The 71736-nt window shown below is 48.7% G+C and overlaps 3 protein-coding genes and 1 long non-coding RNA gene across 5 annotated transcripts; 2 read left to right on the forward strand and 2 right to left on the reverse strand.

Moving 5' to 3' along the window:
- Window positions 1-28848: 28848 nt before the first annotated feature.
- LOC122379979 lies at window positions 28849-31692 on the forward strand. Its single transcript, XR_006256262.1, has 3 exons — window positions 28849-29052; window positions 29990-30086; window positions 30656-31692. It is a non-coding gene; the product is annotated as an uncharacterized LOC122379979 (long non-coding RNA).
- A 517-nt stretch (window positions 31693-32209) lies between these two features.
- LOC122379966 lies at window positions 32210-35075 on the forward strand. The gene is made up of 2 exons (XM_043362669.1): window positions 32210-33282; window positions 35051-35075. Exons 1-2 carry the CDS (start codon window positions 32210-32212, stop codon window positions 35073-35075), a joined length of 1098 nt encoding a protein of 365 aa, XP_043218604.1.
- Window positions 35076-36581: 1506 nt separating this feature from the next.
- On the reverse strand, window positions 36582-39234 carry LOC122379978 (heat shock 70 kDa protein II-like). 2 transcript variants are annotated; one of them, XM_043362687.1, is made up of 2 exons: window positions 37051-39203; window positions 36822-37001 (listed from the first exon to the last, which is right to left on the reverse strand). In XM_043362687.1, exons 1-2 carry the CDS (start codon window positions 38778-38780, stop codon window positions 36956-36958), a joined length of 1776 nt encoding a protein of 591 aa, XP_043218622.1. In that variant the 5' UTR covers window positions 38781-39203; the 3' UTR covers window positions 36822-36955. The 2 variants fall into 2 exon arrangements, with proteins under 2 accessions (XP_043218621.1, XP_043218622.1); XM_043362686.1 differs by having other exon boundaries at window positions 36582-39234.
- Window positions 39235-53151: 13917 nt separating this feature from the next.
- On the reverse strand, window positions 53152-56304 carry LOC122379967. Its single transcript, XM_043362671.1, has 2 exons — window positions 55833-56304; window positions 53152-53204 (listed from the first exon to the last, which is right to left on the reverse strand). Exons 1-2 carry the CDS (start codon window positions 56302-56304, stop codon window positions 53152-53154), a joined length of 525 nt encoding a protein of 174 aa, XP_043218606.1.
- Between the last annotated feature and the right edge of the window lie 15432 nt (window positions 56305-71736).

The raw sequence follows: 71736 nt of genomic DNA on the forward strand, positions 1-71736 counted from the left end.
GGAAATGACCTATAACTCTCTCAAGCACACTGAATCGTGAAGTCATGCACTCCTTGCAATTTATGATGCCTCTTAGCATTTTTGACCTTAGTGACGTCATTTATAAGGTAGTCACTAAGCTGAAAGCTCATATGCGTTTTTCGTTGATAACTCCCCATCAGATTGAACTAGCGAGTCGGGAAAGCCACAAATAGACTCGGGAAGGCCTGCTAAATCGAATGATATGCGATATGACCTCTTTCGACCAGCTTCGTGACCTGAGGGGCTCTGGCGGCTGACCTGACCTTGCCCCAGGGTCAACACCTCTAGTTCCTCACCCGAACAAAAAGTATACCATTCGATGTGCCTAGGCTAGACAAACATGATGGTCCCAAAATCGCGGCACTGCAATCATTTTTGAGAGGAGTTATTAGAAAAACAACCTGTGCCTTGGGCTGCTTGACCTGACTGCACACTCAGCAGAGCTCACCGGTTAACTAAGACCCCAAAATCGGGTTTCATTTGATACGTCTCGTAACGGCGCATACGCTCGTTTTTCCGCGAGACTCTAGCTCTACATATTAGGGGCGAACCGGCGACGGGGTCGTATCTACCACCCTTTCGGCCGAGACGTATGTAGAAAACCAACAGGTTCGGCGAGGGTTAATGAAAAGCGGATGAAAAGCGCCCCCCCCCCCCCGACCAATTACGCCTACCAGCAGTCCCACTAATTTAATGACGAGCCCGCTCCCCCCAAATAAAATTATCATCACCATGAAAAGTTACATTTCTAGTCCCAGCCAAGCGAAGTCAACATCGTAACTCTCTGATCATTTTCCCGATAGGTCTGGTGAGGGCTGACTGATGTTTAGAATTTCACCCTGTTGAATGGGGCCCTACGCATGCATCATAAATTTGTATTAAACATTTCCGAAGCAGGTCGAGTATGATAATGGAATACTTTCAATTCAGCAGCGAGGCGGCCTCCGCGCGAGAAGCGCTAATTTGGCGCCACACGTAATACTGCGTAATTAACCCAGCGCTTTGATTGTTTAATTAGGCTCCAGATACGGTCTCGTGTTGACTGGGCGGCTGCTATTCCGTTGCCGCTTCCCTGGCGCGACTCCGTGTATCCAGCACCACTAGGCACTAGTGATGTCAATTACGGAAAATCGAGATACCGATACCAAACCGGCCTACCAACAATATCCATGGAAAAATACCGAAACCAAACCGACTTGGGAATATGAGGAAAATACCAACTTTATACCAAATTCTCAGCCAGTTTTACATTAGTGAGGATTCCTAATACCAACAAAATACAGGGTGTCCAGAAAAAAAGATACTACGGAAATTAAGTCGCATTCATTAACGCACGTGCCGATTTTGTTCCAAACTCATGTGCTTATAGTGCAAGATTTGGCAAAACTCATGAGCACTGTAATGCGTCGTTGGAAAGTTGTCTGCCTGCCCTACGAGATGGTCAACATGACCATCAGTCACCTGCAGACTGTGCTAGTGCTGGAGCTGATCCGCCGTAAGGCCGCTCACATTGAGTATCTGCTTTGAGGAGCTGCCGCAACTAACCAAAGAGTTTACATGCCATGTGGCACCTGCTGTCTGTTTTGCCATATTTTGGCGAATACAAGCATGTGCCATTTTAAAATGTAAGGTGTTTATTTTCGGAATTACAGCAAAAAAATAATAGTATCCGTTTTTTTCTGGACACCCTGTACCAAATCCACTCGCCTTGAAATACCAAATACCAAGTTGGTATCGGTTTGGTATCGGCATGTATCGGTATACCAAAAGGTTGGTATCCGAATGACATCTCTACTCGGCACCACTCGGTCGACGGAGGGCGACCCGACGCTGATGTAGGCATGGACGGCTGTAGACCGGGGGCGACCCGCTGCTGATTTAGGCATGTACGGCTGTAGACCGGGGGGGGGGGGGGCGACCCGCCGCTGATGTAGGTATGTACGGCTGTATACCGGGGGGGGGGGCGACCCGCCGCTGATGTAGGTATGTACGGCTGTATACCGGGGGGGGGGGGCGACCCGACGCTGATGTAGGTATATACGGCAGTGAGCACTCCTGTAGATGCGCCGCTGCTCAGGCGCCGCGCTGGTGGGCGGTGGGCCTCTCTGCAGCTGCGTTGGTCACCAGCTCGTCTGGTTCGGTGCGGCGCGCCACTTCACGCCGCGGTGCGCCACTTCACGCCGCAGCCTCTCGAGGCGCCGGCCGACACGGCAGATAATGGCGGTTATTGCGGCGCCGCTGGCCGGGCGGAGACTCCATTACTGGCGCGCCGGCGGCGTATTGTGGCGCGCGCCGCGCCCAGTGTTGGTGAGGAGGCCGTCGGCCGAGCCGGCTGACGGATGGGGGAGAGCCACGCGCGCTGCTGGAGCTGGAGCTGGTTGGACGAGGGTGGGGCGCTCTTGGCGCGCTGCACGTGCAGGGACTAAACCGGCATACCATAGGCTGAGCGGACACAGACTGAGCGGGCACAGACTGAGCGGGGCAGACTGAGCCTGCGGACACAGACTGAGCGGACACGGACTGAGCAGACACGGACTGAGCCTGCGGACACGGACTGAGCGGACACAGACTGAGCGGACACAGACTGAGCCTGCGGACACGGACTGAGCGGGCACAGACTGAGCGGACACAGACTGAGCGGACACAACACAGACTGAGCGGGCACAGACTGAGCCTGCGGACACAGACTGAGCCTGCGGACACGGACTGAGCGGACACGGACTGAGCCTGCGCACACAGACTGAGCCTGTGAACACGGTCTGAGCAGACACGGTCTGAGGTCTGAGGTCTGAGGTCCTTATATATAATATACACAAGGTCCTTACATGACCTTGTGTATATTGCATATTGCCCATCATATATTGTCTTGTGCTCAGTGTGATATGATTTCCCACCTGACAACGATGCACGAGTTAACGATAGCTGTGCCCAGTCGTCGTATGTCATTTTTTTATATGCTTTAACGTTTCGGAGCTATCAATGTCTATCATCTCCGCTTTCTCGACGCATAGAGACGAAAGTATGCGGATGTACTTGCTCATCTCTCAAAATCAGTGTCATCTTGCCAAAAGTTAAGCCATAGCCCACATTGCACATTGTTTTATGTAAACTGTTCTCTCGCCACCCGCCGCCAGTCGAAGCGCCTTCCCCGTGCCCACAATGCCACCAGTAACTGGTACGCTCCGAAGCGATGGTGTTAACATCTCCGCAATTAATATCAACTCCATCACTGCCAACGAAAGGCTACAGGAGCTTCAAAGCTACGTTGACATTAACGATATTAGCATACTAGCACTATCTGAAACAAAACTTGACACCACTATACATTCCAGTCTTTACTCTCTGAAAGGTTTTCATGCGCCATTACTAAAAAAACAGGACAAGGAAGGGCGGAGGAGTTGCAGTATATGTCAGAGACACACTACCTTTTTCGCAAATATCACATCTTGAGTGTGAGCTCTTTGAAACCCTATGGGTGAAAATCAAATTCCATAAAACGACGCTGCTGCTCTGCTCAGTTTATCTTCCACCGAACACCACCAGCGACCGACAATCTCAATTCCTAGATTACTTGTCTGACTGTGTCCTTGAAGCTAAACAGCATAGTCCCGATCTTCTGGTCCTCGTTGGCGATTTTAATGCTGGAAACTGCTGGCTGCCTAGTAATTCACCCAACCACTCCCCCATCACCACTTTCGAAAACAAACTGAAAAATATCACTGAAGCGTCAAACTTAACTCAAATTATTAACACAGCAACCCGCGTACAAGGGGACACCCACAACTTAAGAGATTTGATATTTGTAGACCGAACCGAACTAATTAAATCTTCAGGAGTTTTACCGGCTTTCTCAAACATCGACCATTTCCCTCTACTTATTTCTTTGTCCCTTCAGAAAATTGACGCTGACCGACATGTAACAACAACCCGCTGGGACTACTTAAATACCAACGTTGACGGTTTCATTAATACACTGAGAAACATAGACTGGAGCGCCATAACAAATGCCGACCCCGATGATGCAATTGAAATGTTAACAGAAGCCATCTTGCATACTGCAGTAGCTCACATACCAAAGAAAACCGTAAAGATCCGCAATCACAAACCGTGGCTAACAGCAGAGCTGAGGCGCGAAATGCGTAAACGAGACCGGTTATTCAAGCTTGCTCAACGTCACAACTCAGAAAGAGATTGGTCGATCTGGCGATCTCAGCGCAACCTTGTAACCAGCCTTAATAGAAAACTCAAAAATGAAACCATTAAACACAAAGTACATCTACTTGTCACTAGCAAGAAAACCCCTTACAAATACCACAAAATCCTGAAAAGCGTTACGGGGTTCAAGCAAAACTCCATTATGGCTCCTCTGATTGTCGAAAATGATCTTGTAAGTGACGACCACCGCAAGGCCGAGGCCCTCAATTCGTACTTTTGTTCCCAGACAGAAATAAACATTACAGATAAACACTTACAGCTCGTACGCGAATACAAATCTTCATATAACAGCACTCAGCACACCTTCCAGTTTTCTCCCATTACACCTCGAGATGTTTTGAAGACCATCAATGGGCTGGATTCGTCTAAAGCCACCGGCTCCGACGGCGTACCGACGAAACTAATCAAAATGTCAGCGGCTTACATTGCTGAGCCTCTATCCAGAATCTTAAACAAATCAGTCCAAAAAGGCAGGTACCCAACTCAGTGGAAGAAAGCCACAGTTAAACCAATTTTTAAAGGGAAGGGCTCCCCATCTGAGGCTGCATCATATCGACCAATAAGCTTACTGCCTTGTCTATCGAAAATATTCGAAAAACTTATGTTCACTCAGATATATGAGCACATTCACAGTCATTCGCTCTTAACACAAAAACAAAGTGGTTATCGCCCTGGTCACAACACAGAGCTCCAGCTTGCTTATCTAACTCACAGGTTATATAGAGCCATGGACTCGGGTGAGGATTACACAATCATTTACCTGGATATATCAAGATATTTCGAAAAGATTTGGCATGAGGGGCTGCTAGCAAAATGTGATAAAGAATTTGGTATAAGAGGTGCACAACTTGATTGGCTAAACTCTTATCTAAGTGACAGGAGACAAGTAGTCCAGCTAGGCCAAACTACGTCCACCCAGCGTGAGTTATCCGCAGGAGTGCCACAGGGATCCATCCTAGGTCCACTGCTGGCCATAATGTATCTAAATGGGCTCAGTAGCGTTACCAACAATGAAATGCTATTTTTTGCGGATGACAGCTCCTTACATGCCAGTCACAATGTTAATAATTTTCATGAAGTTGAAAAATCACTGCAAATCGACTTAAATCGCATCAAACGCTATGGAGACGACTGGATAATAACATTTAATGCTACAAAAACAGTCCAACAAACGCTTAGTAACAAAAAAACACACATTCCGTGCCTGGAATTTGGCGGTTCACCAATTCCCATTCGCGATTCCCACAAACACCTTGGAGTAACAATCTCAACTGATCTGAGATTCAAGTCTCACGTCAACAACATCCTATCAAAATTTTACCGCACGATGAGTCCTCTCTTCCCAATAGCATCTCTACTTCCACGACAAATCTTACTTCAAATCTATCAAATGTATGTCCAGCCCCATCTCGACTACTGCGACTCAATATTTGATTGCCATCTGACAGCATTTGACAAGTCCCGACTAGAGAAAGCACAGAACAGGGCGGCACGCCTTATCACTGACACACCTCGAAGGACGTCTACAGCGGGCCTCCGGAAAGAGCTGGGCTGGACCTCACTAGTAGACAGACGTCGCGCCCACAAAGTGCAACTCTATCACAAGATAGCATTAGATGATCGTGTTCCGGACTTCATAAAAGACATCATACCCAAAACGAGAAACCTAGAGATGGAGAGAAATCTGCGATGCACACAGTCCACTCAACGCACCATCCCAGCAGTCCGCTCAGCTTCCTACGCGAGATCTATCATCCCAACAACAACAAGAATCTGGAACGAACTACCCAACGACTTACGAGCCGAACACAGCCAAAAATTCTTCAAAAAGAGGCTGTATGCATATGCCGGTATAAACATGTCACCTAGCTCCTACCTAAGCACAGGTTCCAAAATTGGAAACCGGCTTCACACCCGACTCAGGCTTAATTCATCAGATCTTAAAGACCACAGATTCAAATTAGGGAAAAGTGATTCAGCCAAGTGCAGTTGTGGTGCTGCTACAGAAAACAACGAGCATTTCCTCCTAATCTGTCCACTCTTTCGCACAGAACGAGAAGAATTGTTCGAAAGGTTAACTGAAATTCTCAGTGAGAACTTTCAAAACATTCCTCGGAAAAAGAAAATAGAAACACTGCTAAATGGGCCTTCGCGAGTTATAAAGGTTACCCGCCATGACACCGCCATGGCCGTCCAGAGCTATATACTCAAAACGCGGAGATTTGCCTGCTAGAACTAGGAGCAGCACTTCCATTTCGGAATACAGAGCAATGGCGCGAGTAGGGGCGGGGACAGGCGCTTCGGCCAAGGCAGGGTCGACTTCGCTATGTTAATATTGACATTTTGATTAAGATCAGTAGTGATTAGTAGTGTTCGATTAGAAGTGTTATTGTCTGCTTTCTACGTGTTTCGAGCGGCGTCTCGTTTTAAGCGCCATAGCGCTTCTACGCCAATCGTAATGTTTCGACAAGTGTAAATATGGATGCTCAAATAAATCATCTCTCATCTCTCATCTCATCTCATCTGAGCGGACACAGACTGAGCGGTCACGGACTGAGCGGACACGTTAGTGCGAACGGTGACTCGTTTTAGCCGGACATTGCCGGTGCACACACACACACACACACACACAATGTTTATTAAGGAACCAAACATACATAAGAAATAAAGCATAATCAATGAAACATACAGTACAATAATTAACAACATAAGCGTGATAGCAGAGTGGTGCAAAAGCGCAGTCGCTTGACTCGAGGCACCACTCTGAAACATAAGATAAAACATGTGAAACAACCGCCGCCGCCGCTGGCCAGCCGCTCATGAGCGGTAAATTTTGATGGTTCCAACAGCCGCCTAGCTCACGGGATCGCATGATGAAATTTTGAATAAATCAATTGATTACTTCGAAAATCTGCTTGTTTTAGTTAAAAGGGTTTGGAAGATGTATGCCATATCACGACTGCCCTCGCCACTCAAGCGATCTCCGTGAATTAGCATGTTGAATTTCCGGTCAGGTGAATAGTTTGCAAAATTCTCTCCGAGAATACGAGAAGCGTTATCAATTAGTTCTTTTCTTAGGGCATCATAATTTTGGCAGAATAGTACGTAGTGACGTACATCCTCTTTGAAATGACCACAAGAACATTCAGGCGTATCTGTTTTGTTTATTTGAAATAGATGTGAGTTTAAGCAAGACGTATCAGTTCTTAATCGGGTATGTAAAATATTTCCGGTCTTAGAGCCAATTTTGTAGTAGTCTGGGGGTTTGGGCACCCCTAGTCGCTGAAGGATTTCTTTTTTGAAGGATGTTTGAGACAAGGATCTTAATGATTCTGGGAGGTGGTTCCATGTTTTAGCTGTTGATAGAAAGAATGAGGATTGGTAGGATGCGGTGCGGTGTGGTTGGATTGTGTGGTTGCTGTGATTTCGCAAGTCTCTTCCTGTCCTTTGTGAGCGGGTGTCCGGTATGATTGATCGGATATAGCTGGGTGTGTTTTGCATGCGGTTGTTGAGTGTGTGGTATAATGTTATTTTGTGTATCTTTCTTCTTGTTTTTAACTTGTCCCAGCCTAAATCTCTCAACAACTTGTCAGTCGGTGTTCTAAATAAGGTGCCAGTCACAAGACGAGCAGCTCTGTTTTGTAAAACTTCAAGTCTCTGTGCGTCCTGTAGCGTAATATGTCCGTCATAAACAGTGTCGTAAAAGTCAAAATGTGGTCTCGTGTATGTTTTGTAAATTTGATCTAAAATTTCCCTGGGGATGTACGGAGCAATGGAATACAATGGGTTCAGGGTTCTGTTTACCTTTTTGCAAATTTCATTGATATGCTGATGAAATCGTAAGTCTTTTGAAAAGGTCATTCCAAGATGAGCGTGATTTTCGTGGATAGGTATTATATCGTCCCCAAATGTAAGAGCAGGTGGTGTGTTTTGCTGACTGCGTGAAAATGTCTGTTGTATTGTTTTGCTAATGTTGAAAGTTATCGCCCATTCTTCTCCGTATTTTTGTATTTCGTTAAGATCGTTTTGTAATGATGTTTGCGCTACATTCAAATTATGCTTTGTATGGGATGCATAAAGCGATACGTCGTCTGCGAAAAATAAAATGTCGTTTTGTGTCTTAGTAGAGAGGTTATTAAGGTAAATAAGTGCCAAGAGAGGACCCAACACCGAACCCTGTGGGCATCCAGCATTAATAATTTCCGTTTTTGAATAAGTGTCGCCGATCTGGACTCGTTGTCGTCTGTCGGATAGGTATGATTTTAGCCAGTCATAAAGTGAGTCAATGATGCCAAATTCATGTCTACATTTGTACAAAAGTCCCTCGTGCCAGATTTTGTCGAAGTATTTTGAAATATCTAGGTAAATGGCAGTAAAATCGCTTCCTGAGTCCATTGCTTTGTATAAACTATGTGTCAAGTATAATAATTGCTGTTCTGCACTGTGGCCTCGCCGGTACCCACTCTGTTTATCTGTCAAGAGATTATGATGAGAAAGATGTGCATAAATATGTTTGTGAACTACTTTTTCAAAGACCTTGGACAAGGAAGATAGGAGACTTATAGGGCGGTAGTTTGTTGGTTCGGATGGGGAACCTTTGTTTTTAAATATTGGTTTGATATTAGCCTCTTTGAATTTGGAAGGATAAACGCCTAACGCTAGTGATTTGTTATATAGCTTCGACAAAGGAGACGCAATTAAGATAGCGGTTAATTTTAAAAGCTTCACAGGGATGTTGTCTGGGCCAGTGGATTTGTTAGCATCTAGGGAATTTAGAATTTGGAGAACTTCTCTTTCAGATGTTGTAATTTTGCTTAGAGTGGGCACCGGCGTAGTAGCTCTTCTCCGGAGTGCTGTCTGCGAGAGCGTTCCATTGCTGTCAGTTTTAGTTTGTTTGGCGAAGAATTCGTTTAAAAGAGTAGCCTTTGTGTAGTTGTCAGTTAGTATTTCTCCGTCTTTTCCTTCAAATGGTGGGATGGTATCAATCTTTTTGCGTCCTGTTATTTCACGTAACGTCTGGTGATATTTGTAAGGGTCTCGTCTATGAGTTAAAAGCTTACGAACCTGTTTCTCTATATGCTGTCTCTTCATTTCCCTGTTTAATGATGTCACTACGTTCCTTTGATATTTCCAGCGATTCCAGTCGTAATTAGTGTTAGATCGTTTTGCTTGTTTAAAAAGTCTGTCGCGTTTCCTTATATTTTTGCTACACACACAGAAATATTGAGCGATGTCAAGTTCAATATACTCGTAAATAGTTCATATAGCTTCAAAGTTCTGCTTCACTTAGTAAGATTTCTTTAGTTTAAGTATTTTCGTGATAAATAAGCAAGGTATCCGTCGCACAACACCATAATAAGCAAAGGCATCAATAATAAGTTTGTTTTTATACGACGTTTATTGGTTAACTAACAAACATTGGCAGTTTTATTACACCACACAAGCATCTTTACGCAAAACAGAATAATGTAACGGCATAACAGATGTTCAAATACCTAACTGATATGTTTCCATGCAAAGCAAGTGTATCCATACGCGAATGAGTGTTGTGTCGCACTGGCAATTGCGGTACACATCCAGAGCACCGTTCGGTTACGTCAACCAGTGTAAATTTAGCGAAATTTTGAGCTAAATGCTGACGGCGGCGGCGCCATTTTCGCAATCTGTCAGTTGTGCGCCGGGGACCGCGGGGGCCGGCGGGGGAGTGTTGTGGCTGCAGTGCGCAGAGTGGGTTTGCCCATTCTTGTGCGATCAGTGAGATAAAACAGTGCTGTGGTGTTTATCTAGTTCGATAATAAGCTGAGTACTGAGTGAATAAGTGAATAATAAGTGAAATACTGCATTGTGGTCATCGTCTGATAACTGCAATCAAGACCGAGTCTGAAATCTGAAGCGGAGCGACATTGGAGGAGCTGCTGGAAATTATCCAGCTTTGTCGGAGTGCTAAGGTGGGCTTGTAATTTTTCAACTGAACTGCTGTCGTGTTATGAAAGTAATGGATGCGCTTTCATGCTTTTCTTGGGTTAATTAGGTATAGGTATGCTAATATTTTGCCAGATAGGCAACAGAGAACCGATGGCTAATTAAATGAACGATAATTTTGGCACAGTGAAGTAGTGCGTAAAGATAACATATTTTTTATTTATTAATTACGGGCAGTTGACGGGAGACGGGCGGTGGCTGCGGCCTGTAGCGGCGCCCATGCGTTGTGAAATATCAGCTTATATACATGATAAGTGTACCTACATACGCTAATCTAACTTTTATTACCGTCAGATGTGATGTCGATTCTTAACAATAAACGACAAACAAACAAACGTGTTTGCAGCATGGGGTAGGCATACAATGTTTCGTTGCATTTAGCTAGGCTCGCGGCTGGCGACAACGTCCCGCCGCGTGTCGCTTGCGTTACAAATTTTGCGGGCCCAACATTAGCTTTACCAGAAAAAAAATCGTTATAATAACCGTCATATTTGCGTAAATTTACCGCCATGAATTTGTGTACGATTACCACGCGAGTGTTCCTTTTGGTACTTTTTACCAAAAACACATATTTGTGCGTAAATGTAACGCGAGATCCGCGGTAAAGTTACATTGAAAGCGGTTCTCCTACACAATAGTGAAGCACTCTGAAGCTAGCAAAACATACATATAGGTGTTCTTTTACCCAGAAAACAGAGTAATTTTACACCAAAAAAATGTTCCTTTTGGTACTTTCAATTACACCGTTTTTCCGCTCAATATTTCTGTGTGTGTAAGTTCAGTTGACAGCCAGGGTTTTTGACAGGGTTTAATGTGAATAGTTTTACGAGGGATAGCTTTCTCAGCGGCATCTAGCAAAACATTAATGAATCTTTCGGTCGCCTCGTTTACGTCATGATATAAAATGTCATCCCAGTCAACGTCAATTAATAATCGCGTTAAAAGTTCTGAGTCAAGTTTCGAATAGTCCCAAATAAGCTTGTGTGTGTCATTGCTCATGTTTGATGGGCTTGATGCTTTGATGGATACGGTTACAGGAAAATGATCAAGGTTTGCAGTAGAATCCGCTGAATAAATCCTTGGATAATAAATGCTGCCGTTTATTGTGGCCACTTGAGCTGTTCACGGATTTCTCCATAGAAGCATAACTGACTGCCGTTAATAAGGCCACCGCTTAATAATTCCAAAGCGGCGTGTCACTATGTTGGATTTATTATGCAGATTAACTGTACTTACTCTGTGACTACATATAGCGAAGAACTAAAACCCCAGCTCGGGATCTTTGATCCACCTGAGGTTATAAGGTCACCTGTTGATTGAGACCTTTCACTGGGTACCATTGAATCCATATTTTGGTGGTGACATCTTCATTTTTGTTGTTGTTGTTGTTGTTGTTTTTTGCATTTTTGTGTCTCTTACCGATAATGTCTTATATAATGCCTACCGATAATGCGATAAAACAAACTTGGCACATTGGTGCCTTGTTATGGTCTCTTGACCTGATCTGACCTGATATCGACATGAACTGTGTAAGACATAGGCAATATGTAGACAATAGACAATATACATAATAGACACAATAGGCAATGTTCCTCCTTGTCATATATGTATTCCGGTTTTTGAGTTGGGACCAAAATCGCAATCGGTGAAAGTATCTGAGTTACTGACCTGACCTCAGGTCCATTTTTTTTAGGCAGAAGATGAAATGTCAAATTGATGAATGATGAGGTATAGGTATAGGTAAGTTTAGCGCTCCTATGTCTTTGCGTTCGTGAACTATCACTGACATAAACGTCGGGGGGGGGGGGGGCGCTTCCCCGGTTCGAGAAGGTTGATACGCTGAGCCTCCCTCCCGGTCGGCTGGAACCGCCCCTCCCCCTCCCGGTCGGCTGGGACTCCCCCTCCCCCTCCCGGTCGGTTGGGACTCCCCCTTGCGGTCGGCCGGGGCTCCCCTCCCTCCGATCGGCGAGATGTCGGTACAAGCTCCTCTGGCCGCGGGCGAGGTGGATGATTGACATTAGCATCGATTGGCGGCCGGCGGCCGGTGGCAGTCGCACCATTAGCAGCTAGTTCACGGGGTGGCGCCTCAGTGCAGCGGCCGGGAGGGGAGCCGAGCCTCAGTGCGGCGGCCAACCGATTATCGCCGCTCACCTGGCGAAAGGCGAGCGCGCCGCGCCGCGCCGATACCGGGACGGCATGGGTCGGAGCTGGGAGAGGGGGCCGAGAGGGCTGGGGGAGGGGAAGGAATGGGGAGGGAGGCGGCACCGGGGGAGGGAAGGGAATGGGGAGGGAGACGGCACCGGGGGCTGAAGGCGGAGGCGTGGGGAGGGAGGCGGGACAGAGCACTGGCAAAGCCGACGAGGAGCCATTTGAACTAGTGTTTGCTCGGCATCGTCATTCGTCAACCTGTGGGGAAATACACGGATTGACACTGTGATGTTGCAGGGTTATCAGGATAATAAATATTTGAGCAGACAACAGGACCAGCGAACGGCTGAACCACAAACTCGCAGGTTATCGGAACTGCATTTACTAGCACCATTGACGTAAGATCAACAATTACCCGATCAGGGGGCTAACCCCAGGGACGTAGCCAAGGGGGGGGGGCACGGGTGTCATGTCCTCCCCTCCTGAAGGCGAAAAATGAAATAAAATAAAAATAAATAAAAATAAATAAAAGCAGCTGCACCACACCTCAAATATAGTGGGAAAAATCCAAGGACCTTTTCTTTTTTGGACGGGGTACGACACTAGGCCGCGACCTGTGGCCCGCGGCGGCGCGGCGGCGCGGCTGCCGGCGACGGCCGTTACGCGCCGCCTGAATTGTAGACTGTGCTGGGGTGGGACGGTTCCGTCTTTACATCGCGCTCCTTACCGCTGATTGTATTCGATTTGCGTCAAATTTTGTGAGGAGACTAAAAAACGTACTAGAAATTTTATGTTCAAAGAATTTTGAAACTCGGCTGGTAAAAACTTGAGTTATGAGCGTGTAAACACAAAATTGTGATTGCCGCGTTTCCCTCGTCGGCCGCTCCCGCTTCAGCCGGCGACATCTTACTCTTAGCAGGCTTCTAACTGCCATATTTATGGTTGGATTAACTAAAAATTCACCAACATTCAACTGTATGTGTTTTTTGTATAGTGAAAGAAAAAAGAAAATTGGCCAGTATCTTTTTGAGTTATCGGCAAAAAAGTCGCTGATATGGCAGATTTGACCACATTTGACCTCATTTGACCTTGAAAATACCGACCTACGATCATGAACTTCACACACAAGAGAGTTCCCCAGGGCCCCACCTACGCTCCAAATTTCGTCTTTCTAGCTCCAGTGAAAGCTGAGATCTTAGAGGGGCGACATCCGCCCCCTCCCCCTTTCCACTGGGCGTAGAACTCACAACCCTTCCACTGCGCGTGTTAAACCTAGATATCTAGAAAGATTTTGACCGATTTTTTTTAACTTCGTCACAATAAGCTTCAATCAAATCCCAGAGGTACACAAAATACAACGAAAAATAGCGCGGCGAAAAAGTGGGGGCGTTTATCGCCCCCCGCCCCCAGCAACTGTGGGGCTAAAACCATTCCATGACCTTGGGTTGACATAAGGACTTTTTCTTTCTTTCTTCTACGATTGCCCATCGGCTTCGATGTCGGTTTGATTATTGAGAGCAATGGTATTAAGAGTAAAATAAACTGTTGATAGGTAAAGCAATTTCACAATCGTCAAAAATGAAACAGCTGGTGCTAACCGCAACCCGGCAGGCGGTGGGCCTCCCGGCCACCTTCCGCGCGGTGGGGGGGGGGGGGCATTTCTTTGCCCCCCCCCCTATCTCCAAAACTACTGGACGGATCCGGAAAATTCAAACGGCGTTCGATAGCCCTGTCAAATTTGTCGAAGGAAACCAAATTTCATTGACCTCGGAGTCACCGATGACGTCACAAGTCAGGTCGAAGATAAAATGTTTCACCGTTCACGGGTCTTCTAGGGAAAGCGCTATAACACCGAGTAAAACGCATTTTGTCGAAAATCAGCGATAGGACGTCAGTTGTCTAGTACATATGTTGCTCTTAGAGGTCACTGGTCATACCAGGTCAGGTCACAGGTCAGGTCACCAAAGGTCACCAAGGGTCACCACATGAATCCAACTTTACTTAGGTTGTGCGATGCATGTTTTATGGCCAATTTCTCATTTCCAACTCAATGGTGTTGGTTATAAGACCATCAGGTACGGTTTAGGTATTTACCGAATAAGGTCGCTCCACTGGTGCAGGGCTATTCTGCGACCTTCGTCATATACAATGCAATATGAGCACACAATGAACACTTCATAAAAGACACCTAATAAGACCGATCAATACAGTGGACCTAATATGACACAAAATACACGACCGTTGTGTTCAATGGCTGGTCAGGTCATCACGGATAGATGCCTTGATGTTGCGCAGTGACATGTGATCTCTGTCCCTGGCGATCACCATTCGGTTGTACAGGTCGGCAGCCCGGTACACAAATCGGCGTTTCCCGTGATTGTTGCTAGACTTGGGCAGTGTGATATGGCGAGATTGCCTCGTTTGACGGCACACATGCTCATGGTTATGCACAAACCAGGAGCGCAGTACATCGGGTTTGTCAGACAACAATATGCTGTGTAGCAGCGAGACATCAGAATGCATCACCATATCAGCTGCACGCAGCCAGCCGAGCTCACTGATAATGTCCGACACATGATCACACCGACGTCTTCCGGACACTACCCGGGCGGCGAAGTTCAATATCTTTTGAACTCTAGCTAAGCCAGTGCGATTCGCGCTTCCATAGACCGACAGACAATATCTAACATGAGAAATGACAAGCGCGTCTATAAGTACAGGCAGCACGTGCGATGGTATCATGTGTCTAATATGAATGAGCCCGATGAGGATGCCAAAACAGCGTTGTGTGATGGCGGAGATGTGGGCATTCCATGACAGTTCTTGGTCCATGACTACACCTAGATTTTTGACCGATGCGGACAAGGTAAGTGTTTGTCCCATAAACTGGACAGTAGGCGGCTCAGCGATCTGTGCCAGCTGGCGCCGGTCGCCACAAAGCAGAAACTCGGTTTTCTTCGCATTCACCATCATCCCGTGTTGAGAGAACCAGGTGCCTAGAGTGTCCAAAACCGTCTCCAGAGCCAGCCGCAGCTCGGGCAAGCTGCCGCGAGGACCAGTAACTGCCACCTGAGTGTCATCTGCGTAGCGGACGGAGAATGTGTGGAAGCCATGGGTGACGGAGGGGATGTAACAGCTGATGTTGTTGCTTATGACGTTGTAGAGGAGGGGTCCGAGGCAAGACCCCTGGAAGGTGCCTATGCCGATGTTGTGAGGCTCGGATAATGTGTCGCCTACTCGAACACGCTGCGTGTGACCGGTCAGGTAACTCTCGATCCAACCGGTTGAAATCTGAAGCTGCTGTAGACTAGTTAGGAGTGCTGCGTGGTCAACAACATCAAAACAGCGACTGAGGTCAATCAAGGCTAGTAGGGTGACCTCGGACCGGTTCATGCCTGTCAGAATCTGGTCAGTTATGGTCAGGAGGGCTGTGGTGGTGGAATGACGTGCCATGAATCCGTGCTGGTCCTCGCTGAATAAAGAGTAGTGATCAAGGTAGGCCGTGATTTGTTGATGAACTAGTTTTTCGATAATTTTGCATATAGCCGGAACATTAGTGATTGGCCGAAAGTTAGACACTTGTGATGGGTCGCCCCTCTTGTGCAGAGGAACGACGACAGCACACTTCCAACTGGAAGGTACACTCTCAGATACTATGCTTGAGTTAATAATACGAAGCAGCAGGGGACCGATATAATGAAAGCAAAGTTTTATAATTTTGACAGGCACATCACCCGGCACACACGAGTCTTTGTTAGGTAGGTTTGCGAGGACGTTGTAGAGCTGGTTGAGTGTCACAGGTATGATGTGGAGAGCTCCGGTGTGAACACGTGGTAACCTGATGTTCAGTGGAACACGTCCGGAGCTCTCGAAGTCAGACATCACAGTGTCTCGCGTGGTTTTGCCTATCGAACAAAAGTATTCATTCAGATCGGCGGCGGTCAGGTTCACAGGGGACACTGTCGGGCCACGTTTCGGTGCTATGACGGATTTTAGCTGCCGAAATAGCCCCGAGGCAGGCGTAGAACGCACGCGCTCGGTTATGTCATCCCGCCTGTCTCTCCTAATCGCTCGTTTTACCTCTACATTCAGACGCTTGTATGTCACTTTCTGGTGGAGGTCAGGTGAAGGTCAGGTCAAAAAAGGTCAAATTTGAGTTGATAGTTTTGCATAAAATGGGTACTGATTCGATGCAGCTCGTCACGGGGAGTCTAATGGTGGTCTTTTTTACGCTACGAGGTCCAGAACTGCTAAAAATTGAGTTTGAAAATTTGACGTCATCAATTTTGAAGTGTTTTCGCTATAACTTGGCCAAAAACAGAGGTATCGATCTCAAATTTGGTATGTAGGTAGAAGGCGGTAGAGACCATCACATATATTCCGTTTTTTTTATTAAAAAAAAATTGGATTTTCAGGCCATTATATTAAAAAAAATATTTGGTCAAAATCCAAAAAATTCAAAAATCCGAGACAGCAGTTTTGTAGCCCTCCTAATTCTACACCTTTTATGTTTTAAACATTTTTCTGCATCTCTAAAGCCGTAGGCCTGACAGCTCTTCCCGCGAAACCTTTTTTTGGGTCGAAAATGGCAGAAATGACGTCACTCTGACGTCATTAGCGGCTAACCTATCAGATACTTTGGATTTTTTTTTGGTCACGATGTGCAATAGCTGTTCACGGGAGGGTACTGAAAGTTTGGTGACGATCGGCGCAGCGGTTCTGGAGATATATCGGAAAAACTAAAAGGGGGGCAAAAAATGCCCCCATCGCCTGGAAGGTTTTAAGTTTTAACCCGGCACCACCTGGGCTATTTCCGTGCCCACGACAGGCTGGGGCGGGGGTCGGATCCGACCCCCCCCCCCTGTTATCTCGAGAACCAATGGTCGTATCGGGCTCCGCCAGGCGGGGTTCGAAAGGTCTCTACGAGACCTTCCCAAAGCACTCTTAAGATTTTAAAATTGAGGTCAACTTTCGGGTCAAGGTCAGGTCAAAGGTCAAATTCTGGGGTTTTGCATGATTAGGCTTACGGACGGCGGAATCGATAGCTGCTGCTCGAAACTCACCTAAAATGACCTCAAAGACCTAGTGAAGGTACCATGTGCGTATAGGGGTCATACTAAGTACGGGTCAAGGTCAGGTCAGGCCACGAAAGGTCATGGTTTTCACTTTCTGCTACATGGGGGTGCGACACATCGAAACCTTTTTTTTAAACCCCACATTTGTTCTCCGGTGAATTTCAGACAAGTTGGTTAGAGACCTTCAAAAAAGGTACAATCACTCGATTTTTCTCAAGTTTGTCTGTCTTGGCAGATAAAGCAATACCAGAACAGGCCTACGAACACACATATTTGATCTGGATCGGACGATTGGACACTTTTAAAAGGAGATCTTTCGTGCCTCCCGGAAATTCACGGGAGAGCAGATGTGGGGTTTAGAAAAAAGGTGTCGACATGTTTTATGGCTTATTTTTCACGCCGGATCCGATGGTAATGGTTATATGTGACCCTAAGTCACTGTGCTGTTGATAAGTGTGCATTGAAAGCATAAAAAATCGTTTATACCATACGTAACTAAACGAGGGCTAAGAAAAAAGTCAATTATTTAACTTTTAATTTTTGACACAAAAATGCCTTTTTCTAGACGAGCTTTGTCCCAGGAATCTAGCAGTGTCATTTGTTTTCACATGCGATGTACAGAAGTGCCTCTAATTCAAGAAAATGCTTCTGACGTCACCATACCCTATGCATGTTGGAGGTATATTTTACAATTAGGGGGTCAAAAATCAAGATAGAAAGTTGAAATTTGGGACATCTAATGTTCTAATAGAGCTCTATAACATATATTCCGGTTTTTTGGAAATTCCCAAAATTTTAGATTTTATTAGCTGTTTTCCAAAAAAAAAAATAGTTTTTTGAATTTTAGGGGGGAAAACGCATTTTATTGAAAATCCGAGATAGCCATTTTAAAGAACTCGTTGAGCTGCGTCTATTCATGTCCTTAATTTGCAATTTGTTTTAAACCTCGATTTTTGGCGATTTTTCAAACATTTACCACTTTTTGACTGAAAAGCCAATGTAGTTATTATTATTATTATTATTATTATTATTATTATATCGTTTATTCCACTAACCACGATCATCGGGTGGTCGTTACAGTGGAACATGGCCAATTCACACGTCTGTTCATGCGGTAAACAGTGATGGTTGGCACGTTTAACGGTACAGTAGGTCTACTAAAAAAGTCCCCCGCTCCAGAGGCGGCCGGCCGGCCGAACCCCCGGATTCCAGCCCCGACTCTATTGCGCAGGCCGCGGCAGCGACACGGGTCAGGTCGCGGCGCCCGGCGAGTGGGTCAGTTGGCGGCGGCCGGCCGTGGAGTGAGGACGCAGTGTGTGGGGCGCAGAGATGCCGCTGTGCAGAGGAGGGGAAGATAATGACTCTGCACGATGCCTGAAATGATGCCTTTGTGATCTAAATCAAACACCTGCAGTGCATATCCTCCCTTGCCTCATTCCTATTTTATCATAATCCTTCAATAATCTGTAATGGCCATTCAGCGCAAGCAAGCAAACAAAACAACCCGTTTAGCGGCGACAGCATCTCGGATAAAAAAGCGGCAGTGATGATTAGAATAGACTTAGCGCGAGGGCAAATCGAGGGGTATAACTATATGTATCACATACCGAGTATTTTATTCCTATCTAGCGAATTAAGATTGGAGATCTTGTCCAACAAGTCAGCGGCCGTTCTAGACACAGAATAATGCTTGGTTTTCGGTCACATCATTATCTGCAATAATTCGAAGCGAGGTTTACCCTCGCCGGCCGAGAAGAAGGGGTGGATGCCTCCACCATGCATTTTTTTGCGGTAGCTCAAAGCACACTGATGATAGAAGGCTGACATTTCACATGCCTTACATTTCAATCAAGCCGGATCACTTGACATCAACCACGTTTTCAGGTCAGATCACTTAACTATGTCTTAGGTAAGCCTCTGAACGGTTGTCGGTTATAAAATGATGCAATCCGCAATGCACTTAGTGTCGTATAAGCATAATGGGGAATTATGGAAGCTGTTAATGTGGCGTCGGAAATAATCTGAAACTATACCTCAAGCACATGAAATCGTGACTTCATACATTCTTGGCAAGGTCTAATGCTTCACTTTTGCATGATTCACCTTGCGTGACGTCATTTATGACGTCACTTGTGTCATAGGAGTGTTTCGTCAATAACTCCCGATCGAAATGAGCTAGCCAGTCTGGACAGCCATCAATGGACTTTGCAAGACTTGTCGAATCAAATGTTATGCAACATGTCCTCCTTTCAACAGCTTCGTGACCTGCGCTGCCCTAACATGACATTGACCTGAGGTAAACAAAACATCCTAACTTGCTTCACGTAAAAAAAAACAAATCGACGCATCTGAGAATAGAAAACACGATTGTATTGAAATGACGATAATGCGTTTAGTTATTTACCAAGAACCTATCAAATGCCTTGGGGCCCTTGACCTGCCCTAAGAGGTCACTGATATTTTAAAATGGGGTGCCAGTCGCTACGTCACGTAACAACGGAAGCGCTCGTTTTTTTTCCGCGAGGCTCTAGCAGCTAGCTCAATTATAGGAGCTAAACATGGGGTCGGGGAATCGCTCCCTTCTCACTCACTATTTGGCCGGGATAGTGTTTGCAATTATTGTTAAAATCTAGCATTTGATATTTCAAATGACCCATTTTTTCCCGCCCAAGTCTTTCAATTCAAGGTCATAACATCAGGTTACGTCAAGTGACCTTACCTCAAGGAAAGTTCCTGTGCTCATCATATCTACCAATATATATCTCATCAGGGGCGGATCCAGAAAATCTCCAAGGGAGGGGCCATTAGAAACCAGGAGGCCCCCCCATAATCCCACCTGTTGGAGGCCCCATCTTCCGACTTGTTGGGCCCCCCCCCAAAAAAAAAAACTGCGTCTATTGAGCTTATCTAGCTGTTCAGGCAACATCTCAACATCTGTGCAGGCTTGGAGGCCCTCTGTGCAGGTTAGGAGGCCCTGTAAAAGTGGTCATCTCTGTGAGTATAAGAGACCTCCAAGTTATGAAAAGCTTTACCAATCTTCTAACAAAGAAGTCTTCTCAGCTAATCTTCTAAGAAATAACTAAGTGGGTAGGTTAAAAAAAAAACTCATCGGATTTCGGCCACTTTATTTTCAGGAGGCCCCCTTTTCACCTTTTTAACTTTTTAACTTTTTATTTTATTTTTGAAAAAAATCGGCCAAGGGGGGGGGCCATGGCCCCCATGGCCCCCCCCCTTGTATCCGCGCCTGTATCTCATGATATCTACCAATACGACTATAACCAATATTAGTCGGTAAATACACCGACTAACCGATCGCTTCAGAACTTTCAGCGATTTTAATGGGCAACAGTATATGTATTTGAAACGTTTACTTTGCAAGTTTGACATTGTTGACAGAAAGGCCGGGTCAACTCAAGTCAATGGGAGAAAATTGAACTGCGCTTTTTTGGACGGAACTATACTCTGAAAACATGTGGTGCTTGATGAGATACAATACTGAATGAGAAAATTGTTTGTTTTGTTGGGGGCCATCTTTTTCGGTCTGAAAAGGCCCTTGCAGAGCTATGACATAACTATGCTGTGGTGTAGTAATTGGGTTGTGCGAGCCAGCGACGGTGATCTGCGGAAGCGAGACTGTTCCCCGTGGGACGATTGCCCTGTCGGGACGGTCCAGCCGTCTCCCAAACGGTCACCCGAAGAGGATTATGTGTCCTGGAATGGATCCGACATCAACTACAGGTTGGCTGGTGGGGTGACCTCCCGTCCAGAGAGGGAAGCATGAAGACTATGTAGGGGCGATGCGGATTGGTTTTTCCTGAGGATAGCGATGACGTAAGGAATCTAGCACCCTTGAACCTTCCTTATACTGAATGTATCTCAGGCTGCGTTCCTAAAAATCTCCTAAGCGTTTTTTTTTTCTCGACATCGTGAAGGTGTCATTAACAAAAATATGAAATTCGGGAGGCTAAATTAATTATAGAAAATGTGGCCAACAGAACATTATCAGTTGCGTTCAACATAAGCGCAAGCATGTTCACACACCCAGCTTACATATGAGCCATGTAATAATTATTTTTGATAGACATGCTTAGTTATGAAATCATCTGAAGTGTTTGTAAAGTTCCACGATACGGATCTAATATCCTGCTATGCTATGACCATTTCTGGTCAGGTCATGTCTTTGAACATAGGCCAAATTTTTCAAATGACCTTTAAAGATAAACTTGCGATTCATTCGAAGCGTTTTGATAAGAGGAACGAAGAGGCTGGTAAAATTAATTTAATGCAAGTTTTAAGCTAAAAACTTTAAAGTGTTTGTGGAAAAGCAATTGGTTTTCTCATAATACCGATGGTGGCAGTTGTTGTTATTTACATGCTAAGCCGTTGACCCTAATTCAATCTGACAATATTATTCAGATTTCAGACATAGCGGTAAATGAGCTGATTGTTGTGTTAGGTTAGGCTCTTCGGTCGATTTCAGAGTGGGAAGGATGATAGGAATTAGGAGGAGACAGGGGGCCTGGGCGGGAGTCCTGGACCTCATGCTCCGCTGGGGCCGAGCCCATCACGTGGGTTGGATTGCCCTGACACATGGGTAGCCCTGGGCGGTGTTTCACGGCCCCGCGCTGCAGCACGCTGCGCTGCGCTGCTGCATTGTTGCGGCGGTTGATATGAATTGGGCTCCACGCTAGCGTTGCGAGCCATAGGTGCGGGAGCCGGGGGGGGCAGTGGGTGCAGCTTGCCCCCCCCCCCCAACTCTGGGGCCGTGGGGGCGGTGCCCCCACAGCTTTGAGACGGAATACCACATTGTTTTGCAAATGTTTTCTTTTTTTGTTGAAAAAGCCGAGAGATGAAAAATAAGTGGCCTAAAACCGGTGAGAAAAGATTTGGGGGGATCCTAGGTTGATCTCTATTATGGTGTGCCCCCAGTCGGAAAGTAGTTCCCGCGCCCCTGTTGCGAGCTTCCGAGTCTGTTGATGTTTCCATGGAAATTGGAAACCCAATGCACCGGTGCGCACAACGCACCCTGTCTAAGCAAAATTTTACCATCGATGACCTCTAGTGACATGATCTCTGGCTATGACCGGATCCAAAATTAGCTGAAGTATTTTTTTCTTCTTTTTGCTACTTTTGACGCTACTTCGAATACCACTTAACCCTAGAACGCCTAGGGGGGGGGGGTGTATCAACCCCCCCCCCCGAGGTTTTTCTTAGCTACACGCCGAACCGTTTCAGATAGCCTGCTCAAATTTTCAGTACCCTTTGGGGCATCCTTTGCGCAACTTTTGTTTTTTTTTTGTCAAGGTCATGTCAGGTTACGGAGTTATGACGTCATAAAGGGAACAACCTCCGGCCAGATTTACGCTAAATTGGAGATTGCTTCACATTGGTATAAATGCCGACTGACCTGACGCACTGATGGATTGTTTTATAGAATCACAACTGGCTGATTTGACATTGGCACAATGTCCGTTGACATTTTGAAGGTCACTAAAGGTCAAGGTAAGGTCATTGACCTCGGTTGACCTGTAATGACTTCTTGCACTTGTATGCCATTTCGGGGTATTTTGATGCCCTGAATTCGAATTTGCTATCCATTTCAGGCATCGTCGGTTGTTTCTTGTAGTTCATTTTGGGTCAGGGTCAGGTCAGTGACGTCACACGCCTGACGTGACCCAATGGACAAATGACCTTGCAGACTTCCGATGCTCCCAACGCATCATTTTTAAAGTTATGACATCGAAATACACACCAAACGATAGAGAATTGATCAAGGATCACGTTAGTGAAGGTTTCAAGTCGACATCTCGTACCGTTTTGCCGCAATCGGCGCGGAAATCTGAAAAAAGTTAGATTTTTCCGAAAATTTGACCTTTGACCGGTCATAAGTAGGTCAAATGTTGACCTAGGACCAAAAAATATACCACCAATCGCGAGATCTCGTTGAGAGCAATCCGTTGGTTTTTTTCCGCTAAGCTCTACGACCTTCCGTTTCGAAACGCCAGGGGGGGTCGTAACAACCCCCCCCCCCTGGTCGTTCGTGTTATGAGAAATGGCCTGGTCGTGCGAGGGTTAAATGCCCAAAGCTGAGTTATAAGAATGATCCTCAATCCCCATTTCCCCTCCAACAGGGCGTGAGAGTCTAGGCATTCATGTGGGGCACGGGCTAACAATGACTATCTCATCGGCCATGAACATCTACTGCCATTCTTTAACACCGGTTTCGCTGCGCTGAGCGGTGGCCGTCCCGTCTGTCGGATTCTACAGCTGGCTGGTGGAAAGCGTTACCGGCCGCCCGTCCACCGCCCGCGGGCCGGACCGAGCGGTCCCGCTGACCCTTCCTGACCTGATACCGGCGCGATATGGGACAGGCAGACGGGGGTTCGGCTCAGCGAAGGCAGCGCCCACTGGTGCCGGGGACTTTTTTAATAGACCTACTGTACACTGCAGGGCACATACGAGTACATTCGCACACATTGGGTGAAACGTGATCATCAGTTGTCAGTGTTTGTTTTTGCTAGGAGATACTTTTTCAGTTCAAATTTTGAGGCATTCCTCATTCTAGTGGGCAAACTATTCCACAATTTAGAGCCATGATATGACAGTGAATATTTCATAAAATCTGTTCGCGGAGCAACCAGATCTAGGTTATCCGACTGTCTTTGTCTCACGGTCAAACATTATACATCACATAGACATCACATAGACATCACATAGACATCAGACAGTTACATCACTAAAATCAATATATCTCATGAAACATTTTAAAATTTTCTTTAAAATTACACAGGAGACGTCAAATTGATGGGGGAGAAGGTATGCCAAGTTTCAAGTTAATAGCGTAAGCGGTTCATGAGCTATTCAAGAAAAACGGAGGGGGGGTTGGATCCGACCCCCCCCAGGCGGTCACGGGTTAATCGCATTATAAGTTATGCTTCACTCATAATTCTAAATCTGGGCGAAATAAAATGTCAATTTTGCGTTTGGCCAGGTATTGCCAGAGTACCTCAAGATAAGCTTCATAGGAGACAGCTGTAACCTGGACTGGTTGCAAATTCTCCATGGCTCATAATTCATATGACAATATCAGAGGAACCATTCAGTGAAGATGTATGATTTTGGTAGACGTTTTTCGAAGTGCTGCAGCGATGCATCAATTGAATACGCTCTAGTAAATTTCAGCTTCCAAGGAACCGGCTGCAGCGTTTCCATTCGCGCGCCTCGCCTCGCCCAGCTACGCAAACAAGGAGCACATCTCAGTCGAGCAAATGCATTTCGTCGATTCCCCGATTCAGAGCATTAAGATCGATGGACGAAAAGAGCATCGGTAGCGTAAACATCGTTGAAGGTAAAAAATTCAGCACATTTCTGCTCGTAAGTACTAAGTAGTAGTAGGGTTGAATCTGATAATCTAAGATTTTTACGGAGACAAGCGGTGTCTACGTGTTTTATAGTAGCTACTAGCTAATAGTGGTGTCATCGGTTACAGAAAAAATTGGTACCGAAAAGATGTGCTGACCGATACGGTAATATGTAACCTAAATGATCAGTGCAATTTTGTGCCTTTTCTTCAGGGTAATTCCGCATTAGACATATTTTGTGAAAAAGAGTGTTATATCTTTAACCCGCGCACCGACGGGGGTCTGCGCCAACTTAGTACCGACGGGGGGGGGGGGCGGATGACCGCCCCCCCTGAGATCTCGAGAACGAAGCAAGATAGCGACAAGCGGTAAACGGCATCGGATACGCACGGACAAGGTCTACAATTTTTACAAAGGTCATTTTCAGGTCAGGTCAAAGATGACGTCACAGGGGTCGAAAAAGTCAAAATGGCGGCGCTAGATATGGATAGGGTTTTTCTCGAATAACTTTCGAAGTAGTCAAGATAGGAACAAACTAAGGGCATCATCGTGATCCTCTCGTCAATCCGCATCGAATGATATACATGTTGACCTCGAAAGGTCAAGGTCAAAGGTTGACCTCAGGTCACGTGACCTCGAGGTCATCATGTATATCATTCGATGCGTCTTGACGAGCTGAACACAATGAGACCATCCGCGCGGCTGTATCTTGTTCCTGTAAGGAGTTATTGGCAAAAAACCTTTGGTGACCTTTGATGACGTCACATGACCTTACAGCTGCCCAACAGCAAAACAGACCTCAAGGTAGTGAAGGTTGATCGTATGTGAAGTCATGTATGGTATATGGGGCCATTCCGACCCGTTTTAGTGGTAAAAACAGGGAGTTGATTTTTCCCCCATTGACTTATAATGGGGAGGTCGCGAAATTGACCTGACCTTAGGTCACCGACATCAAAATTCCGAGATATAAAAATTGTAGCTACTAATGACCTAATAACATCCTGCGACTTTCAAAGGCCTCCGACATCTACTGTAGCTCTGGCACGGTGACAAAGTTGCAAAAAAGTGACTTGAGGTTGGGTCATTCAAAGTGACCTGGTGACCTGACCTTTAAAGTTAGGAGGTTCAAACTTGCACACCATGTGTAAAATTGATGAGAGAATAGTCATACCAAATTTCGCGGCGCTACGCGCCGCGGTTTTCCCGCTATCCGCGAAAAACCTCAGGGGGGGCGGATATCCGCCCCCCCGTCGGTGCGCGGGTTAACAGTGCGTCTCTAGGATGCTATGTTTGCAGATTTCGCTGATGCGTTCTCACGGCAACGTGAGCATGCGAGTACCCACGAGATGTATGATTGAAGGGCACTTGTAGGGTCGCTCTATGTAGTCTGGGACTATTTTATGATCTTCCGTTCACAACTTTTCAAGAACAGAGGTTTTATGGACAATCGAATTGCAAAGCAAAAATTATTTCGCAAAGGTGCAAGGCACCTAAAACGGAAAGCCATGGTTTCTCATAGCGAAGCATGAAGTTACGGGGAGTGCAAGACTAAAGGTATAGGCACTGTGCTTCGACCCCCACCGCTCAGAACATAAAGGCATATCTATGCACGATAGTTCTATCGCTGCCAAATTTCTACAGAAGTGCGGGTAGTGGTCGCGCTCGAAGTCGGCGCTCAGTCTCTGGAGCCCAACAAGTTGGCTCGGAAGTCGGACCGCCGACTGGAACTGGCCAAAGTTGTCGGGAAGTCGGAAAGTCGTCGGCACCTGTCCCAGCACTGCAAAGTTATTCGAGCACAATGTGCCTAATTTCAAACTGGAGGCCGATTGTAGCAAAGTCTGCAATTTACAAATCAAGCCTTGCCAATGGCATTCAACTGGCGGCTAGTATGTACCACGGTAGATAAAAATACTAGGTAACGCCGAGAATTTCCTTCAACATGGACCCTATTGGTTCACATTCCTGGCATTCCATTAGCAGCATTTACATTTTCAAAATCGATAACTACACTACAGAATTCGCCCAAACTGGCAAAAAAGCCGCATCTTTTGATTTCATTGGTGAATTATTTATCTCTTGCCCATCTAAATTTTACTTACGCAGAAAAGTAATTAAAATCAGGCACTCAAAAAGCCTTTTTGCCAGCGTCGATTTCGTGAAATCCAAAGATTGGGTTGATGATATTAGGACACTCGTAAATTCAAAATCGCTCAGAGATTTCAATAAGGTACAACAATCCCCTCAAATAAGATGTTAAGGTTAATTAAAATGCGGAAAACCCTGGGGCACCCTCAGCCATCACCTCCTATTTTCCAGTATTTCAGCTATTTTCTTCGCTAAAGAGGTCTTGCTTTGATGATTTTTTTACTTCCACAAAATCCTCAGTTATTGACTATTCCAGCTATATGGTCAGTAACCACTCAGTTAGATGTTATCGGCTATAACTGACCCTTTCTTACAAAAATTTTGCTATGAAAAAAATGATAAGTACTAAGGAATTCGCCCAGTTTCGAGACCATGGGCTTCCGTTTGATATTTTCTCAGCTGAATCTAAATAAAATACTAGAAACAATTTTAACCCAGTAAACATGCCGACGTCGGCCCGACGTCGGGGTGACGTCGGCAACTCGGCATCGGCATGCCGACATCGGCCCGACGTCGGTCCAACCTCGGCACGACGTCGGCTAGATGTCGGATATGCCCGCATGTTCCGACGTCTAGCCGAGGTCCAGCCGACGTCGGGCCGACGTCGGACCGAGATCAATTGCTGAGGTCCAGCCGACGTCGGGCCGACGTCGGGGCGACGTCGGACCGACATCGGCCGCTGTTTTGACCGTTAAAATAATATAAAATACATGTTTCATGTTTCATAAAGAGCTTCTGTATTCAAAATATCCTCAAGAAACTCAAATCTTCCTCCACGCCGCAACCCCCTGATCCGGACTGGACGGGAAACTTTATCCCATTCCCATTTGGGATTGCCCGTAAGCCGAGCTCGCCCGTAGCCGGGTGCGGTGAGTGCTTGGGGGCTGCTCGGCCTATCCTTTGGTCAGGCTCAGCCCCGGCAACTCACCAGGGCCGGGCCCAGTTCATATAGAAAGGCCAGTCGGCAAGTGTCACTTTGCCAAAGTGCCACTTATCAAAGGGACTCTGTAAGCCGGAACTGTATTTCCACTGCCGCGGTCGGCACCTGCACACCGAACGACGCGCAAACCCGATCCTCCCCTCCGCCTGACCCCCACTGCCCGGCGGGCCGGCGGCCGCTGCAGATGGCCTTCGCTTCGCCGCTGCCGGCCGCCGGCACATCCGAACTTTGACCCGCCTTCGCGCGCGCCAGCATGAGCGAGCCGGCGAAACAGATCAGCGCTGCCAGTACAGAGTACAACACAGTACAGACACTTTGGGAAACGTTGGTGCAGGTGTGTAAGAGTGGCTATATGAATCCATTGTGGGGTCGCCCTTTCCAATAAGTGTCACGTAACAGCAATGGGACCAGGGACTCTATATGAACTGGACCCAGGGTGCTCGCCAAGAAGACCAATGTCTCCATCCTATGATCCTTCCGGGTCTGAAATGGTCTTGTCAGACCGAAAGGGCATAACCCAACAAAACAAACCAAATTAGTTAGCTGGCGGCGTGGTGTAATGGTTAGCGCACTAACCTCGCGTTCGAATGACACGGGGTTCGAATCCCATCGCTGGCTGATGCTTTTGACGTGTTGTCCCAGTAAACATGCCGACGTCGGCGACTGGGGGGCTCGAATCCTGCCGCTGGTTGATATTTTTGGCGCGTTGTCCCAATAAACATGCCGACGTCGGCCCCGTCGGTCCAACGACAAACGATCTCGTCAACCTCGGCAAACGATCTCGGCCCGACGTCGGCTCGACGTCGGCTGGACTTCGGCTGGACGTCGGAACATGCGGGCATATCCGACGTCCAGCCGATGTCGGGCCGAGGTTGAACCGACGTTGGGCCGACGTCGGGCCGAGCCTCGGCCCGACGTCGGGCCGACGTCGGCATGTTTACTGGGAACTGCATTGACGTTTTACCAAAGTTTAGATGTTAAGGAATCACAAATTGGAAATAAAATATTATAGAATTTCGTCGGCCGTAGGGAAAGCATGCTTCTATTGTTTTGGAGCTGCGTCTCGTGCGTCTCGTGTGCGTCATTTCCGCCGCACCGCCAAAACATGAGAAGTGGGGAGGGGGTCACGAAGCTATCAATTATAATTAAATTAACTCGTTATCAGGTGAGACAGAAGTTGAATTTCGTGTTTGAAATCAGATATGTATTCATATCAGTTAAACTTTGAAATATTTTTCCATTGGTTGTGGCAATTGTGCTTGCTGTTGCGTGAAATAATAGGTATGCCTACATCGCATTTTTGACTAGGCTCTAGCTTATTTATTTTGTGATAATTTCCATGCAGTGATCTTCGCATATTTAGAGGGGATCATTCTGTAAATTGTTCAGCACCATTGCCATCTTTTGCAAGATAATGGATGAAGCCAAGGCCCTAAAAACAGATGGAGCTTGCAACGATCTCTATGTAAACACGGCAATTGTCCTTTTAGCAGCACCAAAAAAAAAAACAAAACAAACAATGCAAACAAAGAAGGCAAATGTAAAGATAAAGTCCTAAGAAGATTTCAAGGATAAAGTTATTCATATTCTTACATTATTTGACATCCTGAATCCTAAAATGATACTTACGTGTCTCGCAAATAAAAGAAAAACAATCAAACCTGACCTTACCTTACCTACTTACCTATAACCTACCAACCTACAACCTACAACCTACAACCTAACAACCTAAAACATACAAATCTACAACCTATACTAACCTAAAACCTGAAATTTCTGTTGTTGTGTATCAACAGTGTCACAATTGTAGTTAGGACTTCATGTTGACAAATACCAGAAAGAAAATAATAGCCGACAATGTCCTACATTTTACCAGCTACAAGAATTAGAAATGATATTATTTTTGAGAAGTGCTTTAGCTTGTGATGTAACATCCAAATATAAATAGGTATGCGCCCCCCCCCCCCCCCCCAAATGAGGGTGCATATTTGGCTTCACATGGCTCAGGCAACCTCTCCATAATGGCCATTCTTTGTATGACACCCACACTGAAAGTGCATCTTTGCTGTAGTTATTGCTGACATGCATTCTCATGTTTGCAGGACAATCTCCTATCACTTATGAAGAAACCAGGGTTATTTTGAAAATATATCACTCAGAAAAAGCAGCAAGCCTATAATTCTGGCCAGTTATCAATGGGTAAGTTTATTAATAGGTAAGCAAAGGTTTCCTCTCTTTCTTCAAACACATGAATGTCAGTGAGGTCAGCCTTCTGGTGGTACAAAAGGAAGCAGCCACTAAATATTTACAAACTTTTGGTTGTGCTTTGCATTGTTATCATTTTGATTTAGAAGCACATGTTCACATTGCTCATTGTCATCTCAGCAAATATGAATTGCTTTAAAACATCAAATTTGAGTCAGTTAGTTGTGCAATCAGCATAAAATGTTCATGCAGTTGAAAATATGAAAAATTGTTGACTTTCCTGGATATGGTTGAGTCATCAACAATGACTTGAGCCTGGAGTACTTGGGTGGCCAGTGGTGTTGGGTTGCTGTGAGCATGTGCTATTCTTTATTATTGCAAATAATACTGAATGTATACAATATATGTTGTATGGTGCTCCATTATTCTTATTAAGCCCAATGTTAACTTTTTTGTTCTGTGTGGAATCAATGCAGGTTGTATTTTTAGTCATGACAAGGTTCACTGGCAATTGACTTCAGTGTGCATACCTTTTGAAACCACTTTTGTTTGTTTGTTTTCAGATTAGAGAAATGAGCTTATCAAACAGCACGAATCCACGATGCTGGCGGTCTAGGCCAGTAGCCAGCTTCAGCTTCTGGCGATGGAAGGGGCCTTCGGCTGATGCAAGACAGCCCTGGCCCCTGCCAGCCTGCCCCGCCACTGGTGACGAGCGCTAGCGCGTCAGCGACCGCCCGAGCGACTCTGATCATCAAGCTGTGCAAGTAATGCTCTACCTGCTGATCTACCACCGAGGGCTCCGCGCCGGCCGCATCCGAAGGAGGATGCGCCATGTACTGCGCAGCCGAGGAGACCTACTGGCCACTCGTGAGGCCTACAATCTGCATGACCATCGAGTACGTCCGAGGCGCTCTTTCTCCCAAGCCACCTGGGTATGGACGGACGGGCCGGCTGACGCAAGAGTCCGCAGCGGAGGGGCCGGGGCCTTGGCCAGCTCTGCACCAGCTAGAGCGCGGAGATGGCTGCGCTCCGCTCAGCCATCAGCGCGACCACCTGTGGCACCTGAGCGCCCCGGTCGTCTTTTGCACAGGCTCCCAGGCGGCGCTCGCGACACTGAGGGAGGGCCCAGCCACACAGAAAACCTCGATGGGCGCCGCCGTGTGGACGGGGCTGGCAGTCCTGTTCCGCCAATTCCACCTGCAATTGATGCCGTCCCATTCCGGCATAGATGGTAACAAGCGCGCCGACCAGGCCGCTAAGGAGCCTCGAGCGCGAGCCTCGAGCGCGGAGGCGGCCCCGCTCCCCCAGGCGACAGTCCCGGGGGATGTTGGCACTGCCCACCGCGCGGCCATCAGATTGGCCCGCCACTGTGCCACCGCCGCCTGGCCGGACAGTTGGTGCCAGTTTCTGATGGGGGGGGGGGGCTGCCTGCCGCCGCTAGCGGTTGCGGAGTACCGAGCATCGGCTGCCGATCTCTACCGGCTTCGTACGGGCCAGTGGTTGGGCTTCCGCCAGTATCTTCACTGTATAGAACAGAACCCTACTGACGAACGCCGCCAGCGCTCCGACATCGACTCCCCCCCCTCGGCCCTCCCCCATCACCTATTCTTTCGGTGCCCGGCCCCCGTGAGGACGAAGAGGTGGCGGCCCTGACGACCGCCGTGAGAAACCTCGAGAGCTGTACCATTACGCCGCGGTAGCGGCTGGAGGAAGCAACGACAACAACACTGAAGGTCACAGCCGCCGCGTGGTCCCGTGCGGCGGCGTGCTGGCTGATCGTAAAATGCCCACGCCGCGCGGCGGTCCTGGCAGTGGTGGACCGGGCTGTGGTCCAGTCGTAGCCCGACTAATGTTCAGATTGGCGAGGTCTGCTAAATGCCGCCGCGCGCCGTCCGTGCTCCGTGACCGGGACCTCGTCCGCCCACTCCCTCTCCGAGCTGACTGATACGCCGATGATACTGCCACCCTCAGCGCCGGCGCGACGATCCAGACAGCACTAGCTGCAGCTCAGCACTCGGCGGACCTCATGGTGGGGTGGGCGGCGCGCAACAAGATGACGATCGCCAGCCAGAAAACGCAGATAATGGTGTTGTCCCAATGGAGCCGGGACGCCAAAGATGCCGTCATCAAGGTATCGGACGTTCCTGTCCGTGCGACCTCCACCATCAAGCTGCTTGGGGTCACGTTTGTTTGACAGGCTGCTCCATTTTGGAGAGCACTGCAACAACCTCAAGAGGAAGGCTCGCCCTCGCACCACCCAGCTGCGCAAGCTCACAGGACACTCCTGGGGACTTCAGGAGCACCACCTACGCGCGGTGGCCAACGGCTACGTCCGCGGCGCCATCGAATATGCGGCGGCCGCGTGGCTCCCCGCAGCATCCCGCTCCCACCTGGAGCTTGTGGACCGGGAGCTGCGCGCAGCGGCCCGCGCCGTGACGGGGTGCCCCAGGTCAGCGCCGACCCACGCTCTCATGGCGGAGGCCGGCCTGCCCACCGCGGAAATGCGACGCGCCACCCTCGCGACGAGGTTGCTGGCGCGCGCATCCGCACTACCCGCCGGAGATCCGCTCCGGGAGCTCGCCGAAGCCTCACGTCCCTGCCGACTCCGCAACATCACAGGATGGCGCGACGAGGGCAGACGGACGCTGGACGCCCTGGGCGTCACCGCCTCCCAGGTGGAACCCATGGTCGTTGCACAGCTCCCTCCGTGGACCTCAAGTGAGGGGATCACGATTTCCTGTGCCGTTCCGCCCGACTGCGTCCGTAGCGCCGGCGACCAGGCTCGCCGCGCGGCAGCGGAGGCCATGCTGGCCGACCTCCCCGGAGCAGAGCGGGCGACGTGGGTGTGGTCTGACGGCTTGGCGGAGGGAGGCACCGTGCGAGGAGGGGGCGGCGCCCTGATCGTCCTCCCCGCCGGAGCCGAGTGGACGGTCAAGACCCCCGCCGGCGCCCTATGCTCCAGCACCAGAGCTGAGCTGGTGGCCCTCCGTGCTGCCCTGGAGGAGATTGCCGAATCAGACCTCACACCGGACCAGGACACTCACCCGGACACCATCATCGTCTGCCTCGACTCCAGGGCGGCACAACAGACAGTGGATGCGGGACCGGCGGCGCAGACGAGCCAGCTAGGCGACGCTATCTGGCGGCTCCTAATGCAGCTGGCCAACCGCGGTCGCCGTCTCCACCTCCAGTGGGTCCCGGCCCACTGTGGTCTGCCGGGCAACGAGCGGGCCGACATGCTGGCGATGGAGGCCGCCGAACTCGAGCAGACCAACGCCCCCCCCCCCCCCCCTGGATGTCAAGAGCATCACCCGCGCCGCCGCCAGGTCTGCGCGCCGATCATGGCAGGAGAGCCTGCCCGGCGGCTGGTACCGCTCTATCTTCCCGGATCGGACCCTGCCTGCACCGGTGCGACTCGACAGCAGAGAGGCAGCGGTGGATATTCACCAGCTACGGGCCGGCCACTGGAGCGTATCAACACAGTATCTCCACCGCATCGGCCGCCGGCCGACCCCCGACTGCCCCGGCTGCATGTACACCGCCTGCCCTGCCGCTCGGTGTCTAGTGTGCGGGGAGGAGGCGGACACCCCGCAGCACGTCTTGCTGCGCTGCCCGTGCCTGTGCGGGGCCCACCTGTGGCTGGCGCGATGTCTGCCCCGATATGCTGATTACTCGACGTGCCCCGCTCCTCGATGGAGCATGTATGGACTGCCTCATTGCCGACTACTGGCAATCATTGAGTCCTAATTGTCCCCTAGACAGAGGGCTGCCGTTGGGGACCGGGGTCGCGTTATGCTCCTGCTGCTAAATTAACAGGCCACAGGGTTACTCTTAAAATGGAGTGGTTGCTGGATAGCGTAGGACATATCGGGCTTAAATAATATGAGATCTGCGCTAGGAGCAACATTTTTACTCGTGCCAACAATCATTCGATGCGTCAGGTACAATTATGTTGTTGACTGAATTGAATGTGTGTAAGGATATGTATGAGTTGTACTCGTAATTTTATTGTGTCCTGTATTTGTTCATGAGTTGTGTGAGGGTCAGTGAACTCTCTCCTGCGTGGCCTTAGTGATCCGAACCGGGTTTTTGACGTTCAATAAACGACCGATGATCTATATCGATTTATTTCTACTTGTGAAACTGTGTCACATTACCTGCGTATAATAAATGCAGTGTGAAGAGACATGGTTTGCTCGAATGAGTATTAAACGGAGGCGTGGGTTGCGCTCGCTACCTTCAATCATTGGCTGACTGATCCTAGTTTGGTTATTGTGAGGACATTGCTTAAGACTTCCTGGATTTCTGAAACATTTCTGATTTCCCGATCGGAAAATGTTAATGTTTCGCCACTGGTTTCAATGGAGTATACACGAGTTCACAAATGGAGTTCGGGTACGCGGCGCTTCACCGTAGGAATCACAACAGTTTCCTTTTCGTCATATATTCTAAAATCGAAACCTTCCCAAGAATCAAACCGTTTGGAGTCATGGCGTAGCAATATCTTCGGGCTATGTATAGGTATTGTAGATGTTCTTCGTGACCGGTGCTTATCCAAACTCTGGCTTTCAATCAGAAATGAAGTTGCGAATGCACATCAAAATAGATAAAGGACTAAAATATCGACTCTTCTTATTATGAAAGTAATAATATGTTACTTAATCTCAATAGTAGTTCAAGCATTCGGATCCATTCTTGTGGCATGTGATGATAGTAGGTATTATTTACTAGCCACGACTAAACATGGAAAAAAGTGAACCAAGGCATCCCCAAAGTCTGATCTAAAATTATTTTTATTATTTTATTCTTTTAGAATGTAGATAATAAGAATTGTAAATGTGGTGAAGTAAAAAGAAAATTATCTATATGTCAATTTAAATAAACAACTCAAGAAATCCAACACTTCTAACTCCATTTCCCAAAAATATAATTTACTAGCCACGACTTACTCCGTACAGTAAGAAAAACAAGGTGTACCCGTAGATGACGCAGTTCAAAGGCAGCAAACACATAATCAGTTGGCGCTGTTTTCCCGTTGAAAATGCTCACGGTGCCCGCCTGGTATGTACCATTGACTGTTGTGATTGCTATCCCGAAAGAAACTCTCGGTTATCTTATTGCTAAACTAGTCCAACACATTTTATAGCTTCTGTAGCTAGAGTTAACCCTCCTCGGGCGAGGCGTGGGTAGGGGTGGGGGTGGAATGCCACCCACATCAGTTTCTTTTCGCAATAGCTCGCAACATACTGAAGATAGATCAATGTGGCAATATAGCATGCCTAGCCTTCCAGGCGGTGGGGGAGGGACATCCCCCCCCCCTAGTTTTGTCGATATATATACAGAACCGCTGCGCCGACCGTCACCAAACTTTCAGTACCCTCCCGTGAATAGCTTTTACACATTGTGACAATTTTTTCCAAGAACTATGATAGGTTGGCCGCTAATGACGTCGGAGTGAGGTCATTTCTGCCATTTTCGACCCAAAAAAAGGTTTCGCGTGAAGAGCTGTCAGGCCTATAGCTTTGCAAATACAGAAAAATGAAAAGGACATAAAAGCTGTAGAATTGACAGGGCTACAAAACTGCTATAAACTGCTATTTTTATGTCTCGGATTTTTGAAATTTTTAGATTTTGACCCAAAAAAATAAAAATACCTAGATTTTTGAATGTAATAGCCGAAAAATCCAAAAAGATTTTTTTTTAATTTCGATAAAATGGAATATATGTGATATTCCCTAACACCATCTATCCACATACCAAAGTTAAGATCGATACCTCTTCTTTGGGCCAAGTTATATGTGATAAAACTGTTCAAAATTGATGACGTCAAATTTTCAAACTTAATTTTTAGCAAGTCTAGACCTCGTAGCGCAAAACAAAGACCACCATTAGACTCCTCGTGACGAGTTGCATCGAATTAATACCCATTTTATGGAAAACTATCAACTCTGAAATTTGACCTTTTTTACCTGACCTTGACCAGACTTCCACCAGAAAGTGACCTTAACCGTATATGATGGTCTTATAACCAACACCATTGAGTTGGAATGAAAAATTTGCCATAAAACATGCATCGCACAACCTTAGTAAAGTTGGGTTCATGTGCTGATCCTTGGTGACCTGGCCTGTGACCTGACCTGGTATCATCAGTGATCTTTAATAGCAACACATGTATAGTCGACTGCAGAATAATGTTCCACTTTTCACAGGCAATTCTTTGCCTGGAGTGGTAGGCTGTGCCGCATCACACGAGCTGAGTTTACAAATTATAGCTTTGCCCCAATGCTCACAATCGACACGCTTAAAATTGCGTGATAAACGGCACAAGTTAGCGCTCCGGTCAACTGAGAGCTTCTGAGGAGTGGAACATTATTCTGTAGGTAGTCGACTATACAGACCAGGCAACTGGCGCCCTATCGCTGATTTTCGACAAATTCTATGCCCTTCATGCTGAAGGCATTCATGTAATTCTAAAATAAAAAGTACTAGTTTTGTGGACATCCCTGTATTTGATTTTACATTTACGCGACAGACTCATTTTGGATAGCTGGTTTGGTCGGAGAGGCGTTTGTTCGGCTGCGAGGGCGCGCTGCCCGGTGTCGGTGTCAGTCAATGGTCTCGGCGGCGTGGCGCCCCCTCCGCGGCGCCCGGTTTCCGCCGAGCCGCATGGCTGAGTGAGCCACGGTGCCGGCGCCGGCCCGACCCGCCACCGTCCAGGCTCCCGGCGCCTCCCACAGACAGGAGCTCGTCTGCACTGTCACTGTCGTCGGGCCGGCCCGTTCTCCGGACCCTCTGCGGGCCAGCGCCCGGGTCGGGCCCGGCCGCCTGCTGCTGGTCGGTGCCCGGACGCGGCGGCATGCGCGTTATTCGCTCCAGCGCCGGAGACAGTCGCTGCCTGAGGTCCTGCAGACGGTACACCAGCTCTTCCTTTTCCGCCAGCGAGTTCTTGTCCAGCCAGTCCATGGTCTCGCTGTATGTGTCGAACATCAGCCTCCGGTCATCCTCGGAGATCGGAGCCACGGCGTCTTCCATTGCGTACCGGGCCTTCACGACGAACGCCTCCAGCTGGTTTTTGACATCGATCCGTTCTCGCAGCGCGTCGTCCTCGGCGCGGAACTGTTCGGCCTCGCGCACCATCCTGTCGATGTCGGCGCTGCTCAGTCGGCCGCTCCTCTCCGTGATGGCGATCTCCATTGAGCGGCCGCTCTGCACGTCGGACGCGCTCACGTGCAGTATGCCGTCGGCGTCAAAGTCGAACGTGACCCTAATGCCGGGGTGGTCGCGCCGCCGCGCCGCCAGGCCGTTCAGCGTGAACTCGCCGATGATGCAGTTGTCACTGGTCAGCACCCGCTCGCCCTCGAGCACGCGCACCGTGGCGCCGTCCTGGTTGTCGCGGCCCAAAGAGAACGTCTCTGAGCGCCGCGTCGGGATCGTGGTGTTGCGCTCGATCAGCTTGCTCATCGACAGGCCGCCCACCTCGACGCCCACAGAGAGTGGAATGACGTCACGGAGAAGCACGTCGCGCACGGAGCTGCTGGGATCGTCTTCGAGAACAGCCGCCTGGATGGCGGCGCCGTATGCCACCGCCTCGTCAGGGTTGATGTTCATGTTAAGCTTCTTGCCGTCGAAGAAGTTCTGTAGCATTTTCTGCACCTTCGGGATGCGTGTTGAGCCTCCAACGAGCACAACGTCGTCGATGCGAGATTTATCCAGGTGGGCGTCGTGCAGGGCCTTCTCCACGGAGTCCAGCGTTCGACGAAACAGGTCCATGCACATCTGCTCGAAACGAGCCCTGGATATTTTACTGTTGAAATACATGCCCTGGTAGAGTGAGTCTATTTCTATTTCGGCTTGGGTTGCTGATGACAGTGTGTGCTTCGCTTGCTCACACGCTACTCTCAGCTTCTGCATCGCCTTGGTACTTTTTGATATGTCTATTTTGTGCTTTCGTTTAAACTCGTCTACGAAATGTTGCACCATTCTATTGTCAAAGTCTTGGCCACCGAGATGCGTGTCACCGGAAGTGGCCAGAACGTGGAACGCATTTCCATCTGCAATCTTCAACACGGACACATCGAACGTGCCTCCGCCGAGGTCAAAGACAAGCACCCGGCTCATGTTGCCGCGTCTCTTGTTGACGCCGTAGGCCAGCGCGGCCGCCGTCGGCTCGTTGATGATGCCCCTGACCTTGAGGCCGGCGATTCTGCCGGCGTCTATGGTGGCCGCTCGCTGGTGGTGGCTGAAGTAGGCCGGCACCGTGACCACGACGTCGGTGACCGTCTGGCCCAGGTACGCTTCCGCTGTGCTCTTCATCTTGGCGAGCACCATGGCACTGATCTCCTCGGGCGTGAACTGCCGCCGCTCGCCCTTGTACTCGACGCTGATGAGCGGCCCCTTGCTGCTGTCCACCACAGTGAATGGCCACAGCTTGACGTCCTGCTGCACGGCAGGGTCAGTGAACTGGCGCCCGATCAGTCGCTTGGCGTCGAACACGGTGTTGTGCGGGTTGCGGACGGCCTGCTGCTTGGCCACCTGTCCGACGAGCCGCTCCGTGTCGGTGAAGGCCACCCAGCTGGGCGTGGTCCGGTGGCCCTGGTCGTTGGCGATAATCTCCACCTTGCCGTGCTCCAGCACTGCCACACACGAGTAGGTCGTGCCCAGGTCGATACCGATCGACGGAGCTGCCATCAGTGCGCCTGGTCGGCGGCCTCGTCTGTCTATAACACTCCCATCGCAGTCAGCTCACTGTGATAAAATAGCAGCTGTGTTTGGTAAGCGGCTTTATCTGACCATTGTGATCCGGGTGACAGGTCATCGAGGATAGCCCACAGCTTCCGATGTAGGCGCCTGGTCGCGAGTACGGCAGTCGAAGCTCAGACTTCGTCTAGCGTCTCCTCAGAGCGTCTCACTGCAGCTCACACGACACGTCACCTCACCACTACTGCAGCTTTCTCGCACCTCAGCTACCGTCCGCCTCAGAGCTGCTGTTTGAAAATTTGTCTGCGCTGCACTCGCAGCGCCGCAGTTCTAACCAAGGTGCGGGAGAAGTCTGCCGCTGCGCTGCCGCCAGAGTGGACTGGCAGAGCGCTGCACGGCGCGGCCGGCCGCCGAGGCCGATAGTGCAGCCTGGCAGCCGCTGATAAATATGGGGCCTCAGTCAGATAGGCTAACCCACCAGGTCCGGTCACAGCGACTCACTGCAGTGTAATCAGCTGACGCGGTGACTCACCACGGTGCTATCAGCTATCACTGCCGGCCGGCGCAGGGTATTCAGCATGTGCACCACTATACAGCGCTAAGGACATGACTATTGGCTGCCCCAGGGGCCTTATTCAGACCGACGATTGAAGTGATGATTACTGCGGATAGGGATATTTTTAGCTTGGAAAAAATTGTGCTGTTCTTCAAACACTCATTTGGGAGAACCATCCCTGAAGAACATGACAGCAAATCAAAACTTGGCACACCATGGGCCTATTTTACTAACAAATAAAGTTTGTAATTAAAAGAAAAAAACTTGAGTTTAACCCGGCAGGCGGTGGCCCTCCCCGCCACCTTACGCGCGGTGGGGGAGGGGAATTATTTTGCCCCCGCCCCCCATATCTCCGAAACTACTGGACGGATCCGGAAAATTCAAACGGCGTTCGATAGCCCTGTCAAATTTGCTGAAGGAAATCAAATTTCATTGACCTCGGGGTCACCGATGACGTCACAGGTCAGGTCAAAGATAAAATGTTTCACCGTTCACGGGCTTCAAGGGAAAGCGCTATAACACCGAGTAAAACGCATTTCATAGACCCGGGAACAGGGGGGCAGCGGGGGCGCTTGCCCCCCCAACTTGGGAGCCGAGGGGGCGGCGCCCCCTCAACATTGAGGCAGCGAGAAAAGGTCTTTCCTCCCTTTTCCGGACTTCTTTCCTTCTTGTTTCCTTTATACATCTGAACATCAACACACGGCATTTTCCTTGCCATCCGAATGGTTTCTGCTGATACAGTATCGATTTGACAACATCTGCTATTGTCATCCCGCTTTGATTTGGGCCTGACCTTGGCCATAAGCTTGGCAGGCCAGTTTTATGCTGGACCATTTTGAGTCAACTTTGAGACATGCATAACGTACAACGGTGGTAAAATCGTTGCTATAGGTATAACACAGTTTACCCGCTCCGGGTGTGAGGGAGGGGTGTGGGGCAATGAGTGCACTGACGTGGCGCCCTCGGTATGGGATGGGATGCATGGGATACATTAGAGGGCCGGTATGGGATTAAAGCTCAGCGACACTAAGGGCTTATGTGGTGCCTTCGGTTATCGGCAGCACCGTCAGAATCACCGGCGTAGGGCGCTCAGAGCCGCCGGTAAGGGGCCTTTAGAGGCACCGGTGTGGGGCCGTCATCGTAGCCGGGTGCAGTGAGTGCCTTGGGGCTGGGTGGCCTGTCCTCTGGACGGGCTCAGCCCCGGCGACTCACTAGGGTGCCTGTCCAGACCAATGTCTCCCCCTAATTCCTATCATCCTTCCGGCTCTGCAATGGTCTTGTCAGACCGAAAGGGCCTAACCCAACAAAACAAGGGCCGTCATGCAGGTGCCGGTGTGAGCGCTCAGAGGTGCTAGTGTGATTCTCTCAGAGGCGCCGATGAGGGTCCTTACAGGCGTTGCTGTGGGCCCTCATAGACGCTGGTGTGGAGCCGTTACAGACGAGTGTGGGGGCTTTAGAGCTGCTGACGCGAACTCTCTACAAGCCGGCAGGGGGTCTCAGTGACCGGCAAGGGGTCCTTAGGCCGGCAGAAGAAGTCCTGTGGGGTCCTTAGAGGGTCGGTGTGGGACCCTCAAAGGTCACCAGTGGGTGGCCTTCAGATGCACAGGTGTTGGTTGGGTCCTCAGAGCCGCCGATACAGGGCTTAATTTTAATAGGCACTGGTGTAGGCACTCAGAGTTGGGGGTGTGAAACCCTCAGAGCCACCGGTGTGGGCCCTCATAGGCGCCGATGAGGGCCCCATAGTTGCCGTTATGGGGCCCTCAGTAAAATAAGTGTGGGACCATCACAGGCGGGAAATGCCCCTAGAACTGGCCCCTCATAGGCCGGTAGGACTCTCAGAGGCCAGTAACGGGCCTTTGGAGACCACCGAGGGGCCCTTAAAATCTGCAAGATTACCTCAGAAGCCGGCGTGGGGCCCTTGTTGAGATTTTAGTGTGGTTATTTAGGGCCCATAAGGTGCACTAACGAGACCTATTGGGGGCGGTCAGTGATGCACACTTACGAAACAGCGACGATCTGATCGAACGACTTAAGAACACCGACTTAACAGATAAGTACCTGGCCAGCTTTGACGTGAAGTCTCTCTTTACTAATGTACCAGTAGATGATGCCCTTAGGGTTATCAAAAATGTAGTCGAAAAGATGGATTCAGATCAGTTACCGCTCGCAAAATCTGACTATATTAGCCTTGTATCAATGTGCATGAAATTTGGAGGATTCAGGTTCGAGTCAGATGAGTATGTTCAGCACAGCGGGCTAGCTATGGGATCGCCTCTGAGTCCGGTGGCTGCTTGCCTTTATATGGAGTGGCTAGAAAAACACAGGTACCAAAATATTATGGGTGAAAATGTATTGTGGGTGCGATATGTTGACGACGTCTTAGTTGTAGCGCCAAAAGACATCGACTTGAAAACGAAACTTGACGAACTGAACGCGGTTGACCCAAATATCAAGTTCACTATAGAAACAGAGAGAAACGGCTCCATTCCCTTCTTAGATACCGAAGTAGTACGAAGTGGTAGTCATGCAAAATTCAAAGTGTATCGTAAACCTACAAATAAGGAAGACTACGTTCATTATTTTTCAGGCCATAGCGAGAGGGTCAAAAGTGGGATAGTCTTGGGGTTCTTTTTAAGGGCTTTCCGGATATGCAGCGAAGAATATCTCGATGACGAAATCAGGCATATCTTTTCATCTTTCATGAAGCTGAAGTACCCAAAGGGTCTTCTCATTCGTTTGAAAAAGAAGGCTTTAAACATTCGAAACAAAACGAGGAACGAAACAGCTCGAAAGAAAGACACACGATTTATTTCAATACCGAACTCAAAAGTAGCCGAAAGCATCACTCAGAAACTCGAAACGACAGGCTTCAAGGTGGCACTGACCACTGGAAAGAAGATAGGTGAGTTAACTCAAAAGAAAACTTCTAGAAATAGAGAACTTAGTGCAGTTTATCAGGTACCGTGTGGTAACTGCGACAAATCTTATATTGGAGACACTGGTAGGGGAATCCAAACACGATTAAAAGAGCACAAGCGAGACATACGAAACGACGCCGACCACAGTGCCTTTGTTGTTCACGCACATTCCACTAGTCATTTGCCAAATTGGGACGGGGCGAAAGTGTTAGCGAATTGTGGGAACAAGGGATGTCGGAGAGCGATCGAAGCGGCATTTATTACAACGAACGATACGATCAATACCAGGGTAGGGTTTATTAAGTGGGCAAAATCAGCAGCAGTGTTCAGCATTAAAAACTTGACTTAAAAAACTTACCGTTCGAGTCGTTATAAGTGTGCTATTTTTATTCTCGTCGATGATTATGTAACAGTAGCTGTGTAGTGTGTACCGACAAATAGTTTTTATCGAAGGTTATCATTTGTAGTAATGCGCATTCTTAGCATGCTGTATTTCAACAGAGTGTGAGACTGCTGTGCTAGTTTTATTCTTGTGTGTTTGTATTGTTTTAATTTCCGAGAGGGTGTCGAAAAAGTCATTTAGACGAAACGCGTCCACCCAATGTGCTGTGTGACCCGTCTCAATATATTAATCACTAGTGTCCACTGACGATGACACCCTGTGGCCGAAACGCCTGGTTTTAGGAATTTGACTTGTGTTGCCATCGATCGTGAATAAAACTCAAGCTCTTTCAACGTTCTTTCGCAGACAAATCCTCAGATTTGACCTCAGGTCAACGATTTGGCCTCCAGAAGTCCAGAGGGCAAAAACTTAGAAGATAACTGTTTTTTATAAAGAACAGTTTTCTGCAATAATTTCTGACTTAACCCGCGCACCGACGGGGGGGCGGATATCCGCCCCCCCCCTGAGGTTTTTCGCGGATAGCGGGAAAACCGCGGCGCGTAGCGCTGCGAAATTTGGTACGACTATTTTCTCATCAATTTTACACATGGTGTGCAAGTTTGAACCTCCTAACTTTAAAGGTCAGGTCACCAAGTCACTTTGAATGACCCAACCTCAAGTCACTTTTTTGCAACTTTGTCACCGTGCCAGAGCTACAGTAGATGTCGGAGGCCTTTGAAAGTCGCAGGATGTTATTAGGTCATTAGTAGCTACAATTTGTATATCTCGGAATTTTGATGTCGGTGACCTAAGGTCAGGTCAACTTGGCGACCTCCCCATTATAAGTCAATGGGGGGGGGGGGGAAATCCACTCCCTGCTTTTACCACTAAAACGGGTCGGAATGGCCCCATATACCATACACCAGTATAACGCCTTTTGTGGCGACTAACGGAGCGAGCGAGAGGGTGGGCCTTGCACGTGCGAAATTGCGAGGGGGTACCTCCAACTGACTTGTGCACGGCACCTTACTAACCGGTCTCTAGCGATGTGCCAAATTTGAGCACAATCGGCCCAGCCGTTCTCGAGATCTGGAAGTGGCAACCTGCACGTGCGCACGTGCAAAATGGGTCCCAACTGACTTGTGCACGGCACCCTACTATCTGCTCCGTAACCGTGTACCAAATTTGAGCGCAATCGGTCCAGCCGTTCTCGAGATCTGGAAACGACCCCTGCACGTGCGCACGTGCAGCAGCACCCCAACTCTGGCACATGGATATGCATTGCCTAGTGGGTGCCTACCTACATGCCAACTCTCAGCGCAATCGGCCCAGTAGTTACCGAGATATTGCAACAATTACAAAAGTGACACCTCTTCGTTTTGCACGTGGCACGTGCATAAGGGGTCACCCACATGCATCGGGAATAGTCCAATACTTGGTAGAAGGAATGAAGCTACCCTACAAAAATTACTGCATGTAAATCGGTCAGGTGGTTGCTGAGATATAAGCCTCGCAAAAGCGTGACCACGGCCGGCCGCTCATACTCAGAAATTTCCGTTAATCTAAGGAAAGACTACGCTCGCTCCGCTCGCTCCGTAATGACTTCATATCACGGACGTATAAATAAACTGGACTGACAATCCCAATGGACCTCCTATGGAAGATAGTGAAGCCGACAAGGCGCCATTTTACGTTGCCAAAAAACCGTGCTGTGAAAGGTCATCGAGCCAATACAATTGAAATTGCGTCTAAACGGATGATCGGATCAAGATGCTGGTGGTACCGTTCGACGGGTAATGCTTCGAGGCAGGTGATGATGCATGTCACAGGTCATTCGGTGTCACGTGGCGCGTGCCACGTGCCGACAAAGTCAGGAAGGGCAAAAACCTTTAAGCGACGCTCCAAATTAAACGGTGGGCGGCACAGGTGCCAAATTCACAGGTTACATGTCCCGGTGTTCGACCATTAACATATGGTATGCTCGGCAGCAGGGGGTGCGGAATGCACGCGCTAGGGGCGAAAAACATGTTTTGAGGAGGCATACTCCGATTCCGGAAAACCTTGACCTTGGCACACCAAATTTGGCACACTGACACTACTGGACACGCGCTTTAAGGTGCTGTACAAATAGGTGTGCTGGGGAACACGGTGCACGTGCTGTGCACGTGCAAACCTTTTGATGTTGCACTCTGTGTCACATATGCGGGTAGGGCGGGTAGTGCTGGCAAGCTCAAAGTGCCAAATTTACACAGGCCACCCAGAATGCATTCCACCATAGTTATGAGCATATCCATCTCCTGGTGGACCTCAAAGGTGCGCTCTGCACGTGCAAAAAAATTGTCCGCGCCGGGCGGTGGGGATGCTTGGACAATGGACACTCCGTGTGGATTTATGTAAATACCTCGAAAACGGCGTTGTGTAGCGCCGCCGTTTTTTGGCACACCTTTTCATACATCCTTTTCACAAATGCTGCGTAACTTTCAGACTTAGGTCGCTCAAGGTTAGGTCACCAGGTTATGTCCAAGTGGCCTTACCTTAGGAAAAATTATAATGCACGTCATAGCTACACAGACTTAACAATCGGTTTAAAAGGTGCAGCGATTGATAAGATCAACAGTATATACGTAGAGTACCTACCTCTACCTCGAAATTTCAATACCACTGACCTAGGGTTCTTTGGATTTTGCGACCTCAGACCACCATCACGGCGAATCATTTATTTTGTTAAATTCGGGCTCCTAAACTTTTTGCTACCCAGCAACGCAAATTTACGCCTCAATCGCCGGCCAGCGCAGCATAGGCATCTTTGCTTCCACGTTGTTTGCGCCTGCAGTGATACTGTACCGCAATAACCATTATCTTCATCTTTCGCCCATAGATGGCAGCAGCCAAGCGCCTGCATCTATGCTGTGCCGCAGTGCTCTTACAATACGAGCTGAGCATTGAGCAAGCGCGGTGTAATACGGTTACCTATGTGGTGGCCTGGACCGGTGACCGCGGCCAAGAAATGGTTCGAACTTGACTGAGCAGTGCACTGAGTAGCGGTAAATCAGTATTTGATATCTCACGATACCGTGTTGGGTCAGAATCGTGATTCGGCGTAAGTCAGCCCACATTATCCGCGCGTTTCCAGTCGTTTTGTGGTTGTACGTTTGAACATGTGGAATCAAAACCACCCAACGTTTCGTGTTATTCACTTTTTCAAGGGTGATATGAAAAAGTGAATAACACGAAACGTTGGGTGGTTTTGGTGTTTTTATCTTACATTATATACGAATTAATTTGTCCAATTCAAATAATCAACATGTGGAATGTTGTTGTTCCCATGCAATATGGTAGGTTTCAAGGTCACGTGAAGGGTAGGTCAAGGTCACTGACCTTTGATGACCTTGGTTCACCCTAGGAAATAACCCTAGGACATGAAGATAGGTCACAGGTGCAATTTCCCGATTAAGTTCGTCACGTTTCTCTGCCACCCGTGTCCAGTTATTTGAGTACATTGTTAAGTACACTGAGAAAAAAAAAATATTCCCCTGGAACACCTTTAAGGGTGTGTACCAAACTGCACCTCGCTGGGGTGTCAGACGGGTGTCACTTTTGACACCAATACAGGTGTCATTGGGAATGAAACACCGGGTGTCTGACACCCTTTTAGGTGTCTGACACCCTTTTGGGTGCACACCCAAAAGGGTGTCAGACACCCGGTGTTTGATTCCCAATGACACCTGTATTGGTGTCAAAAGTGACACCCGTCTGACACCCCAGCGAGGTGCAGTTTGGTACACACCCTTAAAGGTGTTACGAGAGTGTCCATTGGATGCCAAAAAAGGTGTCGACACATTCTTACATTTATTGGTTCAAACAGGCATATCGCATACATATAGGCATTCCTATCTTGTATACAGCAACAAACTATAAAGTACAAAAAATATGGGCTCTATATTTACGGAGAAATCCAATGAAAACTCACCGAAACACATCGGGTCCATTCACAGTGAGAAGTTGCTTGCATTTCAGCAATGATAATTAACCGTCGATTATCTCCAACCAGATGTTATTCCGCAGTTCACTTGCTTTCGTTTCCATGGTGCAATGCTGTGTTGTCATCCTCACTCCAGACTTCAAATTTCACCGAGTACCGCCCGCCTCGTCATTTGAATAAACACGGAGCAAGCTACAAATAAAAGCTTAACATTACCATTAACGCACAATCACTTGAAGAAGTACACTGCGAACAACGTTCGGCGCCACTATATCCACATAAATTCAAAAAAGCCCTGCAATCACTCACACCGCACACGCACCACGTGGCCACGCCGCCGCTAACTGAAATCTAACGGCTTTCCTGCAAGGTGGCGCTTTTTGATCTTCGCATGGTTGACGCCGTGACAAGCACACAAATGACGTCACACAATGCAGCTTGCTGATTGGGTAATGATTCAAACCACTGGACCTGCTGTGGTTTCTAGCAGTGCTACGGAGTCAGAGTCGGAGTCTGATGGAGTTGGCAGTTCTGGCCGGAATAGGAGTCCATTTTGGAAGACAGAGCGGGAGTCCGAGTCACTGAAAATCCGTTAGATGCATCATGCACCGCATGCCTGGTTCCTAACACAAGTGACGTCAGAACAATTTATGTGATGATTTAGGTTCGAATACACGACAGCTTTCAAACATTTCATGACTCATGCTGGAATGTTCCTCAACAAATGACAACACACGTGAAGGTATCACAAGGGTATCAGATCCCTTTTAAGGAACATTTTTCTTTACACCTTTTGAAGTGCTGATGGTTTAGGGTGTTTGACACCCGAATGGATGTTGGTGTAGGACACCCATTAATGTGTCTTTCTGAATCCCATTATGGTGTGTTTAAAAGCGCGTTGCACTTGAAGGTTGTCATCGTGGTGTTGTACACCTCCATGATTCCCAAAACAACATTTTTGACACCAATCTGGGCGTTATATATGACACTGCAATGATGTCCGACACCCGTGAGACATCCCATGGGAATATTTTTCCTCATTTTTTCACGCTGTTTTTGGTGTCAGATCCTTTTGCAAGTGTCAATGTGACACCTCTAGCAGTGTCGGACACTTTTAACATTCCGCTTCAATAAATGGCAACACCTGTGAAGGCATCATAAGGGTGTCAGATGCTTTTAAAAGAACATTTTTGACACCTTTTAGGGTGTTTGATACCTTAGAGTGTTTGATACCCGGATGGGTGTGGGTGTCGGACACCTATTAAGGTGTCATGCTGAATCCCATTAAGGTATATCTAAACGCTCGCATGCGAACGAACACTTGAAAGGGTGTCATCGTGGTGTTGTACACCTTAATGATTCCCTAAACAGCATTTTTCAACACCAATCTGGGTGTTCGATGACACCTCCAATGGTGTCTGACACCCGTAAAACACCCCTGGGGAATAATTTTTTTTCTCAGTGTATGTTTATATGAGTTCCGTGCACAGAAGCGCAGTTCAATTGTCCCCCATTGACTTACCTGTAATAGAAAAATCGCGAAATCAACAGAACCTTAGGTCAGTGATATTGAAATTCCGAGGTAGATGTACTCTACGTATATACTGTTGCTCTTATCAATCGCTGCGCGTTATAAACCGATTGTTCAGTCTGTGTAGCTATGACAGGCACTATAACTTTTCCTAAGGTAAGGTCACTTGGACGTAACCTGATGACCTAACCTTGAGTGACCTAAGTCTGAAAGTTACGCAGCATGTGTGAAAAAGATGTATGAAAAGGTGTGCCAAAAAACGGCGGCGCTACACAACGCCGTTTTCCAGATAGTTACATAGTAAATCCACACGGGGTGTCCATTGTCCAAGCATCCCCACCGCCCGGCGCGGACAATTTTTTTGCACGTGCAGAGCGCACCTTTGAGGTCCACCAGGAGATGGATATGCTCATAACTATGGTGGAATGCATTCTGGGTGGCCTGTGTAAATTTGGCACTTTGAGCTTGCCAGCACTACCCGCCCTACCCGCATATGTGGCACAGAGTGCAACATCAAAAGGTTTGCACGTGCACAGCACGTGCACCGTGTTCCCCAGCACACCTATTTGTACAGCACCTTAAAGCGCGTGTCCAGTAGTGTCAGTGTGCCAAATTTGGTTTGCCTAGGTCAAGTTTCTCCGGAATCGGAGGATGCCTCCTCAAAACATGTTTTTCGCCCCTAGCGCGTGCATTCTGCACCCCCTGATGCCGAGCATACCATATGTTAGTGGTCGAACACTGGAACATGTGACCTGTGAATTTGGCACCTGTGCTGCCCTTCGTTTGATTTGGAGCGTCGCTTAAAGATTTTTGCCCTTTGTAAGTTTGTCGGCACGTGGCACGCGCCATGTGACACCGGGTGACCTGTGACATGCATCATCACCTTCCTCAAGGCATTACGCGTCGAACGGTACCACCAGCATCTTGATCCGATCATCCGTTTAGACGCAATTTCAATTGTATTGGCTCGATGACCTTTCTCAGCACGGTTTTTTTGGCAACGTAAAATGGCGCCTTGTCGGCTTCACCTGAATGGAGGTGGTTGCTGGTCCAGTTTATTTATACGTCCGTGCTTCATATACGATCAACCTTCACTACCTTGAGGTCTGTTTTGCTGTTAGACAGCTGTAAGGTCATGTGACGTCATCAAAGGTCACCAAAGGTTTTTTGCCAATAACTCCGTACAGGAACAAGATACAGCCGCGCGGATGGTCTCATTGTGTTCAGCCCGTCAAGACGCATCGAATGATATACATGATGACCTCGAGGTCACGTGAGCTGAGGTCAACCTTTGACCTTGACCTTTCGAGGTCAACATATATATCATTCGATGCGGATTGACGAGAGAATCACGATGATGCCCTTAGTTTGTTCCTATCTTGACTAATTCGAAAGTTATTCGAGAAAAACTCTCCATATCTAGCGCCGCCATTTTGACTTTTTCGACCCCTGTGACGTCATCGTTGACCTGACCTGAAAATGACCTTAGTAAAAATTGTAGACCTTGTCCGTGCGTATCCGATGCCGTTTACCGCTTGTCGCTATCTTGCTTCGTTCTCGAGATCTCAGGGGGGGCGGTCATCCGCCCCCCCGTCGGTGCGAAGTTGGCGCAGACCCCCGTCGGTGCGCGGGTTAAGAAAGTGACATTTATGTTGCCAGCATCGTGTTCCTCTCGTCTAACTAGACGCGTCGAATGATCTATAATTTAACCTTGAAAGGTCATTTTGAAAAGTTGACTTTAGGTCGAGGTCATGACATGACCAGAAAGGGTCTTGCTGCATAACAGTCAATTCGTATCGTCAAGCTGAACACATCTATGGTGTTTTCATGTCTCTATCAAAAGTTACTGCCAAAAAACTGCTGGGGACCTTTCATGACCTGATATGACCTCATGAACATATGGAGAGGTCACGAGTGCCATTTTCGGTTCAGATTGTCAAGTTTACCTGTTGTTGCGAACGAATCGAATCCGATCCGATCGACCGGTAAAGTTACGAATAAGCAAAATCCGAATAATACGGAAGTCGAATTAAACTTGTTCCGAATCGATCAATCTATATTGTTCGCCATTTTTCCTTCTAATTTCAACGAGTTCATTCACACGACAACAATAGCACCGACGAAATTCCGACTGCGTGAAAATATGCAAAATGGCGCGTGCCATAACACACTGGAGCCGCTACGGCGGCGACATCCTCCCCCCCAAGAGTGACCCGCTATCACCCTTGGCACCATGCCCATCGATACACACTGGGCAGAGCGCAGTTGCACCACTAATCACCATCATCATCGCTCCCCTCGAGGAGACACACTTTGCTAGCAGGACGGCGGAGACGTCCCCTAGCGGTCACTATATCCACAGAACGGACACGACCATCGGGTCCAGGGTACACCTGAGCGACTCGAGCCAGCGGCCACAATCCCTTTGGCGTGTCGTCGCCGGCTAGCAGCACCAAGTCTCCGACGCGCAGGTTCCGAACGTCTGACGTCCATTTGGTGCGCTGAACGAGGGTGGGGACGTATTCCCTGAGCCATCTTCGCCAGAACTGTGTGGCTATGGCTCGTGCTTGCCGCCAGTGACTCCTGACGTTCATTCGTGATGAGTCACTGAGCTGAGACGGCAGGAGACACGCCGGTCTGCCGAGAAGGATGTGACTGGGAGTGAGCGCTTCAAAGTCACTGGCCTCTGAGCCGACGTGCGTCAAAGGTCGACTGTTGATGACTGCCTCTACTTCTGCGGTAGCGGTCAGTAGAGCTTCTTCATGAACGATGAAGTTTCCAAGGACTACTCGGAGTGCTCGTTTCACGGTTGGGGCATTCCACGTCAAATCAAACACCGAAATCCGTCATCCCCTTCGATTTTTCTGAAAATTTGTAGGCAGACTGGGCATGGTTCAAAACTGAGTTACGTATAATATTTTCAGAATTTGATAACGTATCGCTGAGATATAGGTCATCGAATATAGCGAAAAATGCCACACATCAATTTTTTAAATGGCTATAACTCTGGTTCCTTCTCTGATATCAAAATGATATTAACAGGGTCTTATAGGCAATTGATAAGGCTTTGATTTTTAATTATAAAATTAAATTGAAGTGACCTTGAAATGCATTTGACCTTGAATTAAAACAGAAAAATTTAAATAGCAAAAAACACGTCACCTTCGATTTGGGTAATTTTTACATATTATGTCCGTCACAATGTTCTTAACCATCTGTGAAAAAATTGGAGTGGGCCATTCATAACTTTCGCGGCAAACGCCGTTTTCATGCATCAACATCACGCAACCGCGCGTGACCTTGAAAGACAGAGTCAAGACATGCTTGCTTGTGTACACTTTCTGAAATGAATGATTGCTGATTAGTGATATCACAAACTCTGCGAGAATGGAAATGCATAGTCATCGTAGTCAAGCATTCACGTTCCATAGTAAAAGTGTCTCAGGCAAACGGTATTTTGCGGTGAATTTTGAGCCGTGTGGAAATGCATCATGAAGTAAATTCAACGAAAACATTATCACGCTACGATATTTTCACGTCTTTTGATCTGCACTATACGAAAGAACATACATTTTTTAGTATGTATGGGGAATTTCTAGTTAATCCAATAATAAATATGGCAGTTAGAGGCCTGCTAAGAGTAACATGTCGCCGGCTGAGGCGGGCTCGGCCGATGCGGGAAACGCAGCAATCACAATTTTGTGTTTACACGTTCATATTTCAATTGTTTACCAACCGATTTTCAAAATTCTTTCACCATAAGATTGCCTGTACATTTCTTAGTCTTCTCACAAAATTTGACGCGAATCGAAAGTAATCAGCGGTAGGGAGCGCGATGTAAAGACGGAACCGTTCCGTTCCGTCCCGGCACAGTCTACAATTCAGGCGGCGCGTAGCGGTCGGCGCCGGCTGCCGAGCCGCCGCGTTGCTGCGGCGACAGGATGTTCACTTTACACCGCTATTACTAGAACATTTGTGAACCGATTTTCTTATTGCTTGCACGATGAGATGCCCAATTCAATTCTTGACAGGTAGCCATAATTAATTTCGCATCAATCTTATGAGATATTGGCGAAAAACAGGAGGGGTGGGCGAAATTCGTTCTTCCCCCTCCACTGCGCGTGCTAACATACGTTTGCATATGTGCAATTTTCTTCAAAACTTATGAATGGCCCACTCTAATTTTTTCACAGGTTGTTAAGAATATAGTAGGCAATAAAATATATGAAAATGAGCCAAATCGAAGGTGACGTGTTTTTTGCTATTTCAATATTTGTGCTTAAGAACAGAGTTAAGCAAATTTCAAGGTCATATATTTAAGTTAGTGCAATTCTAAACAAATGCTTAAGAAATTACCTAAACAGTAAGGTTTATTTCATTCAAATCAAACAAGTACAACCAAAGTTATGGTCGTTCAAAAATATAAAGATGCAACATTTTGTAAAAATTTGATGCCCTATATTTAGAAGACCTGTGGTCAGAATGTGCAAAAAACATCAATGTAATGTCCGGGGCCACACAGGAACTCGCTCACAAATTTATAATGAAATCGCTGATGGTAAGGTGCAAAACAGCCGATTTTTGTTCGATTTGACGTGGAATGCCCCGGTTGCTACCATTCGCTCCCAGATACCTCCCATATGGCATGTGGTGGGAGGATTGAAAAACCAGCGGATGTTGTCTTGGGCGAGCCGATCACTGATGCAGCCTTGATTTAAGTCGGTTAGAAGACGTCGGAGTTCAGCTTCCCCTCGGCGGAAGTTGGTTCCGTTATCCGAGTACACCGATGCTGGCCTACCGCGACGAGCGACGAAACGCTGGAAGGCCATGAGGAACGATTCGGTGCTTAAAGATGTCGATATTTCGAGGTGGACTGCTCTGGTAGACATACATGTCACCAGCAGACAGTATCGCTTCTCCGTCTTCCTGCCTACTTTGGTGAGTATCGGGCCGAAGTAATCGATGCCGACGTTGCAGAATGGGTGTGTCACAGCTAAGCGCGCTTTCGGAAGCGCAGCCATTCTTGGCGTTTGAGGCTGGGCTCGTCTTCGTCGACAGAGCGGGCAGGCTGACAGGATCTTCCGCACTGTCGCCCGTGCCCTGGGGATCCAGTACAGCTGTCTGGCTTCATTGTATTCTTGTATTCTTGTATTTGTAATAGCCGACTACAGGCCTTGCAGCCCATTTACAGTAGCAGTCACGATTAAAATAGGTGACGCAGCACATGCACATTGCACATTACAATGAATACTGCACATTACATGTACGTCCCCTGAGAGCGAGCAAACTCTCGGATGTCCGATAAAACGGAACCCGATGATGCCAACATGTCAGCAGTGGGTGTATGCTGCAAGAAGCGATTACAAAGTGCAGGGATACGGACAGTGAACCCTGACTTCACAGTATTCACACGACCGAACGGTACATGGAACAGCCCTGTCTGTCGAGAGCGTCTGTTGGGGACTGCTAGGCCAAAGACTGCCAACAGGTAGGGACAGTCGATCCTACTGCGATACACGTTGAGTAGGAAAGAAAGGTCGGCCTGTACAAAGCGGGACTTAATCGAGCACAGACCAAAGCGGTTCAAGAGGCGCACGTAATCGAGACTGGAGTCATCTCCATCCGAATTCGATGCCAGCCACATCAAAAAACGATGCTGCATTCGCTCAAGTCGCACAAGGTGGGTTTTTGCTGCGCCGCTCCAAATAACGCTGCCGTACTCAGCAATCGAGCGAACGTGAGCCTTGTAGGCGGCAAGCAGCGCAGTTCGATTGAATTTGACCCGCCGGGGACATCGAGGCAACTGCACACTGCGCATTATTAGGCCTAACATCTTATTACATTTCCGTATGGTGGCGTCAACATGCTGCGCAAATGTAAGCTTAGCGTCCAAAAGGATCCCTAAATCGCGTACCTCTTGACAACGAGTGAGCTCGTGACCATTCACACTGTAGGTCGACTGAATGGGAGATGTCCTGAGGGTGAAAGTGATCGTCTGACATTTAACCGGATTGAGTTTTAGCTTCCATGTTTTACACCAGTTATGAAGATTGTCTAAGTCAGCCTGAAGTAGAGCGACATCATCATCGGACCCCACTCGGTGGAACAGTTTCACATCATCTGCATATAACAGGCAACCAGTCTTCATACACTTCGGAATATCAGCGACGAAGCACGCGAACAACAAAGGGCCCAAAATACTGCCTTCGGGCACGCCGGACTGGACAGCAGTCCACGCTGAATGCTTGCCATTCAATACGACGCGCTGCATGCGATCACTGAGGTAGGATGTAAGCCAGGAGTGAGCAGTTCCGGTGATATGAAAGGATGAGCGGAGTTTGTGTAGAAGTAGGACATGGTTTACAGACGTGAATGCGGACGAAAAGTCAGTGTAAATGGCGTCTGTCTGTTTACCTTTGGAAATGGAGGACCAGCAATGATCAAGGAAGCAGGACAGGTTAGTGACACATGAGCGGCCTGGCAGGAATCCGTGTTGGTTGCCGGGGATGGCAGGGAGACAGGCCGGCAGAAGATTCTCCAAGACTATCTTCTCTAGGACCTTTGAGCAGATCGACAGCAAGGAAACGGGTCGGTAATTGTCTGGGATTTTCTTGGAACCTTTCTTGTGAATGGCAACGACATTAGCCCGCCTCCAGTAGGATGGGAAGAATCCACAAGACACAGACATCTCACAAATAATTTCAAGAGGGACGGCTATCTCATCAGCACATTCGCGCAATATGCGAGCGCTGAGGTCATCCGGACCGCAGGCCTTATGCGGGGACAGCTCCCGCAGTAACTGAGCCACCCGGCCGCGCGGCACAGTAAAGCGGTCAGTTCCAGGGGCACCGAGCACCGGCACAACCGGCAGTGCCTCGACAGTCGGGTCACTAAACTTACGGGCAAAACAAGCGTTCAGACAGTTGGCACGCTCACTATCTCCCCTATATACACGGCCGTCACGTTCCAAGACAGGAGACACTTGTGCTGATGACTTAATGGCTTTTACAAACGACCAGTAACGTTTTGGGTTGTCTTTAAAGTCGTCAACAAGACTCAGTAGGTACTGACGGTATTTCGCGGCTGCTACCGATTTAAACTCTGCTCTCGCGGCAGAAAACTGATGTAAGTTCTCCAAGGATGGATCTGCTTTTTTACGGCGAAAAGCTTGTTCTTTTTCGCGGAGGAGATTCCTGACTGACCTATCAAACCAAGGCGGATACTTTGTCTTTAGTTCTACAGTCGGGATGTGATCGGAAATGGCAGCCAGGACAAAATCGTAAAACATCGAAACGGCACCATCCACGTCGCACCCACGCAAACAGTTCCACGGCAAGAGACGTAGAGTAGTGCGGAGACCTACAAAGTCCGCCTGCTTGTAGTTGTAGGCTCTTGTTCTGGATACGCGCGGAGTGCGACCACAACTCACAGACAATGACGTCACTACCATTCGGTGATCTGAATCAAAAATGCCATCGACTGGCTCCGAGACTGCAGCCGTACCGTGTGTGAGAGCCAAGTCCAAGATATTATCACCGCGCGTGGGAGACGTCACTGACTGGTGCACGTCACATTCAGCCAGAGTATCGAGGAAAGTTATTGCACGGGCGGTGCGCCTAAGTAAGACAGGCTCACGATTGGCAGACCATTTTATCTCGGGTAAGTTGAAGTCACCGATCATCACATAAGGAGCACTTAAATCACGCAGGTGACGGATGAGCTGAACCAGCTTATCGATGTCGGCGTCGACGTCCGGCGGGCGATAGACGACCACCAGAATGATGCGCCGCTCAGTGCCGAGCTGGACAGCCAGTGCCTCGCAGTCGGGCTCGAGGTCCGGCCGGTGGACAGGTGACAGGTTCGCTCGCACAGCGCAGGCGACACCTCCTCCTCTGCCGTCCCGGTCCCGCCGAAACCAGACGTAGTCGTCGAGTCCCAGCTGGAGCTCAGAGTCCGTCACGTGCGGCCCGAGCCATGTCTCGGTTAGACCGATGACGTTATGGCTGGCCAGCTCGGGGGCGTAGGAGCGCAGGGTGCCGAGCTTGTTGTTGATGCTGCACACGTTCTGGCAGCACAGTCGTAGTACGTTCTCTCTCTCAGAAGGACCTGGGTTCGGCTCGATATCACCGGAAGTGATCAGTTGCATGCGACACGACTGTAGGGTACCCGCCGTATTCGCATAATACGGGCATCTCGCCTTGAAGAAGCGGCCAGCTCGCCTGAGCATCAGAAATCGGCGAGTAGTCGTCAGAGCTGGCGTCTTCCAGCGCGGACCGATCACCATCGACCAGGTCAGATGCAGCGCCGGGGCCGAGTGAGTCTCAACAGCGGACGTACCAGCTGGAGTCTCAGTCAGCAGGTGCGGCGGCGCCGCCCTCTCCGTGAAGATACAGTCAGCGGTGGAGCCATCTATAAGGCTGCATAAGCTGAGATGCGCTGGCCACCAGTAGATGGTGCTGTAGCAGGTCACGTGACCAGGAGAGGTCGGGCTCAGCAGCTGACCGCGACATTTGAAAGCGCTTTCGTCGCAGAGCGGCAAAACTGGTGCGTCGGACCCAGCCAAAGTAGGGCAAAAATATCCATACCAGGTAAGTGTCACCACCCAAAACGCAACACTGTTCATTGTCGAGCCGCTTATCCACATCCTGGTCACATTCTAACACTCGCACTTGGTCTCCTTACAGCCAAAAAGGCAAAAAATCACGAGCACCTCAGACCCAATCCACCCACCTCAACTCCCTACAACAACATCGTTTCCTCCATCCTGATGTTATGTGGACGCAGCGGCCGGATGTGGATAAGAATGACGTGTTCGGCGCCAGCGTGCAGAAGCTGGCTGTGGAAGTGCGTGACTACTAATCTAGTCACTTCACTGCTGCGAGACAGGATCACTGGATGGCGAGCCGTGGCTGGGAGTGGTGCGTTGAGGAGCCGACCACCGACCCGAATGACACCGTCTTCATCCAGCCAGGGTGAGAGTGCCAGCAGACTACTCTTGCTAGAGACCGATCTGCCGTTCTTCAGGTCGATCAGTTGCTGATGATACTGATCATTTTGCATCTTGCGCAGAATAAGGTTTTCTGCATCGTTCAACTCTGTCACCGAGAGCGTGCCAGCACGGCGCCATTCTTGCTCTTCTTGAAAGCCGTGTCTGGCCACGAAGTTGCAGAGAAACCGCATCAGCCAGGCGACGGAGCGTTTGTAGCGAGTCCAGCTTGAGAATCTGCTGGGGTCAGGGAGAACAATCCCTGTGCTGAGATCAGTGGAGGTGAGATTCACGACCCTGACCTCGGGATCACCATCGTTTATGGCCTTTTGGCGAACCTCTGAAGGCCATTGATCCGGCGGCTGGCGAAGGAAGGCAGGTCCTTGAATCCAGCGGCTATCCGGTGTCAACTGAGAAGCCGGCAGACCCCGCGAGCAGTCGTCCGCCGGGTTTAGGTATCCTGGGACATGCCGCCACCGCGATGGTTCTGAGCCTTGGCGAATCTCCGCTATTCGGTTGGCGATGAACGTCTGGAAGCGTCTGCTTTCGTTGTTGATGTATTGGAGAACCACCATACTGTCGCTCCAAAAGTTGACTCCATCAATTGCGAGCTTCAGTTCTCTTCTGATGGCGTCTGCCAGTCGAATGGCTAGCACAGCCGCTTGAGTTTCAAGCCGAACGATAGTCATCTTCTTTAATGGAGCGACTCGAGTCTTGCTCATGACGAAAGAGACGGACACAGTGCCGTCAGCCGATGTCTCTCTGAGGTAGGCCACGGCCCCGAAGGCGAGCTCGGAAGCATCACAAAATATGTGAAGCTGCCGATCACGTGCAGGTGAGTCGCATGCTTTGAAGCTCCGAGGAACTGTGAGTGCTTCTAAGCACGCCAATTCTCCCGTCCAACGAGTCCATTCTTCCGCCGTCGTTCCTGTGAGCTCACAGTCCCAGTCGAGTTTCAGTGCCCACAGCTTCTGCATCACGATTCTTGCGAGAAGAGTGAATGGAGAGGCGAATCCGAGTGGATCGTAGATGGAGGCAGCCATCTGAAGGATACCCCGTTTTGTAGGAGGCACAGTTCGGTGATGAACATGCAGCCTTAGCAGGTCAGTCTCTGCGTCCCACAGCAAACCGAGGACGCGTTCTGTCGGCAGCTGCACGGTCAGATCTGCCGCTGATGGTGTACGTTCGGACTCTGGCACAGCGGCGAGGACGTCACGAGAATTGCTGAGCCATTTGGTGAGTCTGAAGCCTCCTCGAGATACGAGTGCTGTCACTGCTGGGAGGCTAGTAATAGCCGAGTCGCTGTTTGGCTCCGAGCTGAGGAAGTCGTCCATATAGAAGTTGCAGAGGACCGCTTCTGTCGCCGCTCTGTCCGAGTCAGTGTCAGCCGCCATGTCATTGGCGGTCTTGCGAAGAGCATACGATGCCGAAGCCGGTGAGCACCGGGCTCCAAAGATAATACGGTCCATTTGGTACACATCAGGAGGTCGGGTAGTGTCCAGATCTCGCCAAAGAAAGCTGAGTGCCGGCTGATCGTCCTTCACTGCCACCACCTGATGGTACATCTGTTCGATGTCGGCCGAAACACCGACTTGCTGCTCCCTGAATCTCAGAAGAACGCCGGGAATCGTCTGAAGGAAGTCAGGGCCAGTGAGAAGCTGACTGTTCAGCGAGATTCCTCTGTAGCTGGCTGCAGCATCGAATACCACACGGATCTTTCCTGGCTTGTTTTGGTTGACCACTGCATGATGCGGCAGGAACCATCGTTTCTTGTCTGCTCTCTCGAGTTCTTCTGGGCATAGCATTCGAGCGTATCCCTTGTCCAGATACTGTCGAAAGGTATCTTTGTATGCAGCTGCCGTCCCTGGTTGGCGGAGAAGTCTTTTTTCCGTGCTCTCAAGTCGATTCAGTGCTGCTGTGTAGTTGTCTGGCATGGAGACGTCGTCTGATCTCCACAGTAGACCGGTCTCGTACCTGTCCCCGCGCCATTTCGTCGTCTCAGCGAGCAGCTTCTCCGCGCGCCTATCTTCAGCTGATGAGGCGACGTTCTCGCTGAATTTGGTGCCGAAGGACTCGGTGGACCACCATTCCTTCACCAGAGAGCTCAGCTCTTCTTCTCGAGTGTCAACTCGTGCCATGTGCATGACGTGACGAGCACCAGGCGAGACCAGCTGTGTGATGTTGCCGCTTAGACACCAACCAAAGGCTGTACGAACGGCCACTGGCTGGCCTGGCCTACCAACGCGTGCCTCGTGCTGCACTATTGCTTCAGTGACGTTAGCGCCTAACAGTAGTTCGATCGGCTTGTCACTAGTGTCTGGAATATCGAGATCGGAGAGATGTAGCCACTCGTGTCGCCGACTCCAGTCGATTGTTTGCGGCTGCACGTTCAGCTTAGGAACGGAGTATACCTCTTGTACGGTAATATCCGCTCTTCCGTTTCCATCCGACATTGGCGACACCTGCAGTTCAAATCGGTGCACAGTTCTCTTCTCGCCGGCCCCTTCGACGTTGTTCAGTTGCAGCTCCTGGCGTTCTCCGATGATACCCAGGCGCTGCCTCAGCCGATCGGTGCAGAGAGAGGTTTGTGCTCCGGCGTCCAGTAGTGCGTGCGTGTCACTGCACTCGCCGTCTGGCCCGTACACACGCACTGGTACGACTTGAAGAAGTGTAGACGTTCTGGTCGCATTCAGCGCGGCTCCGATCGTGCGATTAGTTGAGTGCTGCTCTGCTGGATCCATATGTTGTTGGGTTTGCTCGAGCGCGGCAGCCTGCTCCGTTCCACGACGCTCGAAAACACGCTGGCTGCCATGTAGTAACTGGTGGTGTCTGCCTCCACAGCCGGCAGAACTGCACTGTTGGACAGATGTGGACGGGCACCTTCTCGAGATGTGTCCCGTCTCCAAGCAGCGAAAACATCTGTCATTGTCAGCGATGTATCGAGCTCGTTCCGACACCGACTTTTGGGCAAATGCATTGCAGCGAGCCAAGTCGTGTCGGCGATTGCAGAGGGGGCACGCCGGCTGGGAGCCATGCTGAGTGGCCACCGTGGCGAGAGCCGAACGCGCACTCGATCCATGCCTCTGACGCGACGCCGGCGGTCGGCGCTGACTGTCTGCCGCTGAGCTGATGCCGCTGTTTCCTTCTCGCTCAGACATTGAGCTGCTGAGCAATATCCGGACTTGTAGAGCTAGCCAGTCATCCAAATCCGACAGTGTGACTTGCCTTGGCTCCAGCTCTACTGCTCGTTTTCCCCACTCGTGACGGAGTTGAATCGGCAGCTTCACGACTGCTCGTCGCAAGTTCTCACGGCTCGTGACGTCACCATGATAGCCGAGCGATTGGAGAGTCGCAACCGCAGAATGGAGACGAGCTTGGAACTTTTCTAGGGCTGCTGCGTCGAGGTGCTTCAGAGGCTGGCTCTCGAAAACCGCCCTCAGGTGCGCAAAAACGATATCGTCACTCCTGCCGAATCGACTTTGGAGAGCTTGTAGCGCCTGCGGGTAGAGCTCGCCATCGTATAGCATGCCTTCGATTGTTTTCTGCGCCAGACCAGTGACTGCCGACTGTAGATGAACGATTTTTTCTGCGTTTGACAGCCCTGGTTGCTTGTGAATCAGCGCCTCGAAAAGTCCAATCCACTTTGGCCACTCCAGAGGCTCACCCGAGAACTTCGGCAGTGTTATGCGCGGCACGCTGTGGAGCTCGGTGTGACGCGCTGTCGTCTCTCTCTGTTGAGCTGGTGAGGCCTCAGGACTGTTCAGCCTCCTGATCCAGTCTGCTGTTCTCAGGTTGCTGTCACCAACGTTCGCACTTTCATTCTCAACTTCACAATCGGCAACAGCAGCTTCGTCTCTGATGTCATCAGTTCTATCCAGATTGACTGTCCCTGACTCAATGGCTTCTTGCCGTAGTCGAGCTTCAAGTTCTGCTGTTTCAGCCGCTTCTCTAGCCGCCTGAATCTTCAGGGTGAATTCCTTTTCGCACTGAAGTCGTTTTTCTTCCTGGCGACTCTTCAAGGCGGTCAGACGGGCCTGAATCACAGCCTCATGTGACTGAGCCACAGCTGCCGTCGAACGATGGGACGCTGCTGCACTAGCTTCAGAAGCGGCCTCGTCAGATCTCGATTGAAGGTAAGTCATTATCTTTTGAACGATACTGTTCCGCTGTGCTTCGATTTCGATCATGTATTCGTTTGCCTTCGATTTCTCTTCCTCGTCCGTCAATACCAGCAGGTATGACTCATTGGAGTCCGTCACTGTGTCCATTGCACGGTCAATATCACCGAGCAGCTCTTGGAGAATGGTACGACTGCCTCGAACTGCGATCAGATTCTCGGCTCGATTGCAGATGCGTGTCAAACACGACTTCTTGTTTGCTCGGATCCGCTTCAATCTTGCTGCTTCGGGTGATTGATCCATGTTGATTAGTTGCTGATGTTGAGCAGCACGATGATTCAGAGCATACGTTGTTATGCTTAGAAGCCATGCAATGCGCGGAACGTTACGTTATCTGTGGCCATTACGTTAAGTGCGAACGATGCGAAACTCAAAAAACGTAACTTAATTCACGATAATGACGTTAGAGCGAACGACGATATAACCCGCGCCCTGGTGGGGTCTGTTTATAACGCGACCTGGTGGGGGGGCTATTTTTTGCCCCCCCCCCCTCGTATCTCCGAAACTACTGGACGGATCCGCAAAATTCAAACGGCGTTCGAAAGGCCTGTCAAATTTGTCGAGGAAAACCAAATTTCATTGACCTCGGGGTCACCGATGACGTCACAGGTCAGGTCAAAGATGAAATGTTTCACCGTTCACGGGTCTTCTAGGGAATGCGCTATAACACCGAGGAAAACGCACTTTGTCGAGAATCAGCGATAGGGCGTCAGTTGCCTAGTAGATATATTACTATTAGGGGTCACTGACAATACCAGGTCAGGTCACAGGTCAGGTCACCAAGGGTCACAGGTCAGGTCACATGAGCCCAACTTTACTAAGGTTATGTGATGCATGTTTTATGGCCAATTTTTCATTTCCAACTCAATGGTATTGGTTATAAGACTATCAGGTACGGCTTAGGTCACTTTCTGGTGAAGTTCAGGTCAAGGTCAGGTCAAGGTCAGGCCAAAAAAGGTCAAATTTTAAAGTTGATAGTTTTGCATAAAATGGGTATTGATTCGATGCAGCTCGTCACGGGGAGTCTAATGGTGGTCTTTGTTTTGCGCTACGGGGTCTAGAATTGCCAAAAAATGAGTTTGAAAATTTGACGTCATCAATTTTGAACAGTTTTTTCGCTATAACTTCGCCAAAAAAAGAGGTATCGATATCAAATTTGGTATGTGGATGGAAGGCGGTAAGGACTATCACATATATTCCGGTTTTTGCGAAATTCAAAAAACTTTTTGGATTTTTCGATTATTATATGCAAAAAAAATATTTTTTGATTTTTGGGGGTCAAAATCCAAAAATTTCAAAAATCCGAGATAGCAGTTTTGTAGCCCTGTTGATTCTACAGCTTTTATGTCTTTATCATTTTTCTGTATTTGCAAAGCTATAGGCCTGACAGCTCTTCCCGCGAAACCCTTTTTTGGGTCGAAAACGGCAGAACATGACGTCACTCTGACGTCATTTCCGGCCAACCTATCATAGCCTTTGGAAAAATTTTTGGTCACAATGTGTAAAATTGATGTCCGGGAGGGTACTGAAAGTTTGGTGACGATCGGCGCAGCGGTTCTGGAGATATATCAAAAAGTCTGGAGGGGGGGGCAAAAAATAGCCCCCCCCCACCAGGGCGCGGGATAACGCTCAAAGGCTACGTTATTCGTGAACATTACGTTAGAGCGAACGAGACGACACACAAATTACGTTATCCACGACCCGGAGGACCAAAAAATGTTGCGAACGAATCGAATCCGATCCGATCGACCGGTAAAGTTACGAATAAGCAAAATCCGAATAATACGGAAGTCGAATTAAACTTGTTCCGAATCGATCAATCTATATTGTTCGCCATTTTTCCTTCTAATTTCAACGAGTTCATTCACACGACAACAATAGCACCGACGAAATTCCGACTGCGTGAAAATATGCAAAATGGCGCGTGCCATAACACACTGGAGCCGCTACGGCGGCGACACCTGTAACCGTAGTTTTACTAGGTAGGTATTTTGCCGATTCTACCTAGCTAGGTATTTTGGTGCAAGAGGCCTCTGGTCCCGATGTTTGAGAATGTTTGGAATGACGTTCGTCCAAAAGAGGCGCCTTTCAATTTTCTCCCATTGACTTAGGTAGGCATACCTAATGAAGAGGCTGCAAAATTTACATGTTTTTAGAGGTCACTGATATCAAAAATTCAAGATATGAATGTTGTATTAACTGTTACTCTTATCAATCGCTGAAAGTTTCAAGGACATCGTTCATTCGGTGTAGCAATGCCAATGACATGGATTCTAACTTTTTTGAGGTGAGGTCACTTGACCTAGCCCGGTGACCTGACCTCGAAAGACCTGAGTTTGAAATCCTCACATGTGCAGAAAAGATGCAAAAAGATGCATAAGATGCATAAAAAAGATGCATAAAAATAAATTTGTGACACGCTCCGCACCGCCGTTTTTGAGATATCTGCGAAAACCCACAATGCGGTGTTCAATCTCCCCCCCCCCCTCCCACACACACACGGCCCGGCGCGGGCTAGAGAGGGTTGGAAGCCCATGAGACGGAGACCGTTGGAGGGAGCTGCAGGATCGATACTGTTAGAGATGGCCGCAGTAAGCAAGTCTCGTTACTGGTATTAGTGTAACAGCACGCATTGTATTTAGCCAATGAACTAAAACGCCGGCCTCCGCTGAAGGAGTAGCATTTGATACAATAGCAAATACCACATTACCTATTTCTAATCCGTCTACCTAGCCCAAACTTCCATAATCTTCCTTATCTTATCCGAACAATATTCAACGCAATGTGCGGATGCCTTCCTAGTTCCTACTCCCTTCCGCCCTCCCCCCTCCGATAGGTACTTAGGTAGGTAGTGCCATGACCTTTGAGGCTGTGACCTCTTTTCCGAGACCATGTTTGGCCGGAATCGCGATTCGGCGTATGTCGGCTCTCATTAGCCGCGCGTTTGCAAGCTTTTCGTGGTTTCAAACGTTCTCAAACATGTGATTTGATGTTGCTCCCATACTTAGGGTGGGTGTCAAGGTCACCTGAAGGTCAGGTCAGGTCATTGACCTTTGGTGACCTCGGTTCACTTTTTCAGGTCAGGTCAGGTCATTGACCTTTGGTGACCTCGGTTCACTTTTTCGAGTTTTACATGTTTCTAGGCTAGTTTTTTTTTTAAGCTGAATTCGAATTTAGAAACCATTTGAACATTTACGAAGTAGTTTTGGTGCCTTCGTAACATGTCACGAAGCTGTCAGAGGCGGTTGACACGTATTACGATTACCCGTCACGACCCCTACCGGTTGACCTGACCTGACCTGACCCGACCTGGTCTAAAGGCTTAAAGACATCATCTCTGATCAAAACTAACACGATATTCGTGATCAGCACCCCGGAAAACCCCATAGCAGCCACACTTCACGACCTTCTAACAGGTCCCGATTTTCCCGATTTTCGGGTCATTGACCTGACCTGGAAGGTCACCCGATGACCTAGGACCTTAAAATTGGGTATCATCGGCTTCCTCTCGTGACGGGCAGCACGCTCGTTTTTCCGCGAAGCTCTAGCTCGATCAGGGGCCAAACGCGAGGGGGGGGGGGCGTACCAACCAACCCCCCTTGTGCCGTCTAAGGACGCAAAATGGCCTGTGCCGGCGAGGGTTAACGCGCGTTGGGGGACCGAAACGGTCCCCCTCTCCTTTTCAGTGGATATCTCCCAAAGTATAGCAGATATCGCCACGAAACTTCAGGACCCTTCTGGGCATCAATTTTACACCTTGTCACCAAAAAATTCAAAAGTCTTTGATAGGTTGGCCGCAAATGACGTCATAGTGACGTCATGTTCTGCCATTTTCAGCCCAAAACAGGTTTTGCGGGAAGGGTTGTCCATTGTCATTCCTACAGTTTTTGGGGAGAGAGAAAAATGTTTAACATTACCAAGGTGTAGAATTAACAGTGCTACGAAATTATCTCGAATTTTTCGAAATTTATGGATTTTGACACAAAAAAAAATCAATAATGAATTCAGAGGTAAAATACCTCCAAAATACCATTTTTTTTTAAAAAGCTTGAAGAAAATCGGAGTTTTTGTTGGAAAACGTTTGGTCTGCTATTGACATCTGACATTGCCGGTCCCGTAGCTCAGTTGGTTAGAGCGTTGGACTCCGCGTGGTGAGAGCACGCGTTCCCGGTTGTGACAGTCCGGGTTCGAAGCGCGACGGGCGCTCGACATTTATGGGCCTCCTGACAGGTATGGTTGCGGTTGGTGGCAGGCCGTAGCCAGGCGAAGTCAGCGAGGGGACCGGCCGTGCGCGGCTTTGTGCGCACGTTAAACTTTGGACTCTAAATTCTGCCATAGAATCGGAATTGCGCGATCGGAGGGTAGAGGACAGGGTCATTCGCAACAAGCTTTGCTTAGCGGTGGCTCTGTCCTTGTGATTCCTTCCCATCAAAAGGTTCGGACTAAATTTATTAAAAAAAAAAGACATGCCAACTTTGAGCTCAATAGCTTCATTTTTGGTAAAGTTATGGCGAAAAACTGCTCAACACTTTTGACGTAAAATTGTCGGACTAAATTTTTAGCCGTTATAGACCACGCATAGTAAAACGAAGACCACCATTGGATTCCCTGTGATGAGCTGCATCGAATAGACACCCTTCTATGCAAAAATATTAATTTTTAAATTTGATCTTTTTCGACCTAACCTTGACCTGACCTCCACCAGAACGGAGCCTAATGGTCGTGTAACCCACACCATTGATTTTGAAATGTAAAATTGGACATAAAACATGTAGCACATGTCCCTAGTAGGTATAGTTGGGTCCATATTTTGACCCTTTGTGACCTGACCTCCGTGACCTGTTCTGGCATCAGCAACCTCCTAAGCAGCATAATGCATATGTATTAGCGACCAACGCTGCATCGATTATTTTCGATAACCTGCCTTTTATTCAAGTTATAACGCATTCCTTAGAAGGCCCGTTATCGGCGAAAAAATGCGACTTTTGACCTGACCTGTGACGTCATCGGTTGCAACTAGGTCAACAAAACTTGGATACAAGGTAGTTTCTTGGTGGCGCTATCGAACGTCGTTTGAATTCTTAAAATCAGTCGGAAACTTTCTGAGATCTTAGGGGGTCGAAACGCCGCCCCTCCCCCCCCCCCAATGGGTGGTGGGGTCCGCCAATAGCCCAACGGGGCGCGGGCTAAGATATCCTACGGTACTCCGGGAAGGTCTTCATGCCTGAACACTGGACAGAGCGCCGGGACCGCTGAAAAGGTGGGCGTAATGTTTCAGCCTGCCTCATAAACAGGATTCATCGACCACTCAGATACTTCTTGAGCACTTTCCGAATTGTGATTGGGCGCTGTAATGAGCTGCCGGAGAGCCACTCTGATCGAGAGCACCGCCATCGCTCGGCGCCGGGTCCCGGACGGCCGCACTCGGGGCTGGGCACTCAGGGCCGGCACTCAGGACCGGCACCCACGGCCGGGACTCGGGGCTGCGCGCAGTCAGGGCTGGGCGGTCAGGGCTAGGCAGTAGGCACTCAGGGTATGTAAGCGGGCACTCAGGGCTTGGTGCTGCGCTCACCGAGCTCTGCTGATGGCGGGCTGAATACCTGAATACGGCCACCGGGACCCGAACGCTTGTCGGGTGCAGTCGGCCCACCGGGGTCCGTAACGTACGCCAGCCTTCAGTCGGCCCCCCACCGAGCGACATTACTTGCCCCCCGGTGCACCGGGGCCCGAACGCCAGCCGGGTGCAGTCGGCCAATCTAGTTTTCTCACCGGTTTCAGGCCACTTATTTTTCACCCCTCGGCTTTTTCAACAAAAAAAGAAAACATTTGCAAAAAAAAGTGTGGTATTCCGTCTCAAAGCTGTGGGGGCACCGCCCCCACGGCCCCAGAGTTGGGGGGGCAAGCTGCCCCCACTGCCCCCCGGCTCCCGCGCCTATGGGCGAGATTTCACTCGCACTCGAATGGGCGCATCCATCCTGTAAGTTTGTTGTTTTTAAGTGCCATAGGAGCCAATCGCCAGGGGGTCGTACAAACCCCCCCTCGCCGTCCGCGTAATGAAAAGGCCCTCGCCGGGCGAGGGTTTGAGAATTGTATTCTAAGTGCTAACTGTGATCTGGTGGCTACAATGAGTCCGTTAGATTTGGTCGTGCTTTGCTGTAGGCTACGCTCTTTTCCATCAGAGTGTCGAGGTGCGTCCGACTACGAGATTGGCGCGCCACCAGTGTGGACGGCAAACGACCACGATAGGCGTTATCGCAAGTGTATTCGCGGCCATTGGGGCGACGTAAGAAAAGAAGAAAACAACTGGCCCCAAGAACTTTAAATTATCAAATAGCATGCACCTTTTCCTTGATATGTAGAGAATTTACCATTAATTGTTAGAGAAAATTGCATTTAAAATCTTCCATTTATGCTTTTTTCATTGTTTGCACAGTATGTTCTTTTACTAAGCTAGAAACACTAATTAGAAATAGTTCCAGCATCATCAAGAACAATAGGGAAGGCTTGAAGTGAATACAATAATCTAAACGGTTTTGTAATCCATGTGAAGACACTTCTAAAATTGCCTGTAGAAATATTGAAGGCAAGAGTTCAACTTTTTCACAAGACGGATGGCTATAAACCTATTCAACGTGTGACAACTCAGCTGGTATATCGTCGCCTACAGCCCAGCTTTCCCTAGTGACCGATAGAGGCGCTGCTATCGATGTCCGCCCGTGCCGCATAACGATCCTGTCGGAATTCAGGTCCCGATGGGACTACCACCCGGCTGGCGTTGGGGCCCCGATGGGACTACGACCCGACCCTAGGTTGACCTCTATTATGGTGTGCCCCCCAGTCGGAAAGTAGTTCCCGCGCCCCTGCTCGTCCCTGTGCAAATTTGGTGACTCTAAGTCAGTATTTAGGGGGTTTTGAGGGGTTTAAATGCAAAAAATTAAACCAGGATGCAAAAGTTTTCGCTGATAACTTTTGACCTAGTATAGATCTATAGAAAAAGTAAAGGTACCAGTGAACTCAGCACGTCCGTGCGCATTGAATGGTGTACTTTGTTACCTGTTTAAGTGTACACTTCCTTTAAAAAAAATCCTTAAAAGTTAAGTGAACTTAAAGTACTTAATTAAGTTCAAGCTATCAAAGTGCATCATATCACATGTCATTTGACTCTGCTGATCACAAGGAACACAATGACACCATTTTTAGGGTCTAGCCTCATTGTATGCCAAGTTATTAATAAAAACGTAGTATGCCCTTATCTGACCTTAAATGACCTTAAACGACCCTAACTGGCGTCCTTTCAGCATGCAAACACAAAACTCATCCCGTATTGATGTAAACTGAGGCATTACAACACAAAAACGTTGAAATGGAGCATATGTTTACAGTTCCAGCCTTTCGAACAAATTTTCTATGAAATTGTCGTGACCTTCTAGATGACCTCGGGGCACCCAATTTTGAAAACCGGAATACGTTACGGTCCAAACTCCATAGACAAGCGGACATACGGTTTTACAAGAGTTAGGCCGGGGGATCCAGGGCGTCGCAAGTCCATCTACGACACGTCGCAAGTTACGACACATGTCCCGTCGCAAGTTGTGTCGTAGCGAAAAAGGAGGGATGTTGAGGAAAGAGGGGTTTGTCGGAGGATACGACAGAACGTAGCTGCGACAAGGTTTAAATACCCGCTTTACTCGAGAATTTAAAAGGCTACACGATCAGCTGATCCCGTAGTAAGCGTCAGTAAGGTCGAAAACTCTATCAAGCATAAAGGAACATTCGCCCTTCTGGTTTGCGAGATTATGAGACAGTCAGTTCAAGCATGTTCTCTGATTCTGAAGCTTTGTCTCAACTGGGTGACTTGTGGTTGCTAACGCTCACGTGAGTTGCGATGAATTTTGGGATCGATGACAGGAGATTCGTGGCGCTATAGGGCATCTAGAAGCGATGCTTTAGAAGAAATGAGTTAAGAGAGTATGAGGTCACAGAGAGTTAGTAGAGTTGGAGATTGAGGTCACAATTGGAAGTTACAGAGGTCATCTGGGACACTTCAGGTCACGGAGGTCAACTTGGGGTCATCACAGAGCTCAATTGGAGACCACGGAAGTAATCTGAGACACGTCAGGTCACAGAAGGCAACTTGGGGGCACGTCAGGTTACAGAGGTCAACTCGGGGTCATCACAGAGCTCAACTGGGGGTCATCTGGGACACGCCAGGTCACAGAGGTCAGCTTGAGGTCATCAAAGAGCTCAATTGGAGGTCACGGAGGTCATCTGGGACACGTCAAGTCACAGAGGTCAACTTGGGGTCATCACAGAGCTCAATTGAAGGTCATGGCGGTTATCTGGGGCACATCAGGTCAGATAGGTCAGCTTGGAGTCATCAGAGGGGTCACTTAGAGGTTACAGAGGTCATATGGGACACGTCAGGTCACAGAGGTCAACTTGAGGTCATCACAGAGCTCAATTGGAGGTCACGGAGGTCATCTGGGACACGTCAGGTTACAGAGGTCAACTTGGGGTCATCACAAAGCTCAATTGGAGGTCATCTAGGACACGTCAGGTCACAGAGGTCAACTTGGGGTCATCACAAAGCTCTATTGGAGGTCATCTAGGACACGTCAGGTCACAGAGGTCAACTTGGGGTCACCACAGAGCTCTATTGGAGATCACGCAGGTCATCTGTGACACGTCAGGCTACAGAGGTCAACTTGGGGTCATCACAGAGCTCAATTGGAGGTCATCTGGGACACATCAGGTCACAGAGGTCAGCTTGGAGTCATCAGAGCTCAATTGGAGGTCACGGAGGTCATCTGGGACACTTCAGGTAACAGAGGTCAACTTGGGGTCATCACAGAGCTCTATTGGAGGTCATTGGGGCCATCAAGGGACACGTCAGGTCACAGTGGTCAACTTTAGGTCATCACAGAGCTCTATTGGAGGTCACGGAGGTCATCTGGGACACGTCAGGTTACAGAGGTCAACTTGGGGTCATCACAAAGCTCAATTGGAGGTCATCTAGGACACGTCAGGTCACAGAGGTCAACTTGGGGTCATCACAGAGATCAATTCGAGGTCATGGGGGTCATCTGGGACACGTCGTTTTTAGAATTTGGAGAATCTTTTGGGGGATGCCCCTCGCAACGTCCAAGACCGCCTTTCTGGATTCGCCAGTAGTTGCTGGAATGGTGTTAGGCTACTTCATAACCCTGAATACCCCAATAAATGTGAATATAACATATTATGCACCATGTTCAACACTCTCGCTGGCGTGGATTGAGGCCTCATAGACGAACCGTTGGTTCTTGCTTTATAACTCGCGTTAGCGGCAACGGATTGCAACGAACTTTTCAGGATCTCAAGTTTCAACAATTTTCCACGTACCATGCAAATTTCGTGACCATGACCCCAATGACCTGTGACCTGTGACCTCTCCCTCAAGGCCATATCAACTTGCGACACAACTTACGACTGCTATTTCAAATTCGTAAGTTGTGTCGTAAATCAGGCACTTTGCGATAGACTTTACTTCTTAAGTAACGCTACTCATCAATTGATCCCTCCAAAAACGACTTACTACACAACTTGCGACACGTCGCAGCTGCGACGAGGCTTACGACGCTCTGGATCCCCCCAGCCTTAGGCGACGAAATACTCAGCTTAATTATTAAGTAATGGGCACCATTAGGTAGGCCATACAATTTTCTGTAGTAGGTACCGCATAGTCGCTGCAGTCAAAGGTGTTCTGGTTTTTATGCTATATGCCAAAGAATTTTTGCGTGTAATCACCGGTGACACGACATGTTTCTGCTTTATTGGGTTGGGCGGTGAAGTCGATGACGTGATCACAATGAAAATGGCTTAGTTTTGTAGAACATTGAATTCTGATTCCGGCACGACTCTCGCTAGTCCATTTTTTATTATAAATAAACCATTAATTGCGGTACAAAGTCAAAACTAGCCCGAAACGGCGCCCGCAGCGGCCGTTAGCACAGCGGCCTTATGGTAAACAGGTTAGTTCACATTCCCGCCGCTATGCGAGTGGCGGCGGCGCCACCTGTCCTCATGTCCGCCTTGGACCGTAATGACAAGTAATGTCGCTCGGTGAGCTAAGCATATTCTGCTAGTTTGAATCAACTCGACAAACAACTCTAGATTTCATTAGCAAAATAACTATTTTTAGTGCCAATTTGACCTTGTACCGGTTTTTGTGATCTCGTGACCTGACCTGAAAACACTGAAAGTCAGAACTTGTAGACCACGTGTCAAATGATTGCCCAAAGTTGTGTCTGAAATTTGGTGACGCTACGCGTTAAGGCCGCCCCACACTGGACCTCGCATGCGGGTTGCGAGTTTTTGGTTTTTCGGGTTTCTTTCAAATCAAATAATACAGTCTAAGCTGAGTGACCCACAAATTACA

The sequence above is a fragment of the Amphibalanus amphitrite genome, unplaced genomic scaffold, assembly GCF_019059575.1.
Source record: "Amphibalanus amphitrite isolate SeventyFive unplaced genomic scaffold, NRLGWU_Aamphi_draft 000088F_arrow, whole genome shotgun sequence".
Classification (NCBI taxonomy): Eukaryota; Metazoa; Arthropoda; class Thecostraca; order Balanomorpha; family Balanidae; genus Amphibalanus; species Amphibalanus amphitrite.

Bases quoted from the DNA above. Each gene is read 5' to 3' on its own strand.
- LOC122379966 (XM_043362669.1), top strand. From the start codon at position 32,210: ATGCCGTCATCAAGGTATCGGACGTTCCTGTCCGTGCGACCTCCACCA. The intron at 33,283-35,050 runs GTGGGTCCCGGC...TACTCCGTACAG, and splicing joins GGTCGCCGTCTCCACCTCCA to TAAGAAAAACAAGGTGTACC.
- LOC122379978 (XM_043362686.1), bottom strand. From the start codon at position 38,780: ATGGCAGCTCCGTCGATCGGTATCGACCTGGGCACGACCTACTCGTGT.
- LOC122379967 (XM_043362671.1), bottom strand. From the start codon at position 56,304: ATGCAACTGATCACTTCCGGTGATATCGAGCCGAACCCAGGTCCTTCT. The intron at 53,205-55,832 runs GTGACTTCAACT...CTGTCGACGAAG, and splicing joins TGCTCCTTATGTGATGATCG to ACGAGCCCAGCCTCAAACGC.